This window comes from Symphalangus syndactylus, chromosome 7 (genome assembly GCF_028878055.3).
Source record: "Symphalangus syndactylus isolate Jambi chromosome 7, NHGRI_mSymSyn1-v2.1_pri, whole genome shotgun sequence".
Classification (NCBI taxonomy): Eukaryota; Metazoa; Chordata; class Mammalia; order Primates; family Hylobatidae; genus Symphalangus; species Symphalangus syndactylus.
In genome coordinates this window covers 92,457,900-92,529,988 of record NC_072429.2, presented here as the reverse complement: position 1 = coordinate 92,529,988, position 72,089 = coordinate 92,457,900, and the positions used below count along the sequence as shown (strand labels likewise).

General features: G+C 42.0%; 1 protein-coding gene and 2 pseudogenes across 6 annotated transcripts; 2 read left to right on the top strand and 1 right to left on the bottom strand.

Annotated features, from left to right (window-relative positions):
• The first annotated feature begins 13,258 nt into the window (after positions 1-13,258).
• LOC129485845 (large ribosomal subunit protein eL34-like) lies at positions 13,259-13,612 on the top strand (annotated as a pseudogene).
• A 15,341-nt stretch (positions 13,613-28,953) lies between these two features.
• Positions 28,954-32,749, top strand: LOC129485844 (proteasome subunit alpha type-2-like; annotated as a pseudogene).
• Positions 32,750-46,112: 13,363 nt separating this feature from the next.
• Positions 46,113-55,355, bottom strand: PDP1 (pyruvate dehydrogenase phosphatase catalytic subunit 1). 6 transcript variants are annotated; one of them, XM_055286768.2, is made up of 3 exons: positions 55,108-55,355; positions 54,264-54,298; positions 46,113-50,207 (listed from the first exon to the last, which is right to left on the bottom strand). In XM_055286768.2, the coding sequence occupies exons 2-3, from the start codon at positions 54,292-54,294 to the stop codon at positions 48,550-48,552; spliced, it is 1,689 nt and encodes a 562-aa protein (XP_055142743.1). In that variant the 5' UTR covers positions 54,295-54,298; positions 55,108-55,355; the 3' UTR covers positions 46,113-48,549. The 6 variants fall into 6 exon arrangements, with proteins under 6 accessions (XP_055142743.1, XP_055142739.1, XP_055142740.1 ...); XM_055286764.2 differs by lacking the exon at positions 55,108-55,355 and adding an exon at positions 54,542-54,870; XM_055286765.2 differs by lacking the exon at positions 54,264-54,298 and having other exon boundaries at positions 55,108-55,246.
• Positions 55,356-72,089: the final 16,734 nt, after the last annotated feature.

The following is a 72,089-nucleotide window of genomic DNA, read 5'->3' as shown; positions in this document are numbered from 1 at the left end:
AAAAATGCAAATGAAAGTACCAACTATTAGAGAGGAAACTATTAGAGAGAGGGCAGCCATAACTCTCTGAGACTATTGTTGAAAGTATAAATTAGTTACAGCTGGGTGCAGTGGCTCATGCCTGTAATCCCAGCACTTTGGGAGGCCAAGGTGAGCAGATCATTTGAGGTCAGGAGCTCAAAACCAGCCTGGCCAACATGATGAAACCCCATCTCTACTAAAATTACAAAAATTAGCCAGGCATGGTGGTAGGTGCCTGCAATCCCAGCTACTTGAGAGGCTGAGGCAGGAGAATCATTTGAGCTCAGGAGGCGGAGGCTGCAGTGAGCCAAGATCACACCACTGCACTCCAGCCTGGGAGAGAGAGCAAGGCTCTGTCTCAAAAAAAACAAAAACAAAATCAAAAAATTAGTTACTAACCGCTTTGGAAAACTGGCAGTTTCTACCACACATTAACTTCTAGTTCTAATTCCCACTAATTCCACTTCTAGGTGTATACTTAACAGAAATGCAAGAATATATTCACCAAAAGACATGTACTAAAATTTTCATAATTGTACTATTCTTTTTTTAATTAAAAACTTTGTTATAATAGAGATAAGGTCTCGCTTGAGTTGCCCACACTGGTCTTGAACTCCTGGACTCAAGCGATCTGCCCGCCTCGGCCTCCCAAAGTGCTGAGATTACAGGCATGAGCCACTACAATCCAGTCATGTACTATTCTTAAAAGCAAAAATGGAAACTTATCCAAATGCCCACTAATCAAGACTGGATCAATAAATGGTAGGATATTCACCCAGTGGAATACTATATGGCAATGAAAATAAATGATCTGCTTTAACAAAGTTGACAAGCAATGGGGAAAGGCCTTTCTACTCAATAAATTGTGCTGGCATAACTGGCTAGCCAAATATAGAGGAATGAAACTGGACCCCTACCTTTCACCATATACAAAAATTAACCCAAGATGGATTAAAGACTTAAATGTAAGACGTAAAACTAGAGATCCGTTCCAAGATGGCCGAATAGGAACAGTTCCGGTCTGCAGCTCCCAGTGTGATCAACACAGAAGATGGGTAATATCTGCATTTCCAACTGAGGTACCTGGTTCATCTCACTGGGACTAGTTGGACAGTAGGTGCAACCCACAGAGGGTGAGCTGAAGCAGGGCAGGGTGTCGCCTCATCTGGGAAGCACAAGAGGTTAGGGGACTTTCCTTTCCTATCCAAGGGAAGCTGTGACAGACTGTACCTGGAAAAATGGGACACTCCCACCCAAATACTGCACTTTTCCCAAGGTCTTAACAACTGGCAGACAAGGAGATTCTCTCCCACATCTGCCTGAGCCAGTCCCATGCCCACAGAGCCTTGCTCACTGCTAGCGCAGCAGTCTGAGATCGACCTGCAAGGCAGGAGCTGATGGGGGGAGGGTCGTCCACCATTGCTGAGGCTTGAGTATGTAAACAAAGCAGCCAGGAAGCCTGAACGGGGCGGAGCCCACTGCAGCTCAGCAAGGCCTACTGCATCTAGACTCCATCTCAGTGGGCAGGGCTTAGCTGAACAAAAGGCAGCAGACAACTTCTACAGACTTAAACGTCCCTGTCTGACAGCTCTGAAGAGAGCAGTGGTTCTCCCAACATGGCATTTGAGTTCTGAGAATGGATAGACTGCCTCCTCAAGTGAGTCTGTGACCTCCACGTAGCCTAACTGGGAGACATCTCCTAGTAGGGGCCGACAGACACCTCATATAGGCGGGTGCCCCTCTGGGACAAAGCTTCCAGAGGAAGGATCAGGCAGCAGTATTTGCTGTTCTGCAATATTTGCTGTTCTGCAGCCTCTGCTGATGATACCCAGGCAAACAGGGTCTGGAGTGGACCTCCAGCAAACTCCAACAGACCTGCAGCTGAGGGACCTGACTGTTCAAAGGAAAACTAACTAACAGAGAGGAATAGCATCAACATCAACAGAAAGGACATCTACACCAAAACCCCATCTGTAGGTCACCAACATCAAAGAAGAAAGGTAGACAAAACCAAAAAGATGGGGAGAAACCAGAGCAGAAAAGCTGAAAATTGTAAAAATCAGAGCGCCTCCTCTCCTCCAAAGGATTGCAGCTCCTTGCCAGCAACAGAACAAAGCTGGATGGAGAATGACTTTGATGAGTTGACAGAAGTAGGCTTCAGAAGGTCGGTAATAATAAACTTCTCCGAGCTAAAGGAGCATGTTTGAACCCATAGCAAGGAAGCTAAAAACCTTGAAAAAGGGTTAGATGGATGGCTAATTCGAATAAACAGTGTAGAGAAGACCTTAAATGACCTGATGGAGTTGAAAACCATGGCACGAGAAGTTTGTGATGCATGAACAAGCTTCAATAGCTGATTCAGTCAAGTGGAGGAAAGGGTATCAGTGATTGAAGATCGAATTAATGAAATAAAGCAAAAAGACAAGGTTAGAGAAGAAAGAGTAAAAAGAAATGAACAAAGCCTCCAAGAAATATGGGACTATGTGAAAAGACCAAATCTACATTTGATTGGTGTATCTGAAAGTTATGGGGAAAATGGAACCAAGTTGGAAAACACTTTTTAGGATATTATCCAGGAGAACTTCCCCAACCTAGCAAGACAGGCCAACATTCAAATTCAGGAAACACAGAGAACACTACTAAGATACTCCTCAAGAAATTGTCAGATTCACCAAGGTTGAAATGAAGGAAAAAATGTTAAGGGCAGCCAGAGAGAAAGGTCGAGTTACCTACAAAGGGAAGCCCATCAGACTAACAGTGGATCTCTCTAGAGAAACCCTACAAGCCAGAAGACAGTGGGGGCCAATATTCAACATTCTTAAAGAAAAGAATTTTCAACCCAGAATTTTATATCCAGCCAAACTAAGCTTCATAAGTGAAGGAGAAATAAAACTCTTTACAAATAAGCAAATGCTGAGAGATTTTGTCACCACCAGGCCTGCCTTACAAGAGCTCCTGAAGGAAGCACTAAACATGGAAAGAAACAACCAGTACCAGCCACTGCAAAAACATGCCAAATTATAAAGATCATCGATGCTATGAAGAAACTGCATCAATTAATGGGCAAAATAACCAGCTAACATCATAATGACAGAATCAAATTCACATATAACAATATTAACCTTAAATGTAAATGGGCTAAATGCCCCAATTAAAAGACACAGACTGGCAAATTGGATAAAGAGTCAAGACCCATCAGTGTGCTGTATTCAGGAGACCCATCTCACGTGCAAGGACGCACATAGGCTCAAAGTAAAGGGATAGAGGAAGATCTACCAAGCAAATGGAAAGTAAAAAAAGCAGGGGTTGCAATGCTAGTCTCTCATAAAACAGACTTTAAACCAACAAAGATCAAAGAGACAAAGAAGGGCATTACATAATGGTAAAGGGATCAATTCAACAAAAACAGCTAACTATCCTAAATATATATGGACCCAATACAGGAGCATCCAAATTCAAAAAGCAAGTCCTTAGAGACCTACAAAGAGACTTAGACTCCCACACAATAATAATGGGAGACTTTAACATCCCACTGTCAACATTAGACAGACCAACGAGACAGAAGGTTAAAAAGGATACCCAGGACTTGAACTCAGCTCTGCACCAAGCAGACCTAATAGACATCTACAGAACTCTCCACCCCAAATGAACAGAATATACATTCTTCTCAGCACCACATCACACTTATTCTAAAATTGACCACAAAACTGGAAGTAAAGCACTCCTCAGCAAATATAAAAGAACAGAAATGACAACAAACTGTCTCTCAGACCACAGTGCAATCAAACTAGAACTCAGGATTAAGAAACTCACTCAAAACCACACAACGACATGGAAACTGAACAACCTGCTCCTGAATGAGTACTGGGTAAATAACGAAATGAAGGCAGAAATAAAGATGTTCTTTGAAACCAATGAGAACAAAGACACAACATACCGGAATCTCTGGGACACATTTAAAGCAGTGTGTGGAGGGAAATTTATAGCACTAAATGCCCACAAGAGAAAGCAGGAAAGATCTAAAATTGACACCCTAACATCACAATTAAAAGAACTAGAGAAGCAAGAGCAAACACATTCAAAAGCTAACAGGAGGCAAGAAATAACTAAGATCAGAGCAGAACTGAAAGAGATAGAGACACAAAAAAACCCTTAAAAAAAATCAATGAATCCAGGAGCTGGTTTTTTGAAAAGATCAACAAAATTGATAGGCCACTAGCAAGACTAATAAAGAAGAAAAGAGAGAAGAATCAAATAGACACAATAAAAAATGATAAAGGGGATATGACCACCGATTCCACAGAAATACAAATTACCATCACAGAATACTATAAACACCTCTATGGAAATAAACTAGAAAATCTAGAAGAAATGGATAAATTCCTGGACACATACACCCTCCCAAGACTGAACCAGGAAGAAGTTGAATCTCTGAATAGGCCAATAACAGGCTCTGAAATTGAGGGAATAATTAATAGCCTACCAACCAAAAATAGTCCAAGGCCAGATGGATTCACAGTTGAATTCTACCACAGGTACAAAGAGGAGCTGGTACCATTCCTTCTGAAACTATTCCAATCAATAGAAAAAGAGGGAATCCTCCCTAACTCATTTTATGAGGCCAACATCATCCTGATACCAAAGCCTGGCAGAGACACAACAACAACAAAAAAGAGAATTTTAGACCAATATCCCTGATGAACATCTATGCAAAAATCCTCAATAAAATACTGGCAAACCAAATCCAGCAGCATATCAAAAAGCTTATCCACCACAATCAAGTCGGCTTCATCCCTGGGATACAACGCTGCTTCAACATACACAAATCAATAAACATAATCCATCACATGAACAGAACCAACAACAAAAAACCCATGATTATCTCAATAGATGCAGAAAAGGCCTTCCACAAAATTTAACAGCCCTTCATGCTAAAAACTCTCAATAAACTAGGTATTGATAGGACGTATCTCAAAATAATAAGAGCTATTTATGTCAAACCCACAGCTAATACCATACTGAATGAGCAAAAACTGGAAGCATTCCCTTTAAAAACTGGCACAAGACAGGGATGCCCTCTCTCACCATTCCTATTCGACATAATGTTGGAAGTTTTGGCCAGGGCAATCAGGCAGGAGAAAGAAATAAAGGGTATTCAATTAGGAAAAGAGGAAGTCAAATTGTCCCTGTTTGCAGATGACATAATTGTATATTTAGAAAACCCCATTGTCTCAGCCCCAAATCTCCTTAAGCTGATAAGCAACTTCAGCAAAGTCTCAGGATACAAAATCAATGTGCAAAAATCAAAAGCCTTCCTATACACCAATAAAAGACAAACAAAGAGCCAAATCATGAGTGAACTACCATTCACAATTGCTACAAAGAGAATAAAATACATAGAAATCCAACTTACAAGAGATGTGAAGGACCTCTTCAAGGAGAACTACAAACCACTGCTCAACGACACAAACAAATGGAAGAACATTCCATGCTCATGGATAGGAAGAATCAATGTCATGAAAATGGCCATACTGCCCAAGGGAATTTATAGATTCAATGCCATCCCCATGAAGCTACCAATGACTTTCTTCACAGAATTGGAAAAAACTATTTTAATGTTCATATGGAACCAAAAAAGAGCCTGCATCGCCAAGACAATCCTAAGAAAAAGAATAAAGCTGGAGGCATCATGCTGCCTGACTTCAAACTATACTACAAGGCTACAGTAATCAAAACAGCATGGTACTGGTACCAAAACAGAGAGACAGACCAATAGAACACAACAGAGGCCTCAGAAATAACACCACACATCTACAAACATCTGATTTTTGACAAACCTGACAAAAACAAAAATGGGGAAAGGATTCCCTATTTAATAAATGGTGCTAGGAAAACTGGCTAGCCATATGTAGAAAGCTGAAACTGGATCCCTTCCTTACACCTTATACAAAAATTAATTCAAGATGGATTAAAGACTTAAATGTTAGACCTAAAACTATAAACACTCTAGAAGAAAACCTAGGCAATACCATTCAGGACATAGGCATGGGCAAGGATTTCATGACTAAAACACCAAAAGCAATGGCAACAAAAGCCAAAATAGACAAAAGGGATCTAATTAAACTAAAGAGCTTCTGCACAGCAAAAGAAACTACCATCAAGGTGAACAGGCAACCTACAGAATGGGAGAAAATTTTTGCAATCTACCCATCTGACAAAGGGCTAATATCCAGAATCTACAAAGAACTCATACAAATTTACAAGAAAAAAAAAAATCCCATCAAAAAGTGGGCAAAGGATATGAACAGATACTTCTCAAAAGAAGACATTTATGCAGCCAACAGACACATGAAAAAAGCTCATCATCACTGGTCATCAGAGAAATGCAAATCAAAATCACAATGAGATACCATCTCATGCCAGTTAGAATGGCAATCATTAAAAAGTAAACAACAGATGCTGGAGAGGATGTGGAGAAATAGGAACACTTTTACACTGTTGGTGGGAGTGTAAACTAGTTCAACCATTGTGGAAGACAGTGCGGTGATTCCTCAAGGATCTAGAACTAGAAATACCATTTGACCCAGCAATCCCATTACTGGGTATATACCCAAAGGATTATAAATCATTCTACTATAAAGATACATGCACACGCATGTTTATTGCAGCACTATTCACAATATCAAAGACTTGGAACCAACCCAAATATCCATCAATGATAGACTGCATTAAGAAAATGTGGCACATATACACCATGGAATACTATGCAGCCATAAAAAAGGATAAGTTCATGTCCTTTGCAGGGACATGGATGAAGCTGGAAACCATCATTCTCAGCAAACCATCACAAGGACAGAAAACCAAACACTGCATGTTCTCACTCATAGGTGGGAATTGAACAACGAGATCACCTGGACACAGGGTGGGGAACATCACACACTGGGGCCTGTCGGTGGGTGATGGGGCTGGGGGAGGGATAGCATTAGGAGAAATACCCAATGTAAATGATGAGTTGATGGGTACAGCAAACCAACCTGGCCCGTGTATACCTATGTATCAAACCTGCACGTTGTGCACATGTACCCTAGAACTTAAAGTATAATTTAAAAAAAAAAGAAAAAAAGACATAAAACTATAAAAATTCTAGAATAAAACCTAGGAAATATCATTCTGGACATCAACCTTGGCAAAGAATTTATGACTATGTCCTCAAAAGCAATTGCAACAAAAAAATTAACAGGTGGGACCTAATTAAGCTAAAGAGCTTCTGCATAGCAAAAGAAACTATCAACAGAATGAACAGACAACCTACAGAATGGGAGAAAATATTCACAAACTAATATGCAGAATCTAATAGGAACTTAAATAATTCAACAAGCAAAACACAAACAACCTGCTTTAAAAGTGGGCGAAGGACACAGACACTTCTCAGAAGACATACATGTGGCTAACAAACATACGAAAAAATGCTCAACATCACTAGAGAAATGTTAATCAAAAACATAGTGTGACACCATCTCATACCAGTCAGAATGGCTGTTATTAAAAAGTCAAAACATAACAGATGTGGGCAAGGTTGCAGAGAAAAGAGAATGCTTATACATTCTTGGTAGGAATGTAAATCCACTCAGCCACTGTGAAAAGCAGTTTTGAGATTTCTCAAGTAATTTAAAACAGAACTACCATTCAACCCAGCAATCCCATTGCTGGGTATCTATCTAATGGCAAATAAATCATTCTACCAAAGACACATGCACTTGTATGTTCATCACAGCACTATTCACAATGGCAATGACATGGAATCAACCTAGATGCCCATCAATGGTGGACTAGATAAAGAAAATGTGGTACATACACACTATGGAATATTACACAGCCACAAAAAAGAACAAAATCATGTCCCTTGCAGCAACATGGATGCAGCTGGAGGCCATCATCGTAAGTGAATTAACGCAGGAACAGAAAACCCAGTATCACATGTTCTCACTTATAAGTGGTAGCTAAACACTGAGTATACATGGATATAAGGATGGGAAAAATAGACACTGGGGACTACCAGACAGGGGAAAGAGGAAGGGAAGCAAAGGTTGAAAAACTATGAATACCTATTAGGTACAATGCTCACTACCAGGGTTACAGGATCATTCACACCCCAAACCTCAGTATCACACAGTTTACCAGTGTAACAAACTTGCACATGTACCCCTGAACCTAAAAGCTGAAATAAAAAAAAATTAAAGTTGCTCCTGCTTTGCCTTCTGCCATTAGTAAAAGCTCCCTGAGGCCTCGCCACAAGCAGATGCCACCACGTTTCCTGTACCGCCTGCAGAGCCATGAGCCAATTAAGCCACTTTTCTAATAAATTAAAATCATAATAGGCCAGGCACGGTGGCTCATGCCTGTAATCCCAACACTTTGGGAGGCCAAGGCGGGTGGCTCAAGAGGTCAGGAGTTCAAGACCAGCCTGACCAAGATGGTGAAACCCCATCTGTACTAAAAATACAAAAATTAGCCCAGCACAGTGGCAGGCACCTGTAATCCCAGCTACTTGGGAGGCTGAGGCAGGAAAATTGCTTGAACCCAGGAGGCGGAGGTTGCAGTGAGCCGAGATAGCACCACTGCATTCCAGCCTGGGTGACAGAGTGAGACTCTCTCAAAAAAATAAAGAAATGTTGGTATTGTCTGTTCATTGACCTGGGTGCTGGTGACATGAATGTGTTCACTTTGTTAAAATTCACTGAGCTGCACATCTTTGATATGTGCACTTTCGGGTATATTATACTCCAATAAATTTTTTAAAATGTTACCTCATTTTGTGGTCACAATCATGTGATAGAGCTATTATGTCTACTATACAGATAAATACGTTGAGGCTCAAAGAAATTAAATAATTTACTCAAGGTCATGCTGAAAGTATGTGGTAGAGCCTGAATTGGAACTAAAGTCTGTTGAAATCCAAGGTCATGCTGAAAGATTACTCTGGCCTTTCTTAAGGTTCGATTTGATCCTTCCCAAAAATCTTCATAACTGTGTCTTTTCTCTACCTGTCTGCTTTCCTAGAGGTTCCATACCTTTTCCGGGAAAATTCCTATCAGTTTTCAAGGACCAGCTAAATTCCCCTCCTCTGTGAAGTCTGCCCTGATACTTCTCCCCATCCCCAGCTGTTTGCAACAGGGATCCAAAACTCACATGCCAGCAGAGGTGCAGCAGATATTAAATGGGGGAAGCAGCTGGATGTGTCACAGAGGGAAGCGAAGTCTGTGACAAAATTGCAGAGGGCAAACCCCACCTAGAGGAAACAACAGCTACTCAGTTTCAGCCAATTGCTGCAACTCAGGAATGCGATGTCAAGATGGCAGAAGTCTGGATTGGTATATAAAATCTTCCTTTTAAATGCTGCCTTTTAAAAATTAAAACAAAAAGTACCATCCGTGTCAGCCAAACATAGCATGTCTGAGGCTGGATTTAGCTTATGGATCCAAAATTTGCAATCTCTGCTTAGAGCTTGGCAAGATTAGATGGGACCCAGCTGATTAAAAACTGACCAACCTCTTCCGTTGAGGTTTGCCTTCTCCCTGCTAGAAGCATTCTTTAGATATGGCAGATGGGAGCTGTCTATTAAAATTCCAAGCTTTCATTCTTACCTTCACTTATAGCCCCCAAAACCTGGGAGGAAGAACTGTTAGAAGCATTGTGGGTCCCCCCAAAGCCACCACCATCCCTTAATGTCCTATGATGTACTCAAAGAAGCATGAGAGAAAAAAATAAAGCAGCGTTTGAAATAGAATGAAAACTGCCACATTGGGGCAGCATAACTACATCCTGCTGGCAATTGCCAACCACCTGGGCTTCCTCAGGCCCAACCCCAAATCCCTGGAGGAGCCTGCCTGATAAATAAAGCAGGCCAAGAGGCGGAGGCTTATAGAGGGTGAAGTATCAATTTAGGACACTATGTTCTCTGGTTTAGAGCAAAAATTGAACTTGAAAATAGCTAGATCCATTTGGTGAGAAAGGATCAGGAAGGGGATTAGAGGAAAACACATTATGAAAGAATCTTACTGGTGTTTTTCCCTTGGGGATTCCTTGCCACTTGCTGTGTGCTTTGGAAACAACACAAGTAGAATTTGCTTTTATTAGCAGCAAAAAGCCAATTTATTTTTCCTATTCAATGGAGGGGGAAAATGAATAAACAGACCTGGGCCTACAAAAAGGTCAAAAATTTCCAAAAGTGTACTGTTAGGCCAATCGTTTGAAAGTTGGAATGCATTTTTGCACAGAACCAAAGTGTTGTCTAAGAATTAGATTTTCATGAATGTGTCAAAAGAACCTAGTTAGCCCATAATGAAACTAAAATATTAATTTTGCAATTGAGAAGAAAAGAAAGTAATACTGTCTTAAGAAAGAAGAAGAAAACAGAGCAAACATATTGAATAATTCAGTAATCATTTATTAAATATTTGCTTTGTGTAAGATGTAGTTGATTTGAGTGTGATGTTTAGGAGATCAGCTGTGGCCTAGCAGAGCAGGTTTAGTGGATGAGAGGAACAGAAGCCTGCTTAAAGTGGGTGAAGAAGGAGGAGGAGGTAAGAGAGCAGAGCCAAGTGAGATTGTTCTTTATAGGACCTCCATTGGGGAAAAAGAATGTTCTCCTGATAGCTGGAGGAAGATTCAGGTCCAAGTTGTTAAAGCTGTTGGTATTCTCTGATATGCTTTTAGGCTGCTAGAAAGAAGTAAACATAGAGGGAAAGGCAGAAATACAGGTAAAAGAGGCAACATCAATTGATATATGTCCTTGTGCAAAGACAGTTATTCCCTGCTGTCTGATCTCTGCCTCCCTTCCTTAGGAAGAGAGCCCTTATTTTAATGCACCCAGCTAGAAGACTACTTCCCCAGCCTCCTTTGTAGCTATGTGTAGCCTTGTGACTAAGTTCTGGCCAATAAGTTACAAGCAGACATTTTAGGTAGACATTTAGGGAAATTACTGACTTGAAGAAAGCCCCTTTGTCCTTCCTACTGTCAAAACATACAAATATTAAAAATATAATTTCCACACATTATCTGAGCACATCCCAAAGTATAATTAATCATTGATGAGGGAAGCCAGTAAGATGACAAGGCAGGTTCAGTAGAAACAAACAAACAAAAAACACCAAAAACTCTGAAATAACAATGCTAAGTTAGATGCAAAAGTGACAAATGTTCTGCAACGTTAGAAAACCATCTCTGCAGGTTTTCATCTGCATCTAATCAGTTCTTCTAAGTTAACATCTAACTCTCCAGTCTGAACTCTAATCAATAGTACTTAAAGAGTAGTTCATTTCCCAAGAGCGAGATGACCATTAGGGGAACTGGACAATGCTTTAGTACGACATTGGCAGGATATGAAGTCATCCTTTTGCATTATTTCCAAGTTTCAGGTAATTTTCCTGAACACCACCTTCCTTCCTCCTGCTGACTGGAATGTAGACACAGTGGCTGGAGCTGCAGTAGCCACGAGGATGGAAGCCACAAACCACAATGGCAGAACAGAAGAGGAGAAGGAGACCGTGTCCCTGGTGACCGTGGAGCCACCGAAACAGCTCTGCACCACCTAATTCTGGATTTGTTTTATAAGATAAAAAAATAAAATTATCTCTTATATAAGCCACTGCTATTTTGGATTTCTCTTAGACATAGCCAAGTCTTATCATCTAATGGAGCAGGAGGGAAATAGAGAGAAAGAACTATGTAAATAATGCTGGAAATTCAATGGGCAATTCCCCCCAATGAGGTTGTCTACAGGCAGACATAGAAGACTTTTAGTGAAACCTACCGAAGAAGGTATGGATGATTTAGGGGTTCCCCAACCATAGACAAATAAGAGAAACGCATTGTTCATACTAGTGGATAGTGAAGGGTTTACTACAATCTTGTAAAAGAAACTGAAGAACTAACTAAAGACAACGGAGAAACTGACAAAGTTATCCACAAAAACTTAGGTGATGACACCAAATGGGAAATAAGAATATTCTCAGCCTGGACAACATGTTGAAACCCCATCTCTGTCAAAAAATCCAAAAAGTAGCTGGGCGTGGTGGTGCGTACCTGTAGTCCCAGCTACTAGGGAGCCTGAGGCACAAGAATCGCTTGAACCCACCAGGAGGCAGAGGTTGTAGTGAGCTGAGATGGCGCCACTGCACTCCAGCCTGGGCAACAGAGTGAGACTCCATCTCAAAAAAAAAAGGAGTATTTAAAATTTGCTCAAGTGTTACAAAAAGCTAGCTTGATTTATTTTCTCAATATAATCCTCCTTGGAATTGTATGCTATATATTATAGTATACATTATATAGTATATATACCTTACACCTATAAATACTGTCTACTTGATATACTCACACCTGCATATTACTTTACAGTATTGTATTCCTAAAGCTATGTTTGACCTACTGTTATGAGTGACTTAAGAAAACTTCCGAGTGATTCTGACTATATGTGACTCTTGCCTATGGGCTGACTAAAGAATCTAATCTCCATCTTAAGATGTGATTTAACTCCAGAGAAGCTGAAAGGTGATCTGATCAATAAGACTGGTAGAGAGATGAGCCTTAAAACTACAGAGAAGGAGGGAGGTTGAAAGCAGGTCAATCTGTTGGCTGGGAAAGAGGAAAGTAAACAAGCTCTCAGCTGATAGCCTCAACATTCTCAGTATGCGACAAGCCATCTGTTGAGAACAGGTGAGCCATGGGAGAGCAAGACTTTCAAGATGCTTGGGAATGTGATGCAGCTTTGGAATCGCTGAATAGGGAATGGGTTTGGGAACTGACCAGAAACTTGTAAGATGATAAGCAAAAGTACACACCTAAGCATTGTACATGACTCAGCTCTAAATTGGCATCCTCTTCCTTTCCCCCTATTTCCAGTCCCTGCCAGGGAATCCGGGGGATAGGGAAGGGAAAAGATCAAGCTGTTTTCTATTAAGCCTCATCCACTCAAAGTAAATATGGTCCAATCAGTAAATCAGATAACATGTAGCAGGTGGTGCAATTTGGTTATATTTGTCTAGGAATTGAAGTTTTAGTCATGTGTTTCAAGCTTATTTTAGAATTAAACTCTGTTCCTTGTACAATGTGGACACTTAATAAATGGTGAATGATTAGCCAAACACAAGCAACTGAGGCTTTTGTAGCTGTCCAAGTTCTGCAGAAGCCATTGTTTAGAAGAAAATTTGTCAGGGGACATTGTCTGCAGGCACTCAGAATGGTCCAGCATTTGACATAGCGACATAGGCTTTCCTACAATACAGCTTCTAACAAAACTAGACTGTCCTGAACCCCTGGTAATAGAATTGTTTACCTTTATACCAAGAAGGTTGGGAAAGCACCAAAATCTGCATGTGGTGTGTACCCAGGCCGACTTCGAGGGGTTTGTGCTGTAAGACCTAAAGTTCTTATGAGATTGTCCAAAACAAAGAAACATGTCAGCAGTGTCTATGGTGGTTCCATGTGTGCTAAATGTGTTCGTGACAGGATCAAGTGTGCTTTCCTTATCAAGGAGCAGAAAATCGTTGTGAAAGTATTGAAGGCATAAGCACAGAGTGAGAAAGCTAAATAAGTATGAAATTTTTTTGAGTAATACAAATGAAAAAAAAAAAAAGAAAATGTATCAAGAAATGAGTCTTTTAAATGGCAACAAATTCACCTGTACCCCACCTGTGAAGACCTCTAGGATCTGAGGTCCCTGTTGCTGCTGTTTCTTCTCTCTTCTGAGGTCATACCTTCCTCTTTCTTAAACGGTACTTTCCTTTGAAGTGAAAAAGAACTGGGAAAGGAGTCCTGAGAGAAAAGGGCTGAGCATGAACACTACAACCTTACATAACAGACATTTTTATCTCACGATTTAAACCTAATACTGTTTTCCCTTTAGTGGCTATATTTATTTTTAAGAGCACAGTATTTAAAAATGGCATGCCGTGCTGAATTGCTCTCCACTGTCCAGTCCGCCATGGGACTTTGTGATATCATCTGAGTGGTTGGCTATGTTTGTGTTTGATGGCCACGATGCTAATGAAGCAGTGCAGTGTCTTTTGTGGATAAACAGTGGGAAGCACTCTTCATGTCCTTCTGGGTTTTAACAACAACCAAATTTTTAAAAGACAGGAGACAGAATCCGGCAGAGACCTTGTAGCATTGGCCACCTCTTCTCATGAACATGGGGTTCAATGTCTTAGTATTTAAATGGAGAGTGAGCTCAGTTTGCCATGAAAGGAAGGAAACCATTTCTTTCTGAAGAAGGTAAACTTCTCCAGTACCTAAAGAAATTTAGTTGAGCCAAGAGGGTGGCAGACTTACTCTTTGGGATAGAGGCAAATGTGACCCTGAATGGAGAATAGACTGGGTTTAGAACAAAGTTAGCAGACTCAGAGAACTTGGTTTGAACTCCCTCCCAAAGTGACCAAATAGGAATTTGGTACCCATTGTGTGATAGTAAGCAGCTTTCATCTTCCTTACTTTCCCGGCCATTGTAAGACAGCTGTTGATACAACAAAGAAAAGGATGTCAATTTTGCCTCCGGGCTACAAATGCGGAGCCAGATCATCTTTACTGTGTTCCTACTCCGTGCCAGACAGAAAGCAACATATAAAGAAAGGACGCCCCATATTCAAAGTGACCTCAGCTGGGCGTGGTGGCTCACACCTGAAATCCCAGCACTTTGGGAGGCTGAGGCGGGTGGATCACCTGAGGTTAGGAGTTTGAGACCAGTCTAGCCAACATGGTGAAACCCCCTCTCTACTAAAAATACAAAAATTATCTGGGCGTGGTCATGCACCCTGAAATCCCAGCTACCCGGGAGCCTGAGGCAGGAGAATCACTGGAACCCGGGAAGTAGAGGTTGCAGTGAGCCAAGGCAACACCACTACACTTCAGCCTGGGCGACAGAGCAAGATTCCATGTCAAAAAAAGAAAAAGAATACAAAAATTAGCCGGGCGTGGTCGCGCACGCCTGTAATCCCAGCTACTTGGGAAGCTGAGGCAGGATAATTGCTTGAACCTGGGAGGCGGAGATTGCAGTGAGCGGAGATCACACCACTGCACTTCAGGCTGGGTGACAGAGCGAGATTCTGTCTCAAAACAAACAAAAACAAACAAACAAACAAAAAACCACAAAGTCAGTGACCTCAGAACAAGCCCTGGAGCAGCCACAACAAAGTCAGGAAGCAGCTGTCCCCGTGCCTCCATGAGGGTCTGTGTGTTGCTGCCAGTAGACCAGGTTGGGGAGCTGGACATGGGAGGTGAGGGCCTGGCCTCTTTCTCAAAAAGGGATGCATTACCAATAAACGTGCTAGAGAAAACCATAATGCAGCAATGATCAAACTCACATGCGGAGGAGGAACAGCATGAGGGGGCATTGGTGAGGAAAATACAGCCACTGTCCGTAGAAAGAAGATAACTTGCTAGGAAAATAGCACACTTTTACAAGAATACTTTTACAAGAATTCTTTCACAAACCCTAATTTTTAAACATGCACACCACACACAAACAGTAAGATAAAATCTGAAACCTCAGAAATTTAATGTGACTGAAATACATCTGGACAAAAATCACTTGGGTGTTGCGCTCTTCCTCCGTTACCTACGCTGCCAACTGCAGAAACGTGGAAGAGAAGGGAGGCAAGGGGTGTGCATGTCAGATCAGATGCACTAGAGAGGGCACAGCCAAAGGAGAAGCAGAGGTGAGAGGGTGGGAGAGGGCAAGACACTGGCATTTACAAGGCGCTGCAGAAGTGTTTCTGGCAGAAGATTTTTTTTTTTTTTTTTTTTTTTTTTTTTTTTTTTTTTTGAGATGAGTCTCGCTCTTGTCACTCGGGCTGGAGTGCAATGGCACTATCTCGGCTTACTGCAACCTCCACCTCCTGGATTCAAGCGATTCTCCTGCCTCAGCCTCCCAAGTAGCTGGGATTACAGGCATGCGCCACTATGCCTGGCTAATTTTTGTATTTTTAGTACAGACGGGGTTTCACCATGTTAGTGAGGCTGGTCTCGAACTCCCAACCTCAGGTGATCTGCCTACCTCAGCCTCCCAAAGTGCTGGGATTACAAGTGTGAGCCACCGCACCCGGCCAAGGCAGAGGATTTAAATATTAACCGTGAATTATGACTTAGAGCCTTTCAAATTTTTAGAGCGCTGAGTAAAACTGAAACGCCTGTTTGAGCAGTGCTTCTTCCAATATGAGCCATCCTGAGACTGGACCATGCAGGTTGTGACTCCATAGATCTTGTCTAAATGAGATAATTAGGCTCTTATTGCCCTTCTGTGAGCAGGTTAAATTGAGAAAAATGAAATCTTTCCCTTTGACTATTTCAAGTACTTTCTTTACCACCCCAGCCCAATCATGTGCCAACTTCTTCATAATCTACATATTACAGTAGCAGAATACATTGAACTTATTATCACTCATTTAAAATTAAGCATTTGTATGCAAAGCAGTTTTCCAAGAATATAGTAATAAGGAATATAAAGCTGTACCCTAAGGGCTTAATTCCAAAAGAGTTTTAAAGTAGCAGTCAAAAGAGAGATACAGATCACATAGCAAATAAACCAGATGTGCCTGTGTATCCCATATCTTAAAAATGCTGCAGTTACGACGGGTGCAGTGGCTCATGCCTGTAATCCCAACATTTTGGGAGGCCGAGGTGAGTGGATCATTTGAGGTCAGGAGTTTGAGACCAGCCTGGCCAACATGGTGAAACCCTGTGTAAAACATTTATTTTGTAAAAATACAAAAATTAGCTGGGCGCAGCGGCTCACGCCTGAAATCCCAGCACTTTGGGAGGCCAAGGAGGGCGATGACAAGGTCAGGAGATTGGGACCATCCTGGCTAACACAGTGAAACCCCATCTCTACTAAAAATACAAAAAATTAGCTGGGTGTGGTGGCATGTGCCTTTAGTCCCATATACTCAGGAGGCTGAGGCAGGAGAATTGCTTGAACCCAGGAGGCAGAGGTTGCAGTGAGCTAAGATCATGCCACTGCAATCTAGCATAGGTGACAGAGTGAGACTCTGTATCAAAAAAAAAAAAAAAATTGGCTGGGTGTGGTGGGGGGCATCTTTAGTCCCAGCAACTCAAGAGGCTAAGGCAGGAGAATCAGTTGAACTCAGGAGGTGGAGGTTGCAGCCAAGACTGTACCACTGCACTCCAGCCTGGGTGACAGAACGAGACTCTGTCTCAAAAAAAAAAAAGGGGGGGGGGGTGTGCTGGCAAGATGACCAAATAAGAACAGCTCAAGTCTGCCACTCCCAGTGAGACCAGCGCAGAAGGCGAGTGATTTCTGCATTTTCAACTGAGGTACCTGGCTCATCCCATTGGGACTGGTTAGACAGGGGGTGCAGCCCACGGAGGGCAAGCAGAAGCAGGGTGGGGCGTTGCCTTATCCGGGAAGTGCAAGGGGTTGGGGAACTCCCTCCCCTAGCCAAGGGAAGCCTTGAAGGATTGTGCCATGAGGGACGGTGCTATCTGGCCCAGATACTATGGTTTTCCCATGGTTTTCACAACCCGCAGACCAGGAGATTCCCTCGGGTGCCTACACCACCAGGACCCTGGGTTTTAAGCACAAAACTAGGGGACCGTTTGGGCAGACACTGAGCTAGCTGTAGGAGGTTTTTTTTGTACCTCAGTGGCACCCGAAACCCAAGCGAGACAGAACTGTTCACTCCCCTGGAAAGGGGGCTGAAGCCAGGAAACCAAGTGGTCTTGATCAGTGGATCCCACCCCCATGGAGCCCAGCAAGCTAAGATCCACTGGCTTGAAATTCTCAATGACAGCACAGCAGTCTGAAGTCCACCTGGGAAGCTGGAGCTTGGTGGGGGGAGGGGCGTCTGCCATTACTGAGGCTTAAGTAGGCAGTTTTCCCCTCACTATGTAAACAAAGCTGCTGGGAAGTTCGAACTGGGTGGAACCCACCACAGTGCACCAAAGCCACTGTAGCCAGACTGCCTCTCTAGATTCCTCCTCTCTAGACCAGACATCTCTGAAAGAAAGGCAGCAGCCCCAGTCAGGGGCCTATAGATAAAACCCCATATCCCTGGAACAGAGCACCCGGGGGAAGGGGCGGCTGTGGGCACAGCTTCAGCAAACTTAAATGTTCCTGTCTGCTGGCTCTGAACAGAGCAGTGGATCTCCTAGCATGGTGCTTGAGCTTTGCTAAGGGACAGACTGCATCCTCAAGTGGGTGGGTCCCTGACCCCCGCACCTCCTGACTGGGAGACATCTCCCAGCAGAGGTCGACAGATGCCTCATACAGGACAGCTCAGGCTGGCATCTGTCAGGTGCCCCTCTGGGACGAAGCTTCCAGTGGAAGGAGCAGGCAGCAATCTTTGCTGTTCAGCAGACTCTGCTGGTAATATCCAGGCAAACAGGGTCTGGAGTGGACCTCCAGCAGACCTGCAGAAGACATGCCTGACTGTTAAAAGAAAAACTAACAAACAGAAAGCAATAACACCAACATCAACAAAAAGGATGCCCACACAAAACCCCATCCAAAGGTCATCAGCATCAAAGATCAAAGGTAGATAAATCCATGAAGACAGGACAGGTATGGTGGCTCACACCTGTAATCCCAGCAGTTTGGAAGGCCAAATCAGGTGGATCACCTGAGGTCAGGAGTTCGAGACCAGGCTGACCAACAACCAACATGGAGAAACCCCGTCTCTACTAAAAATACAACAAAATTAGATGGGCATAGTGGTGGGCACTTGTAATCCCAGCTACTCAGGAGGCTGAGGCAGGTGAATCACTTGAACCTGGGAGGCAGAGGTTGCAGCGAGCCGAGATCACATCATTGCACCCCAGCCTAGACAACGAGCAAAACTCCATCTCAAAAAAAAAAAAAAAAAAAAAATCCGCGAACATGAGGAAAAAACCAGCACAAAAATCCTGAAAATTCCAAAAACCAGAATATCTCTTCTCCTCCAAAGGATCACAACTCCTCGCCAGCAAGGGAAAAAATTGGATGGAGAACGAGTTTGACAAACTCACAGAAATAGGCTTCAGAAAGTGGGTAATAACAAACTCCTCTGAGCTAAAGGGGCATATTCTTTTTTTTTTACAGGTAGGCACTTTTTTAATTAAAGATTTAGGGTACATGTGCACAATGTGCAGGTTTGTTACATATGTATACATGTGCCACATTGGTGTGCTGTACCCATTAACTCATCATTTACATTAGGTATATCTCCTAAAGCTATCCCTCCTCCCTCCCCCCGCCCCACAACAGGCCTCAGTGTGTGATGTTCCCCTTCCTGTGTCCAAGTGTTCTTGTTGCTCAATTCCCACCTATGAGTGAGAACATGCGGTGTTTGGTTTTTTCTCCCTGCGATAGTTTGCTGAGAATGATGGTTTCTAGCTTCATCCATGTCCCTACAAAGGACATGAACTCATCCTTTTTTATGGCTGCATGGTATTCCATGGTGTATATGTGCCACACCTTCTTTTTTTTCATTTATATATATATTTTTATTATTATTATACTTTAAGTTTTAGGGTACATGTGCACAATGTACAGGTTTGTCACATATGTATCCATGTGCCATGTTGGTGTGCTGTACCCATTAACTGGTCATTTAGCATTAGGTATATCTCCTAATGCTATCCCTCCCCCTCCCCCCATCCCACATCAGTCCCCAGTGTGTGATGTTCCCCTTCCTGTGTCCATGTGTTCTCATTGTTCAATTCCCACCTATGAGTGAGAACATGTGGTGTTTTTTTTTTGTCCTTGCGATAGTTTGCTGAGAATGATGTTTTCCAGTTTCATCCATGTCCCTACAAAGGACATGAACTCATCATTTTTTATGGCTGCATAGTATTCCATGGTGTATATGTGCCTCATTTTCTTAATCCAGTCCATCATTGTTGGACATTTGGGTTGGTTCCAAGTCTTTGCTATTGTGAATAGTGCCACAATAAATATACAAGTGCATGTGTCTTTATAGCAACATGATTTATAGTCCTTTGGATATATACCCAGTAATGGGATGGCTGGGTCAAATGGTATTTCTAGTTCTAGATCCCTGAGGAATCGCCACACTGACTTCCACAATGGTTGAACTAGTTTACAGTCCCACCAACAGTGTAAAAGTGTTCCTATTTCTCCACATCCTCTCTAGCACCTGTTGTTTCCTGACTTTTTAATGATGGCCATTCTAACTGGTGTGAGATGGTATCTCATTGTGGTTTTGATTTGCAATTCTCTGATGGCCAGTGATGATGAGCATTTTTGCAGTGTTTTTTGGCTGCATAAATGTCTACTTTTGAGAAGTGTCTGTTCATGTCCTTCGCCCACTTTTTGATGGGGTTTGTTTTTTTCTTGTACATTTGTTTGAGTTCATTGTAGATTCTGGATATTAGCCCTTTGTCAGATGAGTAGGTTGCAAAAATTTTCTCCCATTTTGTAGGTTGCCTGTTCACTCTGATGGTAGTTTCTTTTGCTGTGCAGAAGCTCTTTAGTTTAATTAGATCCCATTTGTCAATTTTGGCTTTTGTTGCCACTGCTTTCGGTGTTTTAGACATGAAGTCCTTGCCCATGCCTATGTCCTGAATGGTATAGCCTAGGTTTTCTTCTAGGGTTTTTATGGTTTTAGGTCTAACATGTAAGTCTTTAATCCATCTTGAATTAATTTTTGTAAAAGGTGTAAGGAAGGGATCCAGTTTCAGCTTTCTACAGATGGCTAGCCAGTTTTCCCAGCACCATTTATTAAATAGGGAATCCTTTTCCCATTGCTTGTTTTTGTCAGGTTTGTCAAAGATCAGATAGTTGTAGATATGCGGCATTATTTCTGAGGGCTCTGTTCTGTTCCATTGATCTATGTCCCTGTTTTGGTACCAGTACCATGCTGTTTTGGTTACTGTAGCCTTGTAGTATAGTTTGAAGTCAGGTAGCGTGATGCCTCCGGCTTTGTTCTTTTGGCTTAGGATTGACTTGGCGATGCAGGCTCTTTTTTTGTTCCATATGAACTTTAAAGTAGTTTTTTCCAATTCTGTGAAGAAAATCATTGCTAGCTTGATGGGGATGGCACTGAATTATAAATTACCTTGGGCAGTATGGTCATTTTCACGATATTGATTCTTCCAACCCATGAGCATGGAATGTTCTTCCATTTGTTTGTATCCTCTTTTATTTCATTGAGCAGTGGTTTGTAGTTCTCCTTGAAGAGGTCCTTCACATCCCTTGTAAGTTGGATTCCTAGGTATTTTATTCTCTTTGAAGCAATTGTGAATGGGAGTTCACTCATGATTTGGCTCTCTGTTTGTCTGTTATTGGTGTACAAGAATGCTTGTGATTTTGGTACATTGATTTTGTATCCTGAGACTTTGCTGAAGTTGCTAATCAGCTTAAGGAGATTTTGGGCTGAGACAATGCGGTTTTCTAGATATATAATCATGTCATCTGCAAACAGGGACAATTTGACTTCCTCTTTTCCTAATTGAATACCCTTTATTTCCTTCTCCTGCCTGATTGCCCTGGCCAGAACTTCCAACACTATGTTGAATAGGAGTGGTGAGAGAGGGCATCCGTGTCTTGTGCCAGTTTTCAAAGGGAATACTTCTAGTTTTTGCCCATTCAGTATGATATTGGCTGTGGGTTTGTCATAGATAGCTCTTATTATTTTGAGATACGGCCCATCAATACCTAATTTATTGAGAGTTGTTAGCATGAAAGTTGTTGAATTTTGTCAAAGGCCTTTTCTGCATCTATTGAGATAATCATGTGGTTTTTGTCTTTGGTTCTGTTTATATGCTGGATTACATTTATTGATTTGCGTATGTTGAATGAGCCTTGCATCCCAGGGATGAAGCCCACTTGATCATGGTGGATAAGCTTTTTGATGTGCTGCTGGATTGAGTTTGCCAGTATTTTATTGAGGATTTTTGCATCAATGCTCATCAAGGATATTGGTCTGAAATTCTGTTTTTTCGTTGTGTCTCTGCCAGGCTTTGGTATCAGGACGATGCTGGCCTCATAAAATGTGTTAGGGAGGATTCCCTCTTTTTCTATTGATTGCAATAGTTTCAGAAGGAATGGTACCAGTTCCTCCTTGTACCTCTGGTAGAAAAATGATAAAGGGGATATCACCACTGATCCCACAGAAATACAAACTACCATCACAGAATACTATAAACAATTCTATGCAAATAAACTAGAAAATTTGGAAGAATGGATAAATTCCTGGACACATACAACCTCCTAAGACTAAACCAGGAAGAAGTCAAATCCCTGAATAGACCAATAATAAGTTCTGAAATTGAGGCAGTAATTAATAGCCTACCAACCAAAAAAAGCCCAGGATCAGACAGATTTACAGCTGAATTCTACCAGAGGTACAAAGAGGAGCTGGTACCATTCCTTCTGAAACTATTCCAAACAATAGAAAGAGAGGGAGTCCTCCCTAAGTCATTTTATGAGGCCAACATCATCCTGATACCAAAACCTGCCAGAGACACAACAAAAAAAGAAAATTTCATCCCAAAATCCCTGATGAACATTGATGTGAAAATTCTCAATAAAATACTGGAAACTGAATCCAATAGCACATCAAAAAGCTTATCCACCAAGATCAAGTCAGCTTCATCCCTGGGATGCAAGGCTGGTTCAACATATGCAAATCAATAAATGTAATCCATCACATAAACAGAACCAATGACAAAAACTTCATGATTATCTCAATAGATACAGAAAAGGCCTTCGACAAAATTCTCCATCCCTTCATGCTAAAAACACTCAATAAACTAGGTATTGATGGAACATATCTCAAAATAATAAGAGCTATTTATGACAAACCCACAACCAATATCATACTGAATGGGCAAAAGCTGGAAGCATTCCCTTTGAAAACCAGCACAAGACAAGGATGCCCTCTCTCACCACTCCAGTTCTAAATAGTATTGAAAGTTCTGTCCAAGGCAATCAGGCAATGGAAATAAATAAAGCATATTCAAATAGGAAGAGAGGAAGTCAAATTGTCTCTGTTTGTAGATGACATGATTGTATATTTAGAAAACCCCATCATCTCAGCCCCAAATCTCCTTAAGCCGATAAGCAACTTCAGCAAAGTCTCAGGATAAGAAATCAATGTGCAAAAATCACAAACATTCCTATACACCAACAATAGACAAACAGAGAGCCAAATCCTGAGTGAATTCCCATTCACAATTGCTACAAAGAGAATAAATTACCTAGGAATACAACTTACAAGGGACATGAAGGACCTCTTCAAGGAGAACTACAAACCACTGCTCAAGGGAATAAGAGAAGACACAAACAAACGGAAAAACATACCATGCTCATTGGTAGAAAGAATCAATATTGTGAAAATGGCCATACTGCCCCAAGTAATTTTTTTTTTTTGAGATGGAGTTTCGCTCTTGTTGCCCAGGCTAGAGTGCAATGGCGCAATCTCAGCTCACCACAACCTCTGCCTCCCAGTTTCAAGCAATTCTCCTGCCTCAGTCTCCCGAGTAGCTGGGATTACAGGCATGTACCACCACACCTGGCTAATTTTTAGTAGAGACGAAGTCTCCATGTTGGTCAGGCTGGTCTCGAACTCCTGACCTCAGGTGATCCACCCACCTTGGCCTCCAAAAGTGCTGGGATTACAGGCATAAGCCATCGCGCCTGGCCCTGTCCAAAGTAATTTATAGATTCATTGCTATTTTCAACAAGGTACCATTGACTTTCTTCACAGAATTAGAAAAAATACTGTAAATTTCATATGAAATGAAAAAAGAGCCCGCATTGTCAAGACAATCCTAAGCAAAAAGACCAAAGCTGGAGGCATTATGCCACCTGACTTCAAACTATACAACAAGGCTACAGTAACCAAAACAGCATGGTACTGGTACCAAAACAGATATATAGACCAATGGAACAGAACAGAGGCCTCAGAAATAACACCACACATCTACAACCATCTAATATTTGACAAACCTTACAAAAACAAGCAACAGGGAAAGGATTCCCTATTTAATAAATGGTGTTGGGAAAATTGGCTAACCATATGCAGAAAACTGAAGCTGGACCCCGTCCTTACACTTTATACAAAAATTAATTCAAGATGGATTAAAGGGTTAAACATAAGACCTAAAACCATTAAAACCCTAGAAGAAAACCTGGGCAATACCATTCAGGACATAGGCATGGGCAAAGACTTTATGACTAAAACACCAAAAGCAATTGCAGCAAAAGCCAAAATTGACAAATGGGATCTAATTAAACTAAAGAGCTTCTGCACAGCAAATAAACTATCATCAGAGTAAACAGTCAACCTACAGAAAATTTTTGCAATCTATCCATCTGACAAAGGGCTAATATCCAGAATCTACAAGGAACTTAAACAAATTTACAAGAAAAAGAAAAAAACTCCATCAAAAAGTGGGTGAAGGATATGAACAGACACTTCTCAAAAGAAGACATTTATGCAGCCAACAAACATATGAAAAAAGGCTCATCACCACTGGTCATTAGAAAAATGCAAATCAAAACCACAATGAGATACCATCTCACGCCAGTTAGAATGGTGATCATTAAAAAGTCAGGAAACAACAGATGCTGGAGAGGATGTGGAGAAACAGGAACGCTTTTACACTGTTGGTGTGAGTGTAAATTAGTTCAACCATTGTGGAAGACAGTGTGGCGATTTCTCAAGGATCTAGAACCAGAAATACCATTTGACTCAGCAATCCCATTACTGGGTATACACCCAAAGGATTATAAATCATTCAACCATAAAGACACATGTACATTTTTATGTATTGCAGCCCTATACACAATAGCAAAGACTTGGAACCAACCCAAATGCCCATCAATGATAGACCAGATAAAGAAAATGTGGCACGTATACACCATGGAATAGTATGCAGCCATAAAATGAATGAGTTCATGTCCTTTGCAGGGACATGGATGAAGCTGCAAACCATCATTCTCATCAAACTAACACAGAAACTGAAAACCAAACACCGCATGCTGTCACTCATAAATGGGAGTTAAACAACGAGAACACATGGACACAGGGAGGGGAACATCACACACCGGGGCCTGTCAGAAGGTTGGGGGCTAGTGGAGGGATAGCATTAGGAGAAATACCTATTGTAGATGACAGGTTGATGGGTGCAGCAAACCACCATGGTACATGTATACCTATGTAAAAAACCTGAACATTCTGCACATGTATCCCAGAACTTAAAGTATTATAATAATAATAATAAAAAGTGATGTAGTTGATATGCAGACATTAATATCATCAAATTCAATACATAAAAAGTATCAAACAATAATATAGGATCTTGTAACCTCTCTGCAAGAAGATATTCTAATGTAACATAGAATTGCTTGAAAAGAAAAAAAAAGCTTCATGGGATAGATGAGTCTTTAAGTGTGTCAAGAAGAGAGTACAAGGAAACTAATTAATGTTGCTGCTGTCATATCAGCAGCATTGAGAGAAAGACATTATTCAAAAGAAATCACTGGCCAGGCTCAGTGGCTCATACCTGTAATCCCAGTGTTTTGGGAGGCTGAGGCAGAAAGATCACTTGAGAACAGGAGTTCAAGACCAGCCTGGGCAACACAGGGAGACCCTGTCTGTACAAAATTTTTTTTAAATTAGCTAGTCATGGTGGTGTGTGCCTGTAGTCCCAGCTACTCAGGAGGCTGAGGCAAGAGGATCACTTGAACCCAGGAGTAGAGGCTGCAGTGAGTTATGATCATGCCACTGCACTCCAGCCTGGGTGACCAAGAGACTCTGTCGATATCTAATAAATATAAGTCATTTACCATATATATGATTTATAAATATCAATTCTGTGGATGTCAAATTAGAAATATTTTATCCAATCTAATGATGTCCATTGAAGCCCAAAATTTTAATATTGATGAAGTCCAATTTATCATTTACTTGGTCACTTGTACTTCTGGCATCAATCTAAGAAGGCTTAGCATAATGCAAGGTCACAAAGATTTACTCCTATATTTTCTTCTAAGAATTTTGTAGTTTTATCTTTCACATTTAGCTCCATGATCCATACTAAGTACATTTCTGTGTATGAAGTAAGAAAGGATCCAACTTCATTGTATTGCATGAGGCTTTACAGTTGTACCAGCACAATTTGTTGAAAAGACTGCCTTTCTCCCAACTGAATTGTCTTGGCACCCTTGCTAAAAATCAATTGACTATAAATATGAGAGTTTATTTCTGGACTCTCATTTAAATTCTATTGATCTGTATGTCTATCCATATGCCAGTATCACACAGTCTTGATTACTATAGCTTTGTATTAAGTTTTGAAATAGGGATGTGAGTCCTCCAAATGTGTTATTCTCTGGCCAGGTTGTTTTTCAAGATTAATGTTTTACATCAAATTTGGGAACTTTTAAGCCATAAGTTTTTAAATGTGTTTCTTCTATTACTTTCTCTCTCTCTCCTTTTATTCTGGTACTCCAATCATGCATATTTTGGTGCATTTAATGATGTCCAACATTTCTCTAATAATCTGTTCATATTCATTATTTTCATTTTTTTTCTTCTCCACTCTTCAGGCTGCCTTATCTCTATTGATCTATCTTCAAGTTTGCTGATTCTTTATTCTGCCAAATCTACTCTTGAGGCCCTCTAATAAATTTTTCATTTCTAATAAAGTTTTACATTTCAACTCTAGAATTTTGATTTGGTTCATTATTTACATACAAACATACATACATATATGTATATGTACATATATGTACATTTATGTAAATACATAAACTGATATTACATATATACATCTTTGCATATGCTGCACTATGTGTAATATAAATTTATGTATTTAAATAAATATATATGTGTATGTGTGTGTGTATATGTATATATATATATACACATATGCATGTAAAGAACCAAATGAAAATTCTTGAGTTAAAATGTGTAACAACCAAATTATTGGTTGATATATATATCTTTATTGATAGTCTCTATTTGATGAGATTGTCATCATATTATTCTTTACTTCTTTAAGCATAGTTTCCTTTAGTTCTTTGAACATATTTATAATAACTAGTTTGAAGTCTTTGTCAAGTCTGACATATGGGCCTTCTCACAGGCAGTTTTGGTTGTCTGCTTTTTCTCCCCTCTGTGTGTGAGTCACAGTTTCCTGATTCTTTGCATATCTTGCAATTTTTTTTGTTGAAAACTAGACTATTGAATAATATATTTTAAGAATGCTATATACTGATTCTTCCCTGCAAACCTATAGAGCTACTTTTTGTTGTCTTATTTTTTAGTGACATGGCAGGGCTATTTCAAGAAAGTCTATTGTCTCCACAGTGAAGCCTCTGAAGTTGATCTTCAGAGGACATGGTCTTGGACATTTGCACAGTCACCCAGAAGTGACAGTGATTTTAGCAAGGCTTTCTTTGTGTCTTTCCCTGATCTCTCTGTTAAGCTGTCCGCCTCTGTTGGTATCACATCCAGCTGTTAGGCTCCACTAATTGCATGTTGATTGCTCTATTGTTTTTGATAATGTCCCGGATGTCCTGCAGCATAAATTACAGTTGGATCCAATTAAATCTGGGCCTATTTGCAGGAGTGGTTTTTGAGGCTAGTCTTTGAGGTTTGTTCCAACCCCAGGAAGGATCTTCTTAGCTTTCTCCCCCATCCCTCCCCTTGTCTCTTTGGTAAATCAGCTGACCTGTGTTAGCTCATAGCTCCCCTGGGGCTACCTCTTAATTGCTTATCACCTTAACTTCCATTGTTTTCCAGAGAGCCCTCAGGCATCAACTTCCTCACATTTTTCTTAAGATAAAGTCAATTTATTTAGAGATAGCTCAGAGCTCATGCTCTTTCTCTCTCTTATTTATTTATTTAGAGTCAAGGTCTCACTTTGTCACCTAGGATGGGGTGCAGTGGTGTGATTTCAGCTCACTTCAGCCTTGACTTCCTGGGCTCAAGCAATCCTCCCACCTCAGCTCCTCAAATAGCTGAGACTACAGGCACGCACCACCACACCCAGCTTTTTTTTTTGTATTTTTTGTAGAGGCAGGGTTTTGCCATGTTGCCCAGGCTGGGCTTGAACTCCTAAGGTCAAGCAATCTGCCTGCTTCAGCCTCCCAAAGTGCTAGGAGTGCTGGCATAAGCCATCGTGCCCAGCCAGAGCTGTCTCTTCTTATGGCCTGCTCTCCCTGGGCAAAACCTGTGTACCACTGCTCCGGAGCTGGGGGTGGGGACAGTGGCACACTTCTTTCAAAATGACACCCTTGTTTTATGAGCAGCATGCTGGACAGGGGCAGTAGCACCTAGTTTTCTTGGCTTGCCTCTTCCAGTGAGCAACATCTGTCCTATAAGCAAGCCAGGGCAAAAGCAATTGGGGCCTAGTGTTTTCAACCTGTCATGTCTAGGGTAGCAGTAGAGAGCTGAGTGAAGGACGGGAGTCCCCAGCTCTTTGGCTGTACTCACTGAGAATTTAGCCTCTGCCACATGGAGAAGGGGATGAGAGAAACGCTGGCAGCCTGAACTCTGGGAGAGACTGGGAGCTGGGGCTCCATATTCTTGGCCACCCAACCTGCAGTGGATCTTCCATCACATGGAGTTTGAGGGTAGTGGGAGGCAGGGAGCAGATCAAGTGTCGCAGACTCTCACTGTCCAAAATTTAGTAGATTTACTTGAATAAATACTTATTCATTTGCTCTATGTCCTCTGGACAATCTCCAGTGACTCTAAGTGTTGGGGTTTTTTTCCTAATAATTTTCACCAATTGCTGATGTTTCATTGGGAAGCAGGTCCGAGAAACTTCTCACACCGCCAGTCTGGAATTGGATCTCCAGTACTTGTGTTTGGTATTTTGCACAGAGGCACAGAGGGAAAACACAGTTAAAGTCAGGTTGGGAGCCAGAGAAGAAAAGTGAGGGGATGTGCTTTGGCTCTCCAGGTAAAGATGGCAGAGCACAGGTACAGCTTCTTGCTGACTACACTCAGCCCATCTGGTACACTCGTCCAGACTGAATATGCTTTAGCTGCTGTAGTGGGAGGAGCCCCTTCAGTGGGAATTACAGCTGCAAATGCACTGAGAAGACACAGAAATCCATTCTGTATGATGAGCAAAGTGCACACAAAGTAGAACCCATTACCAAGCCTAGTGGTTTGGTGCACAGTGGCACAGATCCAGATCAGAGTGCTTGTGCATGGGATTCAAAAACAGCTCAGCAATACTGTAATATCTGTGTACCAATGATAACGACAGGAAGCAGCCAAATGCAGATAGGCAGATAGGCGCGGGTCCCCAGTGAAACCCCACCTTCAAGCCAAAAACAGCCTGAAGGTTGACAGACCAGACTGCTGGTCCCAGATGAAACCCACAACTCAGAGTGAAAACTTCTGTTCTTGTTTGCCTGCCCTTTCCCAATCGATTCTTTCTGAATAATGCCTTTTAACCAATCAAATGTTGCCTTTTCCAATACTACCTATGGCCTGCCCCACCCCTATTCTGAACTCATAAAAGGCACTGGACCTGGCCATGTGGGGAGGAGAGAACCCCCCAACTGCAGGGCTGGGGGACCACCCACCACGTCTCCTCTCCACTGAGAGCTGTTCAGTTGCTCAATATAATTATTCTCCCCTCTCCTTGGGCACAGTACAATAGCTCAGGAACCGCCGAACGCAGGTACAAGCTATAACACAGGTGAGCTGGGGCATGCCAGTGTGGCTGAGCAAGGCCCGGGTGAGGCATCACCAGCTGGGGGTCCCTGGCTTGCAAACTGACTGAAAAGAAAAATCCTACATCATTTTGGGGAATCACCCAGGATACCTGAAGGGTGAGTAAATGCGGACGTAGACACTTCACTTTTTTCCGAGGCTTCTTGTCCTCAGACTCTTTTCTGAAGGCAGATGAAGCACCAAACCTCTGGTGAGCCAATTAAGAGCAATGGCGCAACTAAGAGGACAGGATGTTGGAGAGGACCCCGACACCCCCACCTCCGTCATCTCTGGGGTTGGGAATGTCAGCCTCATTCCAATCCAGTCTTTCCTACAGCATTTTCCTTCTTTTTTTTTCACAGATGTCATAGCACTATCTCCCTTACAATGTTAAGAGTGTTGTTGCAAACTACAGAGATATTACTAGGTGGAAAGAGCGTTTGGCCCAGCCATCAGATATGCAATTCAGAACAATGCAGTTTCTGTCTATTCTTAGAGGCAAAGAGGAAGCACAGATTAAGAATTTCTCTCCCTTTTGGAGGAACTCAATTGCATAGATCAAGAGGCTTTTTCCCCCAGGCACCTTCCCCACCCTGCACTTAAGCTGTTTTTTTCTTTTCTCCACCACGTCAGGAGTTAACACAGTCCCGCAAATACAGGGAGCTTTTTCTATGCTAGAGGATTTTTTCCTTTTGAAAGGCATCTTACTAGGCCAGGACCCCAATTCTCCCTTTCACTCCCTTGTTTGAGGAAGACTCAGTTCCATGCTTTACCTTAGCATTGGGCTTATGATAAGGAAGCAGTGAAGGAGCAGCCCCACTGGCTGATGGCTGCAGTCTGGTGAGGGTCGTGTAGGACTTAATTTAATGCATCCACGAACCCTCTTGAGGCAGCTTCTTGTCCCAAACTCAATTTGGAGCTTCAGGTTGAATTCCTAGAAAGGAAAACTACATCAGAGTGATCCAAAGGCAGGCGATAACAGAAGTCAAGGGGCACAGCACAGGTGAGCATGACTAATTCCTGCTGGTTAGCTCCCCCAACCCATTTCATGGATAAAGGTCATGCTAGCATCCATGGAATAGATGAGATTACCAAGAGGAGGGAGGATAGGACAATGTGTAGGTGAATGCGGATAATTCCTACCCACTAGGCCTCCCTGTTAACATGGGTAAAAGCCACATTGGCACCAATGGGTGGCACCCTGCTAAGGTCACCAGGACCTGGGGATACAAACCCCAGTAAAATCCCACCTTCAAGCCAAAAACAGCCTGAAGGCTGAAAGACCAGACTGCTGGCCCTGGATTAAACCTGAGACTGAGTGAGAACATTTGTTCCTGTTTGCCTGCCCTTCCCAATTGATTCTTTCTGAATAATGCCTTTTAACCAATTGAATGTTGCCTTTTCCAATACTACCTACAGTGGGCCCCACCCCTATTCTGAGCCCATAAGAAGCCCTGGACCCAGCCACACAGGGAGGAGAGAACCACCCAATGGTGAGGTGGGGGACCACCCCCCGCATCCCCTCTCCACTGGGAGCTGTTCCATCACTCAATAAAATTCTTTTCCACCCTCCTCACCCTTCAATATCCAGCATATCCTCATTTTTCTTGGGTGCAGTACAAGACCTCGAGAACTGCCAAACACAGGTACAAGCTATAACACACGCAAGCTGGGGCATGCCAGTGTGGCCAAGTGAGGGCCGGGAGGGGTGTCACCAGCTGAGGATCCCCTGGCCTGCAAAGTGACCAAGAAGAAAAATCCTACATCACCAAGAAACCATTTCCATAGCTTGGCTGGTACAGAGAGTAGTTTCTGTAACCCAAGGACACACTCACTCAAGTGGTGTTTGTCCATTTGGAGTTGTTTATCTGTGGTTGGAATGAGGGATGACCATGTTTATTTCAGTCAGATCCATCCAGAGCTTACTTTGCTGGAAAACCACAGCAAAGAACCATGTGAATGGGAAAATGCTGAGAAAAGATATAATGAAGATCTGGAGCTTGAAGATGCATTCATATAGCTGTAAACCAAAAATAAAATTTTGAGGCCCCCCCAACCATCTGAATGGACTTCTTCCTCTGTCAGGGCACTCCTAACCTGAAAGACTGCTTCAGGCCATGATGGAAAGTAGGGGTCAGACAGGCCTCATTATACCTCTGTGGCATTAACATCAATACAGACCCTGAGTTTGATAAGAAGCATTTAGAGTCTATTCTCTCTGAAGCCTACTACCTGGAGGTTTCATCTGCATGATAAAACTTTGGTCTCCACAACCTCTTCTACAATCCAGACACTTCGTTTCTATTGATCCCAGGTCTTTAGATAAACTCAACCAATTGTCAACCAGAAAATTTTAAATCTACCTATAACTGGAAGTCCATCACCCCAACCTTCAAGTTGTCCTGCCTTTCTGGACCAAACCAATGTATTTCTTAAATGTATTTGACTGAAGTCTCATGTCTCCCTAAAAGGTATAAAACCAAGCTGCACCATGGGCACATGTTCTCAGGACCTCCTAGGGCTGTGTCATGGGTCCTGGTCACTCATATTTGGCTCAGAATAAATCTCTTCAAATATTTTACTATTTTACAGTTTGATTCTTTTTTTCAATACAGCCATCTTAACACCTCAAGGAAAGCTCTGAAGGGCAAATGACAGAGGATAACATAGAAGTTGGAATCTGCAATGAAGCTGATTTGGAAGATTACTCCAACTGAAGTTAAGGATTACTTGGCTGTCATAGCACAACAATGAAATGACGGAACAATCTGGAATTTCAGATAATCTATCTACTTAAACATGTTTATGGCTGGGCGTGATGGCGCATGCCTGTAATCCCAGCATTTTGGGAGGCCAAGGCGGGTGGATCACCTGAGGTCAAGAGTTCGAGACCAGCCTGACCAGCATGGTGAAACCCTGTCTCTACTAAAAATACAAAAATTAGCTGGGCTTGGTGGCAGATGCTTGTAATCCTAGCTACTTGGGACGCTGACCAGGTGGAGGTTGCAGTGAGCCGAGATCGCACCATTATACTGCAGCCTGGGTGACAGTGAGACTCCGTCTCAAAAAAAACAAAAACAAAAAACATGTTTAAAATATGTTCTGTTTTTCAGACTTTTCAAAAACTTATTTCTACGTGGTTTAAATGGACTAATGTTTCTAAAATGACACTTGTAAATCATAATAATAAACCTCTTCCCAACAAAAAACAAAGAAGTGAGAACTTGGCAGCCCAAATGAATCTGTTGGTCATGGTTACTTACCTCTGGGGGACTTTGTGGTTCAGCTCACTCTGGAATTAGATCACTTCTTGGCTGAACTTGCACTGGCAAAGCTGTGAGCAGTGATGCATGACAGCCTAGCCCCATTGGGAAGCATGTGATGGCATAACCAGCTTATTCTTCGGACCAGAGATAAGAAAGGCAGTGGGCTAGCAAGAGACAGCCAAAGTGGGGTGGGAGGGAGCTGGGAGAGAGTCTTGGCAGGGCAGGAAGCTCAGCAGTAGATGAACTAGGAAGGGTCAGAGGCTAGGTTTCAGGCTGGTAGTTTTTGTTTGTAAAGTATTAATCTGCCTACTTAAAGACTCTATAAAGTGGAAGTATCACAGTCATATTCTGTAAATTTCCACTAAAAAATGGAAATTCTCTCTGCTACTAAGAAAAGAGCAAAAAGCATAAAAAAAATCAAAATCCAGTCACTTAAATTATTACTACTTTTTAAAATATTAAAACTAATTCAGTAAAAAAGAAACCCAACAACTAAATGTTAACTCAGATTATTAACATAAAAACATTGAAAAAGTAAGATATGGCTGGGCACGGTGGCTTGCGCCTGTAATCCCAGCACTCTGAGAGGTTGAGGCGGGCGGATCACAAGGTCAGGAGTTCGAGACCAGCCTGGCCAGCATGGTGAAACCCCGTCTCTACTAAAAATACAAAAAATTAGCCAGGCATGGTGGTGCATGCCTGTAGTCTCAGCTACTTGGGAGGCTGAGGCAGAAGAATTGCTTAAACCCTACAGGCGGAGGTTGCTGTGAGCCGAGATCGCACCACTGAACTCCAGCCTGGGCAACAGAGTGAGACTCCATCTCAAAAAAAAAATAAATAAGATATTGGTTAAATGTATTTTGGCATGTCCAAAAAATAGATTACTATGTGATTGTTTTTAAAAGATATTTGTTATATATTAGTAAGTGGAAAACATATCAATCATATCAATATACATGGTACAATCTGATTTTATTTTAAATGTATCTATGCATAGCAAAAAATATGGGAGGATAGGGCGAGCATGGTGGCTCATGCCTGTAATCCCAGCACTTTGGGAGGCCGAGGCAGGCAGATCATGAGGTCAGGAGATTAAGACCATCCTGGCTTACCTAGTGAAACCCCGTCTCTACTAAAAATACAAAAAATTAGCCGGGTGTGGTGGCAGGTGCCTATAGTCCCAGCTACTTGGGAGGCTGAGGCAGGAGAGTGGCGTGAACCCGGGAGGCAGGGCTTGCAGTGAGCCGAGATCATGCCATTGCATTCCAGCCTGGGCAACACAGCAAGACTCCATCTCAAAAAAAAAAAAAAAAAAAAAAAGGAAGGATAATAGTAAAAAGAGCTTCGAGAGCATTTTTGTCTGTTGCCAAGCCTTTCATGTATACATTATTCCATGTAATCCTCACAAAAAGCCCGTGAAGAAAGTACCATTGTTAGCCCCATTTTATAGATGAGGAATCTGAGGCAACAAAAGGTAAAAATGTTTCCAGGAAGTGGTCAACTTGAGACACAAATCCAGGTAAACTTGTGGGTAAGCCACTGTTAATTCCACTCTCCTACCCTGTCTCCTGATATACATGGAATTGTACACAATTGTCATCACTGGATAGCAAGATAATTGTTGACTCCGATTATCTATTAATTATGTTTGCTTACATGTATTTTCTAATTTTCTACAATCAACACTTAGGGTCTGTCTAAATGATAGAAATAAAGCCTAAAATTTCTTTTTTAAACAGGCTGAGAATAATCAATCACATTCCACCTGGAAATTAAAATAACATTCATGCCCAAATCTAGACTTTGTTTTGAGCAATCAAAAAGATGGACTCTTATGCCTCTCTTTTTAACATAAAAATCTCCATTGCTGGAAATGTTGACAATTTAAACTTATTTACTTAAAGTAAGAGGAGAGACTTGACTTCAGGAGAAGTAAAGTCATTATGTGCTTCTGGAAAGAAAGAACAATTAATACTAAAACTATTTTAAAAATTAGATAATTGCTGGATCATACCTTTAAGAAATTGTAGGGAGGGAATATCCATTAGGAAAAATGTTAATAAAACTGGAAAGTCTTTCAATTTGGTAGGCGTGTTCTGTAGCCCAATTAGAGCTCAGTGTATAGAGCACCTTGGACATAATTATGTAACTCCATCTTAGAAAAAGACTCCCAGCCTGGGCGACAGAGCGAGACTCCGTCTCAAAAAAAAAAAAAAAAGAAAAAGAAAAAGACTCAATTTGCTTTTTTTTTTTTTTTTTTTTGAGATGGAGTCTTGCTCTGTCATCCAGGCTGGAGTGCAATGGTATGATCTCAGCTCACTGCAACCTCCACCTTCTGGGTTCAAGCGATTCTCCTGCCTCAGCCTCCTGAGTGGCTGGGATTACAGGTGTGCACCACCAGGCCCAGCTAATTTTTGTATTTTTAGTAAAGACAGGTTTCACCATGTTGGCCAGGCTAGTCTCGAACTCCTGACCTCAGGTGATCTGCCCACCTTGGCCTCCCAAAGTGCTGGGATTACAGGCATGAGCCACTGCACCTGGCCTCAATTTGCTATTTCATAGGGGACTTTGTCAACAAGGATAAGATGTTTTGCTTAATAAACAGAAAATAAAATAAAAACTACATTCAACCAGATAAAGACATAACCAAGCATACTCTTCCACTATCAGTCCTCACTAGAGGACTCTGGTCATAAAAAGAGCAGGCCTTCAGCAGCTCCAAACGGCCATCTTAACTGACACTGTCTTGCTGTCACTCATAAGAACTCAGAATCTGCCACTGAAGCCTCTGCCACATGAAAGAGTCTTCCTTGAAAGTCCTATCAACCACCCAACCCAAACCAGGAGATTCTTTGCATCTTCCTAGTGCTCCCTGGAGTGGTTTGTTAACCAGACCTATTCTTTTCCAGTCCTAGTTCTCCTACTTCTTTTCTCTTGATTTTAAAAAATACTTTGTGGAATGTTTAATCTATTCATTTATATATTGATTAAGTGTACTATTATGTACGGTCTGCAATGTTGACTGACTTGTGAAGTGGCTTGAGCCTGTGTGCCCACAGCTCTGACTCATGAGTGAACAGGAAATACTAAGGAGACTCACCTCTTTGGGAACTCCATGCCGCTTGTGGCTTTTGTGATTGAAATAGCATCAATAAAAGTCTTACACTGTGGGAAGACACAAATGTGCATGAACCTGGTTGTTTCTGACCTTGCACCACTCATGAAACTCAGGCACTGGGCTAAGTGCCAAGAAATAGAGAGAAAAAAAAAAAAATCTAGCGCCCGACCACAGGTGCTTCTGATCTGTGGTTATTATCTACTGACTACAGAAAGCTGAATTAGTAGCTTCAATTCCATTCCCTGTTACCAGATATTTCCAGGACAGGAAGTCGTAGAAAGCTTATTAAATGAGTAATTAAAACAAGATTTCAAAAGATTAAGACTTTTTTTCTTTCATGGAAAACTTTCTCTCAGTGGAAGGCCTTTGAAACTGGATCAATGCCCATATTTCTGGGATGCAATTCATCCTACGTTAAGTTGTTACTTTTAGGTTGTGTCTTCCTAACACTGATTTTAATTTGCCTTTCAAAGAAAGTAAAAGAAAAACTAATGACTCAAACAATTGTCATACATATAATGTGATGAAATAAGTTAAATCGGTAACCTAGTAGCTGGGGAAATGAAGAAGGAAAAATGAGGAAGCTCGGAGTCCATTCCGATGCAGTGGAAACTACAGTGTGCTTTAGTTTCCCAAATTACCAGGGAGAGGGAACAGATGCCTGTAACCAGGCAACAGATGACGCACTCACATCCCACCCAACCCCCACTCCCGCCTACCCCACCCCATTTATAGGCACAGAACCCTGCCTACCCCACCCCATTTATAGGCACAGAACCCCGCCTACCTCATCCGATTTATAGGCACAGAACCCATAATGGGAAACATCAAAGAGGACATAAGGAGCCTTGAATGTTAAGGAGCCTGGGGAATAAAGGGAAAGGTTGACTGGCACCCACTGACTGGCTTGTGGGAACCTGTGAGGTATTGCCTGCATCCGGCCGGAAAGAACTGGAAGACACCAGAAGAAAGAGAGCTAATTTGCAGCACTCAAGTTCAGATCATCACACTTCAGGTATAAAAGTGACACATGAGAAAATGTGCTCAACACCTTTGGTTGTCACAATGAGAAACCACTTTATATCCACTAGAGTGGCTGAAATAAACAACATGAATACCACCCAATGTGAATGAGGATGTGGAGCAATGGTAAACTCTCATATATCGCTGGTGGTGTTGTAAAATGGCTCATACATTTGGGAGAATTGCAGTTTCTTTAAAGTTCCACATACAACTACCCTATGACCCAACAATTCCACTTGTAGGTATTTAGCCAGGAGAAATGAAAACATATGCCCACAAAATGACTTATGCAAGAATTATTATAGCAGCCTTGTCCATAATAGCCAACAACTGGACAACCCAAATATTATCCAGAGGTGAGTGGATAAACAAAGTTAGTACAGTCAAACAATGGAATATTACTCAACAACAAAAGGAACAAATTATTAAGATGCACATGTATAAATCTCAAAAACATGATGCTGATATAAGATTCCATTTATATGAAATCTAATTTCTATGGTGATAAAAATCAGCATGTGTTTGCAGTTGCAGGGAAATGCAGTGACTGGAAAGGGGCACAAGGGAACTTTCTGGGACCATGAAAATGCCCTGGATACTCTGGGCACACTGTTGAGAGAGCCCTGCTCTACAAGGAGCAGTAAATAAAAAAGAAAACAAGAAATTGTCTTATATATTATTTTGATGGTGGTTACATAGGTGCACGACATTGTTGGAACTTATCAATCCTCTAAGATCTGGGCTTTTTATTGCATGCTAATCTTACCTCAATTTAAAAAATTATAATGACATATGACCTTATTTTACAGTCACAGGCCAGTGAGGCCTGATACATTTACATTATATATCATTTATTTACTAACCATACTATTAATTCCTGTAACAAAACATTCGCCTAAAATGATTTTGAACAGCTTTCAATAGATGTGTTTTCAAATATCGAATTTTAATGTGTAAATATACCTGCTGAGAATCTCAAGGACTAGTAATAGCAAATTAGCAGAAATTACCCAAAGTGAAAGTGATTTGCGGGGGGTCATGGGTTGGCTTGTCAGCTGCTCCTCCCGCAGTGGAATTCCCTTTCATTGACAATCTAGAAAACTGGAGATGCTTTTTTTAAAAAACATAAATAAGACCACAAGGCCAGGCACGGTGGTTCACACCTGTAATCTAGCACTTTGGGGGGACAGGACGATCACTCGAGGTCAGGAGATCAAGACCAGCCTGGCCAACATGGTGAAGCTCTGTCTCTACTAAAAAGATAAAAATTAGCCAGGCATGGCGGTGCAGCTACTCGGGAGGCTGAGGCATGAGAATCGCTTGAACCTGGGAGATGGAGGTTGCAGTGAGCCAAGACTGCACCACTACACTCCAGCCTGGGTGACAGGACTGTCTCAAAAAAAAATAAAATAAAAATAAATAAAGACCATATTATACAATTTGATTTGTTCTACTAAATATGTCTCAGAAGTCTTTTCATGAGAGTATATATAGATCTACCTCCATTTCTTTGAACCCAAGTGACCTTTAAATATGTGACTTATTTGGTCATTGAACATCTTGTTTACCAGGTAATCCAAGTTGGAGACACAGTCAAATAATCAGTGTCTGTGTGACCAAACTGTAAAATTCTCAAGAGTGTAACAAATTTAACTCAAATCTTAGCATCTAAAACAACAAAGTTATTTCTCACACAGTTTCTGAGGGTTTAGAACCTGAGAGCAGCTTTTCTAGCTCAAGGTCATTCATGAGGTCACAGTCATGCTGTTGACTAAGGGTGCAGCCATGAAGATGTCACTGGAACTGCAAAACCTGCTTCCAAGTTCACTCATGTGATTGTTGGAAGAAGGATTCAGTCCCTTTCTCCATGGGCCTCTCTAGAAGGCTGCAGACAGCATGGCTCTTCCTAGAGTTAGTTATCCAAGAGCAAAGCAGTGTCCAAGACAGAAGCTGCAGTGTCTTTTTATAATCTAATATCAGGAGGGCCATCCCATTGCATCTGCTGTACTCTAACCCAATCCTAGGAGTGTATTGACTACACAGGATGTAAATACCAGGAGGCAGGGGTCACTGAGAGCCATCCTGAAGGCTGGTTACCACGTATCCCTAGTACCTAAAACAATGAAGCAACCCAATACACACTTGCTAGATTGGACTGAACCAGCCTGTGGCTGGTAATTCAATCCAGCTGTCATGGTCCAAGACTTTGATGGATGGCTGGTAGGTTACTCAAGTTCAGTGGCTTTTAAGTTGCCCAATACCTGAGTAGTGTTCAGTAAGTGTACTATAGTAGCCAAGGAACTGAGGGGAACAAAAATATGACTATGTTTGAATTAAATACCAGGTTACTAAATTTGACTGCAGACCCACGAATGACTAATGGCAATATGCAAATCACACAGATGTTCTCTTGTTTAACCATCAACACTTCCTCACTTAAATTAGTCTACGCTCCTACCTGTGAGTGGCTAGAAGCCAGATCTCAGCCTGGCACTGGTCCAGCTGACCTTCCTTTGTCCTTCTTCCTCCCACACCTGCCCCCACCAACTCTTGCATCCCATGCTTGTCTTGGTTGGCCTCTGCCTTCTCAAGCAGTTCTGTCTCTAAAGTTTTGCTGGCTGCAAAAGTCCTCCAGAGTGACTGTGTATTTGCTTAGGGCTCTTCTGTGCTGTTCCTACCTTTCCACCTCATCACCCACCACAGCTCCCTGCCAGTGCATGTTCTACCCATATGAAAGGCACTCAGAGCCCTTCAAACACGAGTTCTGCCTTCTTCCAAGAAAGTCATCCCTCAATTCTTCTCTTTTTTTTTGTTGTTGTTGTTTGTTTTTTGTTGAGACACAGTCTTGCTCTGTCACTCAGGCTGGGGTGCAATGGCACAATCTCGGCTCACTGCAAGCTCCACCTCCCGGATTTAAGTGATTCTCCTGCCTCAGCCTCCCAAGTAGCTAGGATTACAGGCATATGCCACCACGCCTGGCTAATTTTTGTATTCTTAGTAGAGAAGGTTTCACCATGTTGGCCAGGCTGGTCTCAAACTCCTGACCTCAGGTGATCCACCCACCTTGGCCTCTCAAAGTGCTGGGATTACAGGCGTGAGCCACCAAGCCTGGCCCCTGGATTCTTTTCTGCCTGGCAAACCCTTTTTCCCCTTTAAAATCTCTGCTCAAGCACTGTCCCTTCTAATGAAACTTCCCCGACTCTCTAGGGCCTGCCTTGTCACTGTGGCACATCAGGACAGAGTCACTCTTTTTTCTGGATTATTGTTGAAATTTTGTATTTGTCTGAATATCTGAATCATCCTTAATTACCAAAGGGTAATTATTATTTTATGCAATGGTAATTTTCCCTCCAAACTGTGAGCTCCTTGAAGGCAGACCCTACCTTTTAACCACCTTTCACCCCTAACACGTATCCTCAGTGCCTGGACAATTGAAACGGGGCACTAAGAAGCATGTACTTGCGTACTGCAATGCACTGCTAAGTGAGAAACAACTGGTTCTAACCTATAAAACCATAATTCTGTTTTTTCTGCACCCAGCTCACTCCTTCCATCTGTGGGGGGCTCCATTCCTTGTGTGCTATGTTAACTGCTGGGCTATGTCAATCTTGGTTTCTGCTTCTCAAGGAATCCCTTGCTTATTGGCCACTTAGGCCTCAGGCTTTCTCGATTCCAAAGGAATCATTCTGGTTACATGGAGAGGCCAGGCAGCATGCTGTGTTGATTAAACATGCCGGCTTTGAAATACACAGACGTGAATTTGTTTGGTGTGTGATGCTGGACGTGTTACCTAGCCTCTTTGTGCTGGATAAAATAGAGGATATAATACTTCAGCTTGCTTTGAAGCTTATGTTGGTCAGGTCTCAGCAAGAAACTGACTTCACCCTAGATGTTTCAAATGAATGGATTTCTTATAGAGATTTGAACAAGGGTAAAGCAACAAACAAAGGATGGTGGGGCACCAGGAGACTAGCAACAGTAGAAGTCATTACCCTCCCTAAGGCTGAAAGGACAAAGGAAGAAAATAATGTTACCTGGGCCCACTGAGGCTTGGAATCATGGAAGACAAGCAGTACAGTGTGAGGGTTACAGCTAAGGCCGGAGATGCAGCCCACAGCATGGAGGGAATAAGGAAGAAATATCCCGGCCTCTCTCTCATCCCACCCTCTGATCATCTGCTGGTGTTACCTGTTGGTTGAACTGAAATGGCAATCAGGAGGCAAATGAGCCCTGGGAGCTACAGCCTATAGAGTCTGGCTTCCTGGTCCACAGAGCAGGGCGGGGACAGCCAGAGAAGGGATTGAAGGGCCAGACACTAGCTGGCACAAGGATAAAATGAGAAAATGTACACAGTGTACTTTTCACAGAACCAGGCACATAGTAGGTGCACAAGAAACAATGGTTGTGGTTACTGTTAGTATTAGTATGGCTGCAACATCAGTGTGTTTTCTGGTTATGCCCGGAGCCACAGGGCTCTGACTTCATGGTCAACAAGGCTCTGCTTTAATAACCCTCATTCTCTCTGGCCTGCTCAGTCTCACAGCTGTCTCTACTGACACCATGGCCTTAACGATCCCATCTCTGTTTTCATCAGGCTAAATTAGGCTATTTAACTTATCTACAGGTTTGGAGCAAAGAAAAGTAATTTCTAAGCAAAGTTCTTTGGAGAAAACTATCCTTCTGGGTACCACAGATCCCTTTCCATATGGTCAGTTTCAAAGACTTTCCTTTTTGCTTATCTAATGGACCAGGACTAAATGGCCATGCTAATGTCAATTGCTGCTGCCCTACCATAAAATATGTGCATATAAGGGTTTAAAAATATTTTTTTTTTTTTTGAGACGGAGTCTTGCTCTGTCGGCCCAGGCTGGAGGGCAGTGGTGCGATCTCAGCTCACTGCAAGCTCCGCTTCCCGGGTTCATGCCATTCTCCTGTCTCAGCCTCCCCAGCAGCTGGAACTACAGGTGCACGCCGCCACGCCTGGCTAATTTTTTTGTATTTTTAGTAGAGACAGGGTTTCACTGTGTTAGCCAGGATGGTCTCGATCTCCTGACCTTGTGATCTGCCCGCCTCGGCCTCCCAAAGTGCTGGGATTAAAGGCGTGAGCCACCATGCCTGGCCTTTTTTTTTTTTTTTTTTGAGGCGGAGTCTTGCTCTGTCACCAGGCTGGAGTGCAGTGGCGCAATCTTGGCTCACTGCGGCCTCCACCTTCCGGGTTCAAGTGATTCTCCTGTCTCAGCCTCCCAAGTAGCTGAGATTACAGGTATGCGCCACCATGCCCAACTAATTTTTTTGTATTTTTAGTAGAGATGGGGTTTCGCCACATTGGCCAGGGGGCTCTTGAACTCCTGACCTCAGGTGATTCACCCACCTCAGCCTCCCATAAGCGCTGAGTTTACAGACATGAGCCACCGTGCCCGGCCAAAAATGATTTTTAAAGTCCTTTACCTTGCTACCATTGAGCTCACTGCTGTCTTTCCGGTGCTTTGCTCTCATCCTTGTCACTGGTCCAAAGTATTAGGATCTGGTTCTCCCTGACCCCATTACTGCCTCTGTAATCACTACAGCAATTGCCAATACCATTCTTTCCCTTCCCTCACTTTTCCTGTTTTTCCCAGCTTAGGTCTCTTGTCACATTTCCCATTCTTCTCAGTGTTCACGCTGGAAGGCTGGTCTCTGAGGCAACACTGCCAGCAAATAAAACAGTTCCTGGCCTTCAAAAAGACAATCTGGTTCATCACTACAGATGAGATAAAATCTTTAGTTGACTCTTCTTGACTGCTTGTTGCTAGTGCCCAGGGTTTGTAAGTTTCTGAAAGGCTGAATGTGATCACTAACCTCACACTTCAGTATTTGTGCACTGAGCATCTGTTACAAGCAGAAAGTCAGTGAACTGGGTATGTTTTAGAAAAGCAGAGAACTGGCTGGGCACAGTGGCTCACGTCTGTAATCCTAGCACTTTGGGAGACCAAGGCAGGCAGATCATCTGAAGTCGGAAGTTTGAGACCAGCCTGACCAATATGGAGAAACCCTGTGTCTACTAAAAATACAAAATTAGCCGGGTGTAGTGGCGCATGCCTGTAATTCCAGCTACTCGGAAGGCTGAGGCAGGAGAATCGCTTGAACCCAGGAGGCGGTTGTAATGAGCCTAGATTGCACCATTGCACTCCAGCCTAGGCAAGAAGAGTGAAGCTCTGTCTCAAAAAGAAAAAAAAAAAAGAAAAGAAAGAAAAGCAGAGAACTCATGAGTTTGGGCAGGATCCTAGATGGAAAACTGTCTCCTCCACCCGCCTTTGGGTAGGGGTAGTAAGATAAACCAAGATGAAACATCCAGTCCTTTTGGAGCTGGGTACCTGATACTCACAAATAGCAGCTACAGTTCCTGGTGGACCCTCAAAGGAACGCTTCTCTCATTCTGTGCATAGGGAGCTTCTGGGAGTCAAGGGTTGGATGGGGACCATTTATGAACCTAAATATTGGCTAAATAACTGAGCCTAAATTGTGTGGACCTTAATATACATGCATTGGATAACATTTTCTTTTCTTTTTTTTTTTTTTTTGAGACAGAGTGTTGCTCTGTCACCCAGGCTGGAGTACAGTGGTGCGATCTTGGCTCCCTGCAAGCTCCGCCTCCCGGGTTCATGCCATTCTCCTGCCTCAGCCTCCCAAGTGCCTCCCACTACAGGCACCCGCCACCACACCCGGCTAATTTTTTGTATTTTTAGTAAAGACGGGGTTTCACCGTGTTAGCCAGGATGGTCTCCATCTCCTGACCTTGTGATTTGCCTGCCTTGGCCTCCCAAAGTGCTGGGATTACAGATGTGAGCCACCATGCCCGGCCATGGATAACCATTTTTAATGGCATATGGAGTATACAAATTTCATCATTCCTAATACATTTGTTCTGAAGACTTGTAATTTGAGAGCTATTTAGAAAACAATGCTATGCATTATGATTCAATCCAGGGTTATAAACTGCATTGTCGTAGGAACTGGACAGACAGGATTTAATAGGATTAAGCTTGGCTTTTAAAGTACATTCTGAAAGGGGAGGAAATGATTTTCACACTGTAACAAGCCAATTCTGATGCCATTAAAACGTCTTCATTTATTCAGCTTGTTTAGGTAGTAAAGGCACCACTGCATCAATTTTAACAGAACGTAGCTTTTGAAGGTCTGAAAAACTCTACAATGAATAGCTATTGCTTCAGTATTTATGAAAAAAGTCAGAATTAAATATGTCAACCTATAGAGAGGATACCAGTTACCTAGATCCTCTTGCTATACCCAAGGACAAACGAATAACCCACATTCAGGTATGTGTTTGACTAGTGAACATGGAAGCTCATTCTAAGCAGTGTTAACTTTGTTTAATGAAAGAAGAAATACTCAAGTCAGTCATCCCATTCCCAACAGTCAGCACTTCATCCTCTTCCTTTCTCATCCCTAGTCATAGCTATGGCCAATGCAGTGATAAACCCAAACCATCAAAAACCAAGCTAGATGAGCTTAGGAGGTTGAGGTTGCAATAAGCTGTGATCACACCACTACACTCCAGCCTGGGTGACAGAGTGAGACTCTGTCTCTTAAAAAACAGACAAAACATCCACCAAGGTATAATTTGCCATTTTCTCAATTTGTCATTAACATAATCATCTACCAAGCTTAATGAACTCAACAAAGCTCTCAGTGGGAGAGGAACACAGAGGCCAATAGCAAAGAGCCACGCCTTAATCTCACCGAACTTTTCAGCATGAAAAATTCCCACTTGTTTTAAGGGCATTAAGGGTCCTATCATCAAAGCTTTAACATAAAACTTACCTGTAATCATTATTTGCAAAGTTAAAGCTACATCTTAACCAAACAGCATTTCTGAGAATTATTAATCTAAAATTTATCTTTAAAGGGGGGCAGGGGGAGACTGACAACATCCATCAATAGAGAATGGATAAATTGTGATACATTCAAACACTGGAATGCTACTCAGTAATAAGGAACACACTATGAATACAATCAACAACATAAGTGAATCTCCAAAAATTGAGCAAAAGTAAAACATAAAAAGTACATATGTGGGCCAGGTGCAGTGGCTTATGCCTGTGATCCCAGTACTTTGGGAGGCTGATGTGGGCATTTCACTTGAGGTCAGGAGTTTGAGACCAGCCTGGCTAACATGGTGAAATCCCGTCTCCACCAAAAATACAAAAGTTAGCCAGGTGTGGTGGCACATGCTTGTAGTCCCACCTACTCGGGAGGCTGAGGCAGGAGGATTGCTCAAACCCAGGAGGTGGAGGCTGCAGTGAGCTGAGATCATGCACTCCAGCCAGGGCGACAGAGCAAGACTGTCTGAAAAAAAAAAAAAAAGTACATGTATAATTTATATAAATTTCTAGAAGCAAAATTACAGTGAGAGAAGTGGAACGATAGTTATGAGGGGAGGGATTAACTGGAAAGGGGCATACGGAATTTCCTGAAGGAAAAGTTTTATATCTTTATTGGGGTGTTACCAAATGTTACATCACAAATTTTAAATCTGTGCATTTTGTTTAAATTATATCTCAATTTTGGCCGGGCGTGGTGGCTCACACCTGTAATCCAAACACTTTGGGAGGCCAAGGCGGGTGGATCACAAGGTCAGGAGTTCAAGACCAGCCTGACCAATATGGTGAAACCCCATCTCTACTAAAAATACAAAAATTAGCCAGGCGTGGTGGCACGCACCTGTAGTCCCAGCTACTTGGGAGGCTGAGGCAGAAGAACTGCTTGAACCCAGGAGGCAGAGACTGCAGTAAGATGAGATTGCACCACCGCACTCCAGCCTGGGTGACAGAGCGAGACTCCAGCTCAAAAAAAAAAAAAAAAAAAAAAAAAAATTTTACCTCAATTTTAACAAATTTGAAGTACTATGTATCTACTGGGTCTTAAAGTTAAATATAATCTACCATGCATAGGAAGCATCTAATCAATCTTGTTATTAAAAACCAACACAGGACATTCAGAAAGCAGATATGAAGCTTTAATTCACCCTGGGCATTTCTCCAACCATTCTGTACATTAAACTTTCATGTCTTCACACATATACATCTTTTATAAGACAGTTTTCTCACCAATATGGTACTCTGTACCATACCAACATTCCATTTAACTAGTTAAGGGTGTATTATATAACATGAACCACTGATTAAATATAAATACAGAAGTTGAATACATGGGTTAGAAAGTTTAAATTTTAAAAAAATTTAAGAAAGGCTAAATACCATGAAAGTTTACATGTATTCTTTAATTCTAGACACCGTATAACAGTGACAACCAATTACAATAAAATCACAATTGCTTTTAGATGACAGTACTTTCAGATTTCTAATACCCAATTACTTTCATTTCCACAATGTCAACTCCATGCTGCATTTTCATTTCTATAGAGTAGACCAGCTTCCAGACTGCAGACCAAGTTTCTTGTGTAATAATACTACTATCTTGATCATGACCACGGGAAACCAATTTCATATTCCCTGTACTATAGAGATGAGACATTATTTGGGGTACAATATGAAACTCTTTAGTGGTGGTGTTCAAGAACATTCAAATAGTAGCTGAAAATAGGGTTTGCTAGAGCAGTCCACATATTTCATTAAAACAAAAAGGCCCAGTCAAAACATTTAAAAATAAATATATAGTACAGCCTTTCCCTCTCCCAAATACTGCCCGGGAAAAAAGTTCCAAGCTGACTTCAAAAAAAAAAAAAAAACACACACACACAAATAAGAACAAAAACACCTCAAAAAATAAACATTATATGATATTCTGAGCAGCAATCTTCCTGAGTCTATTTTCAATTTAAACAAATTCTGCAGCCAATAGTACACTGATTCAGTATCCACAGTCCAGAAGGAGTCCTTGAACATCTAGTTCATATCCCCCCAAAATGTGAAAAGACTCCTAAACACCCAAGTTATTACACAATGGGAAGCTGATATTGGCTTGTATTAAAATCCAGGTGAATATCAAACATAATCACAGCCATTTTTTTAACAGTGATGCTAGAATAAGTGATGAAAATATGTGCACAGCTGTATACAGATCACTATTAAACACAGGAACAAAATGCCATTTGATGCATATCAAATAAGCTCCCAAAAAGCCAATTTGAATATATTTATTTCATTTACATTGATACAGTATTAGAAGGGAATGAATATAATTATGGAGACTGCTGCAAATATTTGATGCCACTAAGTGTTCTATTAAGCATCAGGCATGCACAGTAGTTACCTTTTAAAGTTTCTCATGTATATATCTTAACACATATATCTTAAGCTACAGTATGTTTAAAGCATTTAGTCATTTTAAACCCAAATATTTTAATTGACCTATGTCTAAATGGAGAAAAACAAAAACTTTCTCCTGTCTCAATACCTGATGGCAATATTAAATCTTACTCCCCAAACTGATATTTAAACTTATTTTATTTATGTCATCTTTAAAATTCCAAAAATAATGAAAAGTCTTATCACTACTAAATAAGAAGTACGATCCCCTGGCAGCAGTCTACCCACCACACACTTATGGCATGCCAAGCCTTTGGGGATTACAAAAGAGTGATGTGCTGGTGGCTACAGATGACAATAATTGAAGAGATCAGTCTCTTCTTTTTATTCTGGATCTCCTTATTTTAAACTAAAGCTTTTCATTAATACAAATAAAAAATCTTTTTTTCTTTATTTAACTTCAATAGAAGAGTAGATAAAACTAAAAACCCTTATTGTCTCCAACTGTGTGGCAAAATAGAAAATGTTTCAATTACATTAGGAAATCGGGTGAATAACAAGTATAGTTATTCCACTTAAGAAGCATTCCAGTCAAATAATCACAAAAACAAATTCAGATTGCTTGGATCTTGGTCATTTATGGCTTGAAGAACTGGATTTGAAAACCACTTCAGGCTAAAATAAATGTATATGAATAATGCATAGACTGTGTACCTAGAAAATCATGCAATAAATATATGTTCTCATGTACACTGGCATCTCAGTGAAGAAAGGGGTCTGCAGGTGTGAACAGTACTGTTTCTTCACTTTAACCAAGAGACTACACACAGTAAGATACTTGCTTTTGGCCTATTCAAGATCTTATTTGCCACGTCATCCTAATTTTCTCAGGTTGGTAAAAGAAGCCAATGTTTCAAGACACCTGTGATAAAGAAGTGACTTGCTTCAAGTGCAGGTGCCATGAAATCTGAGCTAGGCAGAACCAGACTCTCCTGACCCTGCCACCCTGCTGCAGTCAATTTGGAGTACCTGACTAGCTAGAGTATCAAAAGGATAAATGCTTAGAACGACCAACTGGAAATGTTTATTACAGTAGTATCTTTTTAAAAAATCTGCCCTTTAAATGTGTATCATTTGAGAATTGCCAGTGAAAGAGCCACTCACTATTCTTGGTTTTGATATGCCCCTACGACATGAGAATTGAACTGAACTACAATGATTGTAATGTCATCTCTGTACATTCGAGCAAGCTCTTCAGGAAGACTAAGCATTTTAGAGAGGCGCTCATGATCAACAGTCCCAAACTCGTTGTTGCCCACAGCGTGGCGAATGAGATGGGTTGCTGCGTTCTGATCCTCAAATACCGAGGACATTTTGGTTCTCCTTTCTGTTAAAAGGCCATGCATCTGTCCCAGAGTCACCTTGTAGCCACCAACAGCTATTGGCTGTTGGTGATGCATGCCAGTTAGGTACTCACCCACAATCCTAACCACATCCTGCCTATGCATAGTCTCCCACAACCCATCAGTAGCCAACACCAGAAACTTATCCTGTGGCCTTAATCGGTGGTAAGTTACCTCTGGCTCAGCAGTGAGATAAGGAGGTGTGTGATAATTAGGAGGAATAAACTTGGTATATTCATTGTCATTCAACTGGTCTGGGCCAGATTCTATCACTCTCTTTTGAAGGTCAATGCTCCATTTGAACTTTACATCTCCAAATGCCCTAAATGGCATCAGCAAGCCAAGCAGCCGATCCTGTTTCACGACACTCTTGGCCTCACTCTTTGGATGTTCCAATTTCAGCCGTTCTAGTTCTCTTTCATTTTGAGCATTGTGGTCATTAGACAGCGTGACTGCTGACCATGAGCCGTCCTCTTCCTGCACACCCAGCATGGCTCTGCTATCGCCAGTATTGGCCACATGAAGGTCAACACCATCCACATGGGCCACACAAGCAGTGGCTCCAGAAAATGCTACTCGAAGCACCAGGTAGTTGAGAAAGGAATTAGGATCACCAACTTGTGCCTCCAAGGAGATGTCATTATCAAGCCTCTTGAAGGCATTAATTAGAGCCTCCTTAACATCAATATCAGTTGACTCACCAGTGTTGAGGTCTATAAGCTCTTGCCAGTAAGTCCTCAAGCTGTTAAAGTACAATTTGGATGCCTCCTTACTAAAGTAATCATTGGGGTGCTTGTGCCACTGGAGAATGGGTAGCAGTGCCCGGCCACTCTCCACTGCATTTTCAATCTCTAGCAAAGTCTCATGGGGTAACAAAGAGACAGCAATATAATAAAAGAGTCTTTCACTGACTGCCTGGGAACAAGCACAACCTGCATGGCCATCAAAAACCCCCAAAAGCATCCCTCTGGTCTGCAAGCAGGTTGCTGCACTTCTCCGGTCCTCAATGGGTGCATTTGCAGGCAGCTGATTGCTGTCAAATCCAAGGATAGAACTGACATTTTTGCCATCAAATTCTGGCACTTTGAAACTGTATTCATTAGCTTTAAGGATGCTATTGACTTGTGGAGGTGTGAGGTAAAATTTCTGTGGTGTGGAAGCATATCTCCTTCCTTGGGTGTACTGCCACCAGTTCTCCTTTGGCCTGCAAAAGGTAGCATATGCTGGATGAGGTGTGTATCTCAGTCGACTCTGAGGTATGTATGATGAGGAACAACAGAGATGTTTGTGGTGGCAGTAACATGCAGTGCCATAGATCCTGCTCAGTTCACAGTTACGGATGAGAGGAAAAAACAGTTGAGTTGGTGCTGGCATGGCATCAGAGAACAGTGGCAGGCTGGAACTTCTGACTGGGATTCCTAGACAGCAAATTAGACAGATGTACACAAAGAAAAGAGTTACATTTCAGGATACTTAATCTAGCTTTGCCTTTATAACAAATATTAAGCAAGTCAATCTACATGTTAAGTCTTTGCTAGAAGGTACTACATTTTATACACACATCATGTACTATTTTTACAGGGTTTATTCTGGCAGGCACAACTCCCAATCATTCGTGGAACCACGACTGAACTCCTGGCTCCTATACTCAAACTTCAATTTTCTCTTTTCTTTGTCCTTCTTTGTGCAGTACAAACTGTGCAGAATGTACAACAGATTTGGCTGGGGAAAGCTGAGGAGATGAAGGTTATATAACATTATGCAGTAGCCGTCTACCTGACCAATCATCCTTCTCCCTCCCTATCCTTAAAAAATGCCTTGAAATCTCCCATTTTACACAGGGACTTCTTCCATTTATGAAGCCCCTTTACATATACCTGTGGTCAATTTTTGGCATGATTACACATGGCTATGACCAGAGGTGTTAAGATGCAGCCAAACATACGTGTATTTACGAATTACTTGTACATCATATACATATATGACTACAGTAATATGCATTGTAACATATACAGAAAAATTTCTACATAATTAAATAAAAAAGAAATTCCAGTATTTCTCTCCTGTACCCCAGTAGATGGTCTTGCAAAACTTGCTTCTGTAGACCACTGTGGCAATTTGCCAGGCTAATGGGCATAGGTCTGCCACCAACTCCCAAATAATCTTGGAAAAGTCAGCTCACATCTTTGAGTCTCACTCTTCTAACCTGTAAAGGAACACAACAGAGCAGATACTATCTAAGGCTCTTCTAGGATTCATGCCTTTATGCTTATGGAAGTGAGGCTTTTAAATAAAATTCAGGTTTCATTTATTCACTGTTGAATTCTACCGTGTCCTTCATGATTTAAAAAAAAAAAAAAAAGTTTAAGTATTGCAGCTCTAAAGCTTTGTTAGTAACATAAATGGTTTCAGCCCTAGAACTTAATTTACCTACTAACAATGTTCCCTGCTTAGCAGCTATAAGGAAAACCCATAGAAGTATTTTCATCTACTATGGATCCAAAGTAGAATTAACCCCCAGAAAAATGTTTTCTTGGATATGGTAATCACTCTGATTTGATCATTACACAATGTCTACCAATATATACATGCACTGAAACATCACATTGTACCCCATAAATATATAACATTATGTGTCAATTGTAAATTAAAAATAAATTTTAAAAGACCAAAAATGTTTTCTCTCACATTAAAAAAAAAAAAAAAAAGGTATTTACTTGCTCCAGGGAAGCAGTATAGTCAAATAATAGTCTAAGGTTTGGATTGAAAAGGTACAGCAATATAATTACAAACTTAAAAAAAATCCTATCACTCACTATATGCACTGAAAATAATTTCTGGGCATTTATTTGGGAAGTTTAATGAATATATCATTAATCTAGATAATTTAGGCGAGAAAAAAATCCCTCTTCTTCCTCAATAACATATATTTTCTCTGAATTCTTGAGATACTGCTTCAAAATAGTCATTTGTACTATAAAGAAACACTTTGGAAATACTTTAAACAAATGCAATAAACAAAAGGGAACATGGAAAATAAAACCATCTGAGTTAATAGCAACTATTCCTTCCCACGACTAAACAAATATCATAGCAAGTGTTAGCTATATATTATTTTCATGTACCTTTTTTGAAGAGTAATTTGAGAAAAAGTGATAAATCGGGGTAGAGAGAAGTAAACTAAACACTGATAATCACTGATTCTTGTTTGTTTCTGTAATATGCAAGGCATAAGCCAGCCACACAGATTCTCTTCTGCAAGTAGTAGAAAGTACCATCATTTTAACTGCACTATCTAAGAAGGGATTTGTTTACGAAAATGAAGACAAGATCAGGCAACAGAAAGTAATGGCTAAAATTTTGGAAATAAGAATCCGTAACTAAAAAAGCATTCTGCAATGCACTAATGAAAAACAGAAATTCCAGAAAAACAGGAATCCATCAGGAGTAACCATTTAAATAAAAGCAATTCAAACTGAATACCTGAAAGTCATCCAGAGGTTAAGTGTATATGACTGAGCCAGAAGATGTGCTCAATGTTGGGCCACATGACAGTGGCTTCCATACTTAAACCGTATCTCTTTTTAGCTTTGCATGCAGAAAGCGTATCAACTCAGTTTGTGCTTTGTATAAAGGTTTTCTATCATTAAAAATGTAAACTAATGTAATCTTAATGAATTTTTCTTCATAATTTTATGACTGCATTTGCTCTTTCTTTAAAACTTAAGAATCTTACAGAAAAAAACAATGAAAATGTGCCTGTAGGGAACGTAAATTGACTCAAAATACTATTTGTGTGTGGGGGGAGGGAGGGTTGATAGATGCATAACAGGGTTTGATTGTTTAATTAAGGAATAACAAGTCCAGGAAACCTGCACTTTCCTTAAATTCCTTTGTTTCGACATTTTTTTATACGGGGGGGGGGGGGCGGGGGGGAGGAGTTTTGCTCTTATTGCCCAGGCTGAAGTGCAATGGCGTGATCTCAGCTCGTCGCAACCTCTGCCTCCCGGGTTCAAGCGATTCTCCTGCCCGGCTAATTTTGTATTTTCAGTAGAGACGGGGTTTCACCATGTTGGTCAGGTTGGTCTCGAACTCCTGACCTCAGGCCATCCACCCGCCTCAGCCTCCCAAAGTGCTGGGATTACAGGCGTGAGCCACTGCACCCAGCTTGGTTTGACATCTTTTCTACTTTTGTAATTGACTGCAAAATGAATGAAATCTAGTGACAAAAAGCTAATGATTCACACAGCAGGTGCTTTTAATAATATTTATGTTCAAACATCAAACGAATTCTCCACTACATTTTTCCCTTCAAGGCAAAAGTTCTTCAGATTAAAAACAAAAAAATGAGAGAGTGAATTTTATTGACTCTATCTTTCAGTTATGCAGAGGCTTAGCACATGGACTGAGATTATATCCTAATGCCCCAACTTCCAACATGCCTTCAAAAGACAAAATTCCTAGGGAAGTTGGAATTTATGAAAACTGTGCTGTGATTAATGAGCGTTCTATCCGCATCGGTACAAGTGATACATTCTCTCCATCAGATCAGATACCCTTGGGAGTCAAAGTACTTTCAAATGCTTTCATAAATAAGTAAGCAATGAAAAACTCTTAATATCCTTCAGAATATCCACTGATTCAACAACAAGAAAACCCTCTACATCATAACTTTTGCTGACAAGCTTGTTAAATTAGTGTATAAGGCTCTTGATCAGGCAGTAAGAACAGCATCCAAGTACAACTGTTGGTAAAACAGAGCAGTGTCAAATTTGCAAGTTATTCCTGATCACAATTTTCACGGAAAAGTTCCATTCCATGATCTAGACTCAGCCACGTTGTATGCAGCATATTCATCCCAGGCAGATTTGGCTGATTTTGCCAACGACTAATAAAGAAAGATGCACTGCAACCAGAAACAGGAAAGAGACCCGTCCATTCTTACTGATGTGCTTAGCAGACAGAGCCTGTGCCAAGACATTTTTTCCACTCCATCAATAGACCCACGGACCAAATTAATTAGCAAATGCTATTAAGGCACCGACTCCGGAGCCCTTTAGCTTTGCAAAGCTTCTGATGTAAATGAAAAAGAAAAGCTATGCTAATCATTTAATGTGTCAGAACCCCAGTTTATGTAATCCGATTGCATTAAACACTCTACAAAAAGACCATCCGCGATTTTTCAACATTTTTCTGGAAATGCCTAGCCATTTCACAGCTCCTGCTATCTTTTTACATAAATGAATGATACGAAGCACCATGCCAGTACTTGTTTGATTAGTTTCCTTTGTCGCTACCTGAAAAATTGTACTCACAAAGGCATCAAAGCTATCCCAATCCAAGACGCCTTTGTCCCTTTTTCCAATCTATCTCATCCTTTAATACCACGCTGATCCATCTAAAACCATCCATACACAAAAATCTGTCACCATCCTTCCTGGGTACCCAACGCAGGTAGTTAAGTGAATACCTACCAATTCGTCTGGGCCCGGGACACACACACATTCTCCTGTCATCACAACACGGAGCCGACAACATCCACAACCCGCGCGGGCAGCAGCAGCGACAGCAGCACCGGCCCATTGAAAGCAAGGCAGAGATGCTCATTAGAGGAGGCGGCGGCGGGGAGGCGGGAGCGGAGGAGGGGCGAGGTCTCGCTCCAGCCCGGTGAATGGGCCGGGAGGTGGGGGGAAGAGGATGGAGGAGGGATAAAGGGGTGGAGAGAACAAGGAAGCCAACCAAACCAACCCACCCCGCTGGGGGAGGCAGAGCCAAGCCCAAGGCAGCGGGGCCCAGGCGCGAGCAGGGGCGCGCCCCGAGGGCCAGCCCCTCCATCCAGCCGAGGCGCGAAGCCCATGGACTGCAGCCCCGCCCGGCCCGGCCCCGCCCCACGGGTGCCCGTTTCAGTCTAGACGAACAGGGGACGGCCGGCGTCAGGCTGCCAGCGGGGCCAGCCCGGACCCGGGGTGCGTCAGGGAGACCCTCAGGCAGTGCCGCAGCCCTACAGCCTCCCTACAGCTCACTCTGCCGCGGGCCCCGCGGCGCCCTTCGTGCTGACAGCCGGAGCGCAGGGGCCGGAAGACGCTAGGGCTGCACGGCGGCCCCGCCCCCGTCCCCAGCCCGCCGACGGCCCCCAGCGCCGCCGCGCCCGCCCCACAGCCCCGACGCCCGGCGCGCACCTGGCGCTCCAGGGCTCGTCCCGCCCTCCGCACGCCCGCGGCCGCCGATCCGCGAGCACGCCCGGCGCCCCCTCACAACTTTGGACGGGTGGAGGATCCCGGATGGGGCGGCTCGTGGCAGGGAGTAGGGAATACGAACCGGGCACGGCAGGAGACCAAACGATTCTTCCCGACGAGGAGGGGGCGACAACGACGCCACCGCTCAGCGCGCTTTCCACGCAGCCCCCTGCAGCTCCCGGAGCGCGAGCCCTCACCCCCGGCCGGCCCACTCTGCTCCCCTACCCTGCAGGGCCACCACCCTGCCCCGCCCGCACGTTCGGGCCGGAGTGCTTCCCGCCTCCCGATTGGCTGCGCAGTGACGAGTGGGCGGGGAGGCGGAGAGGGCTGCGGCCGGGGGTGGGGCGGGGGCGGAAGAGGAGCGCGCTCCCCGCCAGCTTTGTGACGTCACGGGGGTCAGACAATCCCTTCCATTCGGCGCGAGCCGCCCATTGGTTCCCTGGGCCCGCTTCACGTGACCCCTCCCTCTAGCGAGTGGAAGGTGTGGCTGCGCGGCGCTAAGGAGCGGTGGTCTGCGGAGCTGGGCGGCGTTGGCGGAGCAGGCTGCGAGGTCGGGAGAGGGGAGGCGCCTGGGCCGGCTCCAGTGTCTTCGCGTGCGCGGGGCCAGAGGAACGGGCTGCTCCCCTGCCGTGCAGGCTTCCTCGAATCCCTGGCACTTCTGCGGGGATGCGGTGGTGTGGGTGGCCGGCCCAGCGGCCAAGCCTCCCCTGCACCTCTCAGTTGTGTGCGGGCTTCCCAGGGTAGGCTGTGGGAGCGGCTCCCAGCCCCACGGGAACCTCAATTCCCTGCGGCGCACCCCAGCCTGCGGTACAAGGCGTAGCAAAGAACCTCGAGAGTAGCTGTTGCTTCGTTCGTTTGATATGTTGCAGATTTCAGGAGCATTAACGCCCATCATGTTTTCTGTCTCCCCAGGGAGAGGAAGCAGGCGTAGACAGCAGCAAGAGGGAATTGTGATGAGGGAATTCTCTCTGTAGCGTAGATGTGTGCTCACGTTCTCTGAGGAGTTTTGAAATCAGTATTGTTTCCGTTGCCCTGAATGGTTACAAGGAGAGAACACTGGACTTGGAGTCAGAAGACCTTCATCCAAGTCATTCCCTGCTCTAAGTCCCATTTCTCCATTTCTGCTCCATGAGATTGTTTCCACTTCAGATGAGATTAGACTTCAGGTGGCATTGGTATTGGCTGTGGTAAAACAAGATATCTTCGAGGACTCTTCAGTGACTTACATCCATACATTCCTTTTATGGGATAGTGGCTTCTGAAAGCTTCCTTGGAGATGGCAGATAGAGCATTGCACTTATCTTCCCTAGTGTTCACCAATAAGTTGACTTTGATTTATTACACATAACTTCTTACTAGCCAGTCAGGTTCACAAAATGATGTGGAGTGAATTACTTTTTATGTAATAAAGAACGTTATATACCCAAACTGGTCCTTTATAACTCCTGGATCTTTCAAGTTGCTGTATTCTCTGTTCTCTAAATAAACTAGAGGAGACTCTTTTTGCCCATCCCCAGGTTGCCCATGGAACTTTTGCGGCTATTCTATCTGGCCTTCATCCCAGTTTTTACAGGTCCATCTGCCTCCCTTCATCCTCTCCTTTTTGCTTCTCAAATGGGCTTCCCATAAATTGGAAATATTCTCCACTGCCCTTTTCCTATTATTTAACTTATGTATCTGGTTTCTTCTTCATAGACGCATAGGATGGTGTAGCCTAGTGATTAAGAGTGCAGCTGGAGCCAAGCTGGCTAGGTTCCATTCCCAGCTCTGCAGCTTTCTATGTAGTCATGGGCAACTCTGCCTGCCTCAGTTCTCTCACATGTAAGATAAAAATGTGAAAAGTAATAACAGGGCTGTATTAAGAGAGTTGACATATATAGCTTGCTAAGAAAGTACATAGCATGTAGTGTTATATAAGTGTTAGCTATTCTTGATATTATCGACATGTCCAGGTCAGTGCTTTAGATTAAGAACTCCTAGCAAGTAGGAGACCCAGGCTCCCAAGTGCATTATATTCTATAGTTAGGTACTAATAAGTTATTAATAGAATGGAGAATCTTAGAACCTTAGAATATCAGTTTAAATTCATTTATATGGAGCATCTCTGCCTCTTAACCCTTACTTTGTGGACATGGAGACCACTTAACTGAAGCTATGAGTGGAATTTTAAGAGTTTCTGCTTTATGACCCAGAAATGAAGTACATACTAGACTTCTCTGTTGTCTTATCAACTTTTTCCTGGCCAGGCTTGGTGGGCTCATGCCTGTAATCCCAGCACTTTGGGAGGCCAGGGTGGAAGAATTGCTTGAGCCCAGAGACCAGCCTGAGCAGCATAGAGAGACCTCATCTCTACAAAAAATCTAAAAAAAAATTATCTGGGTGTGGTGGCGCGTGCCTATAGTCTCAGCTACTCAGGAGGCTTGCTTGATCCCAGGAAGCTGAGGCTGCTGTAAGCAGTGATGCATCACTGCACTCCAGCCTAGGCGAGTAAGCAAGTTCTGTCTCAAAAAAAACAAAAAGCTTTTTTTTTAATGGTTGTGAAATAGAGTAGTAAGAATCCAACATCCAGGCCAGGTGCGGTGGCTCACGCCTGTAATCCCAGCACTTTGGGAGGCCTAGGCGGGTGGATTGCTTGAGGACAGCAGTTTTGAGACCAGCCTGGCCAACATGGTGAAACCCTATCTCTACTACAAATACAAAAAATTAGCCGGGTGTGGTGGCGGGCATCTGTAATCCCAGCTACTCGGGAGGCTGAGGCAGGAGAACTGCTTGAATCTGGGAGGTGGAGGTTGCAGTGAGCCGAGATTGCAGCATTGCACTCCAGCCTGGGCAACAGAGTGAGACTCTGTCTCCAAAAAAAGCAGAGTCCAGCATCCATATCAAATGACCTCTTCAAAGCTGTTACCTTAGTAGCAACCCTTATTCCACACTGACATTGCCATTATTCAGAGCACTTTTAAAACTCCCTTTTCAAATTGTTTTCAGATCTGCACAGGAAACTCCAACTTGTTTTACTATAACCAACACTTTGGTTTTATACCAGAATAGTATTGATTCCCATCTTATTCTTCTTAGTTCTGAATGACCTGAATATTTCTAAAAATAACACCCACTCCCAAAAAAACTGGTATTTGCCACCACTAAATATAGTCAAAAGAATTTTGACATAAGTATTGAATGCCAAGGTGTTTTTGAAATCAGAATAAAGCCTTCCTAAAGTGATGGCTTTGAAATAATCTCATTTACAGGTATAAGTTTTGTCCTCTGGTTGTAAAGTTGTATGGTTCAGTGAGAGGTATATTATAAATAAACTACCCTTCTGCAAAGGTACCAACTGCTGGTACAACTGGAGGAGATTCTTTAGTATCTCAACCTTGATTCTCCTCTGGCCTGGCTTTGTTCCTGTTTCTGGATGGAGCTCCATTTAGCCACCCACTGGGCTTGCTTCAGAAGTGCTGTTTGTTATCACATGGCCAACTGGCCAGGGCCAGGACAGGTCCTTGGGTTTACTGCGTTGACCCCAGACTGTCTTAGCCACCAGAGCACTTGTTGATACTTCAACATTGGAAAGTGTTGAAAAGCAGCACTGAAACAACCCAGGATCATTGTCAAGAAGGTAGGGAAGGAGAGAGGAAGGGGCTTCAAAAATAGTATGGTACTAAGAAAGCACTGTGCGAAATCACCTGTTTACACAAATGCTTTCTGTGATAATCAAAAATGCAATGACATTTCCTGAATGTGAACCTTAACATTTAGTCATCCATTTGCCCTAGGACAGATTTGAAAATGAGCAATGCTTGATCAGATTGGCCTGATGTTCTTGGGGACAGGTGATAAGACCTTTAGACCCTTAGGGGTATTGGAGGTTAGCTTTGACAACATGGAGATGATCCAGCAGTCTCAGTGGTGCCAGCCAAGAAGCTTAAAATAGACCTGAATGTGGGTCTGAGATGCCCTCACCCTGATGGTTACTGATTTACTGTGGCCTTTGCCAAAATCAGCAGTCACAGGGAAAAGAGGCTGGTTTACCATACTCTAGCACCTGTTTCCCTAGAGGTCTTGCCTAGGAAATCAGCAAGAAATTGCTAAGTAACTAAAGAATGGCTACCTGTTTTATTACCGTGTCAGTGTTGGGAGTTGCTTCTTTGAAATTAAGTTGTTTGGAGTTAGCAGTGAGATTGACGAATCATCTATGCAAAAGAAACACCATGTACTGTGGTTCATCTCCTTTGGACCAGACACTGTTCTAGATGCTTTCACATTTGTCTGATTTTATATTTGAAAAGGAATCCATTCTCATCAGAATTCATGAGACAATAGAATGTTCAAGGGGGGAAAAGCTTTATTCTCTTGTAAAATGAGGGACCAAAGGCTCTTGGCTGGCAGGCAGGAAGTTTCTGTGTACTAATTGAACATGACACAGAATACAAAAAGTAGGTGTCTGGGGTTGCTTAATGATAGAATTCAAGTGCTTTACCAAGAGGATTGCATGCCTGTGGACCTGAGATTGGCACATACTTCAAAAATTCCTGTTAGGCTGTCTTCAAATACTAAAGATGACATGTATGGGCAAGAGGGGAGAGATGAAAGGGGAGGTAGGTGTTGGTGTTAGTATCTGGCCATCAGGCAATTTGGCAAGATTAATTTTTTATTCAGTATAATTCTGTAGGTGGATTCCCCAAAGCACAGAGGGTATGAGGTAGAGGACAGGCTTCCGGGGAACTGAGACATTGGGGTGTGTCTAGAGCGCTTCTTACAATGGGTGCCAGTCATAGCTGCCCAAAGCAGGTCCTGCCAATCTACAGACTTCAGTAGGAGTCCCCAAGCTGTGAACTCAAAAATAGTAGTGGCTGATTTGCACACTTTTTAAAAGCTATAATTCTTTGCTTATCTGAACTACTTAGAGTATAAGTTTTTCAAGAACAGGGAACATGTCTTTTTACCCACCAATACAAACCCATGGCCTAGCATATAGTGAAAACTAACAGGTAGCAGATGCTTCCTTTCTACTGTTCTCTCTTCTAAGTGCACTGACTCCTTATGAGGCAGGCATTTTTCTTATATCCATTTCACAGGAGAGGAAACTGAATCTCAATGAGGGTAATTTGCCCTAGGATCACATAAGTAAGAAGTTGTAGAGCCATCTACTCCAGAGCTTGCACACTAAGGCACTATGTTATAGTATAGTGATCACTATGTGTAATAGGAGCTCAATGATGAATAAATGGACTTGTTTTAAATGAAGGGAAAGAAAATGACATGTTTCAACAGGTGAATGAAAATACTTCATGAATGAATAAATGCATATGTCACCTTTTATTATATCCCTTAGGTTTCAAAAGGGCTTATGTCAGGATTAGGATTTAATTAATTCTAGCTTTGTGAAAACTAAAGAAAGTTTTACGTTTTCATTATGGGTTTGATGGCAAACTGCATCCTTATAATTGGAGAATTTCCACCCATACTTATTGTGTCTATAAACAGCAGTAAGTTTGCACAGCTAAGTGTATCACCACTGAATAGCCACTCTTGTTAGAGAGCTGAAGGTTTGAATATAGTTTATCAGGAGAACCAATCATACCTTATAAAAGCATATTTTCCTTAGAAAACAGATACTGTATTTGTAGGTGAATACCTACTGTATTCAACTCACATTCTAATATAACTATAGTTGATAATGTGATTTGAAGTGAACAATTTGATTTGTTAAAAGCAGTAAGTTAATATTCAGTTCAAAATGTTACTTTTATGTTTAAGCAGTATCAACTGGCGAGAGAAAAGTTCAAGGAGAGAAAAAAAGCAGTGAATTAAAGAGGAACAATAGATATTGAATTATACATCTAGTTTCTGCCAGAAACGATGGGCTCTTGGATTCTAATGAGAACATTCGGAGAAATACTCAGGTGCAATATCTGCATTTTGATTTTATCCCTCTTTAAGGCATACTGGTTTTGTTGAATGAGTATGAGTTGGAGTCAGACACACTTGAGTTCAAACCCTAGCTCTGCTTCTTATTTTCTGGGTTTATCCTTCAAAATTTACCCAATAACTTCAACTTTTTAAAAAATCTAACGTGTTGCAAGGATTAGGAATTAGCCAAATGATAACTGGCAAATAACGCCAAATGTTAGTACTTAAAAATGAATTTCCTATTGCTGCTGTAACAAATGACCACAAATTCAGTAGCTTAAAATAACACACATACTATCTTTCAGTTCTGAAGGTCAGAAGTCTGAAATAGGTCTCACTGGGCTCAAATCAAGGCATCAGCAGGGCTGTGTTTCCTTCTGGGGTCTCTAAGGGAGAATCCATTTTCTTTCCTTTCTCAGCTTTGAGAAGCTGCCCACATTCCTTGGCTCATAGCTCCTTTCTCCATCTTCAATGTTAGCAGAGTAGCACCTTCCAGCCACTCTCTGACTTTTGACTTCCTCCTCTCTCTTCATTTTAAAAAGATCCTGATGATTACATTGGGTACACGATGATGATTGAGAATAATCTCTTTATTTTAAAATCAGCTAACTAGCAACCTTAATTCTATGTGCAACCTTAATTCTCCTTTGCCATGTAACATAGCATATTCACAGGTTCTGGGATTATGATGTGGACATCTTTTTTTTGGGAGAGAGGGGGCATTATTCTGCATACCACGGCATTTTTCTCCCTTAACACTCATGTATTTATTAATATATTTATTAAAGGAAAATGAATAATAAAAAATATTTTTATCCTCAAGAAACCTAATATTTAGGTGGAGAGTTTAAATATATGCAAAAGACATTAACCAGCAGTACAAGGCAGCAAGCAACAAGCTCCAATATGAGCCATTCAAATTTGTGTCACAGGCCGGACCTGGTGGCTCATGCCTGTAATCCCGGCACTTTGAGAGGCCAAGGTGGGAGGACTGCTTGAGCCTAGGAGTTCAAGACCAGCCTATGCAACATACTGAGACTTTGTCTCTACAACAAAATTTAAAAAATTAGCCAGGCAAGGTGGCACACATCTGTAGTCTCTGTTACTTGGGAGGCAGAGATGGGAGGATCACTTGAGCCCAGGAGCTCGAGGCTACAGTGAGCTGTGATTGTGCCAGTGCACTCCAAAACAAACAAAAAGAAAAAAAAAACCAAAACAAATTTTTGCTACAGGATTTTAGAGGTCACTTAGGTGTGTGAGAGAGGGAAAAAAGAGTCACCAGAAATTTTGATTGTCTAAAAGCAGCAATGTAATGAGAATGCCCCCTTCCCTCTTCAAAACCTAAATGTGATTTTAGGTTGAGTTAGGAACAAAGGAGGTGATAGACTCCCTCCATTCTGCCTTGTTGAGTCCCTACCAAACTCTGAAGGGCATAAAAAATCTACAGTGTAGCCAGAGGAGGGCTACCAGCAGGATAAAAAGTTTAGAATCAGAACATATGAGAAGTTTAGAGATATTCATGGCATGCTCTTCAAATACTTTCATGATTGTCATATGAAAAGACAGCTAGCTTTGTCTTTGAAAACACCAGAGTTTGAAAAAACTAGGCCAGGTGCGGTGGCTCAACACCTGTAATCCCGGCACTTTGGAAGGCCGAGGCAAATGGATCACTTGAGGTCAGGAGTTCGAGACCAGCCTGGCCAACATGGCAAAACCCCATCTCTACCAAAAATACAAAAATTAGCCTGGTGTGGTGGTGTGTACCTATAATCTCAGCTACTCAGGAAGCTGAGGCACGAGAATTGCTTGAACCTGAGAGGCAGTGGTTGTAGTGAGCTGAGATCGGCCACTGCACTCTAGCCTGGGCAACAGAGTAAGACTCTTTCTCAAAAAACAACAACAACAACAACAACAAAATGGCCAGGCGTGGTGGTTCACACCTATAATCCCAGCACTTTGGGAGGCTGAGGCAGGTGGATCACCTGAGGTCGGGAGTTCGAGACCAGCCTGACCAACATGGAGAAACCCCATCTCTAATAAAAATACAAAATTAGCCAGGCATGATGGCCCATGCCTGTAATCCCAGCTACTAGGGAGGTTGAGGCAGGAGAATTGCTTGAACCTGAGAGGCGGAGATTGTGGTGAGCTGAGATCGTGCCAATGCACTCCAGCCTGGGCAGCAAGAGTGAAACTCCATCTCAAAAAAAAAAAAAAAAAAGAAAAGAAAAAAGAAAAAGTTAGAATTAAGTGTGTGGAAGTTAGATTTAAACTCAATATGATAACTTTAAAGTGGTTACAGTTTTCTGAAAATGAATGAGCTACCCCTTGAGACAATGAGTTTCCTGTTACTGAAGGTATTCAAACAGACTGTTGTTGTGGGAAGTCGGGGACCCTGAACGGAGGGACCGGCTGAAGCCGTGGCAGAAGTACATAAATTGTGAAGATTTCATGGACATTTATTAGTTCCCCAAATTAATACTTTTATAATTTCTTACTCCTGTCTTTACTGCAATCTCTGAACATAAATTATGAAGATTTCATGGACATTTATCACTTCCCTAATCATTACTCTTGTGATTTCCTATGCCTGTCTTTACTTTAATCTCTTAATCCCGTCATTGTAAACTGAGGATGTATGTCACCTCAGGACCCTGTGATGATTGCATTAACTGCACTGACTGGTCGTAAAGCATGTGTGTTTAAACGATATGAAATCTGGGCACCCTGAGAAAAGAACAGGATAACAGTGATGCTCAGGGAACAAAGGAGATAACCATTAGGTCTGGCTGCCTGAGAGCCGGGCGGAACAGAGCCATATTTCTCTTCTTTCAAAAGCAAATAGGAGAAATATTGCTGAATTCTTTTTCTCAGCAAGGAACAGCCCTGAGAAAGAGAATGCATTCCCAGGGGTAGGTCTCTAAAATGGCCACTCTGGGAATGTCTGTCTTACACGGTTGTAGATAAGGGATGAAATAAGCCCCGGTCTCCCATAGCACTTCCAGGACTATTAGGAGGATGAAATTCCCGCCTAATAAATTTTGGTCAGACTGGTTGTCTGCTCTCAAACCCTGTCTCCTGATAAGATTTATCAATGACAATGCGTGCCCAGTGGGACATGAAACTTCATTAGCGTTCTTAATTTCGCCGTGGTCCTGTGATCTCCCCCTGCCTCCATTCGCCTTGTGATATTTTATTGCCTTGCGAAGCATGTGATCTCTGTGACCCACACCCTATTCGTACACTCCCTCCCCTTTGAAAATCACTAATAAAAACTTGCTGATTTTGTGGCTTGGGGGGCGTCACGGAACCTGCCGACATGTGATGTCTCCCCTGGACACCCAGCTTTAAAATTTCTTTTGTACTCTTTCCCTTTATTTCTCAGACCAGCTGACACTTAGGGAAATAGAAAAGAACCTATGTTGAATTATTGGGGGTGATTCCCCCAATAGAATGTAGACAACAAATGACAAAGAATGTGCTCTCAAAGCACTTTGTTTGTGTCTTGAACTTTATACTCACATTATCATCATTTGCAGGCCAGTCTCCCTGTATAGATGTGACCTCTTCCTAGGCTGAATCTATCATATATGTTTTTAACTTGGCTTAAGAGGTAGCTAACAAATGTTGGCTAGGTAAATGGATGATGCATGGGTGAGGTTGAGAGTTGGAGAGAGTGACTGTCAAGAGTCCCTCCAACTCTGGGACTCTCAATTCTCTGAGCTGGGATCTGAGCTAGGTTTAGTGAATTTAATTGAGATACAGAAAGGGGGTGAGGGTGGTGGCACATTCTAGGTGGGAACCACAGTGCAGAAAGGCCAAGAGGAGAGCAAATCTGAGTCGAGGAGCTATGTTGGGTGAAGAGTGGGAGTTAGAGTTGGGCAGAGTCTGGGTCTTGATTCTTGAAGGTCTTTCATTTCAAGGATGTTGGACTACCTCATTCTGCAGTTGGGATGCAGATTGACACTTGACTGAATTGTGATCAAAGAAGAGAAAATTGCCCTGACAATGATATGCATCATAGCTGATTGGCAATAACTGGAAGTGATTGCCTAAACGTGGGTGTAAAGAGTTAAAATGCAGAGCTAGATGATGGCAGAAAGGATGTAAAGGAGAGAACAGATAGGAAGATATGTTACTAAAAAATCAGGACTTGTTGGCGAGGTACACGAGAAAGGGTGAAAAGGGGGAAGGTATCAAAGAGGCCTAAAGCTTTGTGCATGGGTGGCCATGAGGATGGACATATATGTCAAACTTTCTTATTGAGATGGAAGTAATATGGAAAAAATATTCAAAATATCCAGGATTTTTCCCACACTGTTTCCATTAAGTTCATGGCTGAAGTGGGCTGTTTTGAATATGTATGAGGATAGAAAGTCAAAAGTATTGCCGAGCGCAGTGGCTCACACCTGTAATCCCAGCACTTTGGGAGGCTAAGGCGGGCGGATCACAAGGTCAGGAGATCAAGATCATCCTGGCTAACACGGTGAAACCCCGTCTCTACTAAAAATACAAAAATATTAGCCAGGTGTGGTGGCGGGTGCCTGTAATCCCAGCTACTCAGGAGGCTGAGGCAGGAGAATGGCGTGAACCCAGGAGGTAGAGCTTGCAGTGAGCTGAGATCGCGCCATTGCACGCCAGCCTGGGTGACAGAGCAAGACTCTGTCTCAAAAAAAAAAGTCAAGAGCATTAGCCTGTGAAGGGCAAATATTTTTAAGAGGTGAGCTGTTATACTGGCAAAACCTGATACTGAATAGTAATAGTTACAGTAGCACCTTGTATGAGCCCATTATGAACCTGCATGATATGAGACACTTCGTATGTATCATCCCATTTCATGCAGTTACCCATGAGTATGAAGGCATCAGCTGGTACTCCACACAGTGTCTGCTTTAGGGCAGATCCCAAGGAAAATTCCCACCCATCTTAGTACTAAGGATAATTATAAGTCTCAGAAGTGATTGGATTCTTTTAAAAATTCTTGGACTCTGAACTGAATAAATAATTTTATCTCTGTGTGTTTGAAGGGGTGGAGGAGGTAAAAAGAATTATTCAAAGTTTTAGAGCCAGAATTGTGACTCAGTTATTGAATGTGTGCAATATATTGTTTTTTAAACCTGTTTTCTGTTTCTGTTTCATGTCCCAACCCTTGTTTTCCTTGTTTTTCTGCCTCTCTTCTCACTTCTCATTTAACTTATGCTATCTTTTATTTTATATATCCCTAAAAGTAGTCATAAATTCATTCTAGAATAAAGGAGAGCAATATAAATGTATTTTTATTTATATTAGTCCTCGCTTTATAGATGAGGAACAGGAGCTTAATTTATCTAACTTGCCCAAGATTATAGCGGGTGTATTGTCTATTGCTAGATAACAAATCACCACCAAAATTAGCTTGAAACAACAAATATTTCTGATCTCACTCTGTTTCTGAGGGTCAAGAACCTGGGAGCAGCTTCCCTGGGTGCTTCTAGCTCAGGGTCTCATGAGTTTGCAGTCAAGCCATCAGCCAGGGCTGCAGAGTCACCTGAAGGCTTGGCTGAGGCTGAAGAATATGCTTCCAGCTCTCTCACATGGCTGAACATTCTCCTTTCTTGCCACATGGGCCTTTCTATAGGGCTGCTCACAACATGGCAGCTGCTTTCCCCAGAGTGAGTAATCTGAGAGAGACAGACAATGAGAGAGAGACAAAGACGGAAGCTACAGCATCTTTTACAACAATCTTGGAAGTGACATACAATTACTTCTGTACCCTGGTAAAATTTGAGAAAGCATTCCACAGGGGTATGAATTCCAGCAGAAATCACTGGAGGCCATCTTGGAGGCTGCCAACCACAGTGAGTACATGATGTAGCAGAACCTACATGATGCTGCTTTTGCAGAAGTGTTGGATTAGAAGAGCCTCAAGTTTGGTTCTCAGAGCTGTTCCCATTCCTTTCATCTTGAAAACTAGGGAAATAAGCACCAGCAAGTGGTGATGTTCTGGGTTTCTAGTTTTCTTCCTCTGACCCTGGTTACAATTGCCAGTGCTGCCACAATTTCATCCATAAAGTTTTGTGTAGCCTCACATCTCCATTTAATCACTACTAAAAGTAAGTCCAAATTTGAACCTCCAGTCAACATTAAACAATTGAATGTTTGGATACCACTAAGGAGTTAAAATAATAGCTAATGGACCAGGTACAGTGGTTCATGCCTGTAATCCCAGCACTTTTGGGGGCCAAGGTAGAAAGATGCCTTGAGTCCAAGAGTCTGAGACTTCAATGAGCTATGATCGTACCACTGTACTCCAGCCTGGGTAACAGAGCAAGACTCTATCTCTTAAAAATAAAAAATAAAAAATAACATAACACTATGTATGCTTACATTCTCTGAATTTAGTAGTGTATGAAACCATTGATTATAATTTTATTCCTTGTACTTTTTATGTTCATGGGAAATGTATGCATATAGAGGATACAAGTATTTGGTGATTCCACCCCCCATGAGGGGAAATTGTCAATGTAATGAGAAAATCCGTAAAGATATTTTTATGGAGCATATTTTTTACTGCATTGCTGAACTGTAGCCAGATTTTGTCAGGGAAATAAGAACTTACTGTTTTCCTAGTTTCAGGGAACTGCTGGCTCAGTGTTCAGTTTTCATTCCACAAATCCATGACTCACGAATAAATGACCTGGATAAATGAACACTGAGGATCTCAGTTGCAGCTGGCAATTACCCTATCTTCTGATGGCACTTATTCTATTCTGCATCTGGAAATTCCATTTCCACTTGAAGTATGTATAAATGGATGTCACCCTTAAGGTTTAAACACAACCCCTATTACTTAGCCAAGACTGTTCTGAACAATGGTGTTTACTAATTAGGTCAATTTCAATTTCAATTTCAATTCTCGAGCCATTACTATGTGCCTGTGGTGTTTGAATGTTCTTATAACTTTCTTTACATCTTGGGGCTTCCCTTCAGGGCCTGTTGTGGTATGCCAGTTTGCAAAAAAGGTGATCAGTTTTGTCTAGGGAGAGAAACTTCTCTTTATATTTGACTTAGTTATATGCAAACTAATTGGATAAACACTCTTCGAATGTTTGTGTTCTAGGGTTTTTGCTGTGTTCTGCAAATGGAGAAAAGAGTAAGACATAGTCTTTATGCCTTTAAAAATTTGGCCGGGCACGGTGCCTCATGCTTATAATCCCAGCACTTTGGGAGGCCGAGGTGGGTGGATCACTTGAGGACAGGAGTTCAAGACCAGCCTGGCCAACATGATGAAACCCTGTCTCTACTAAAAATACAAAACAATTAGCCAGGCATGGTGGTGGGTGCCTATAATCCCAGCTACTCAGGAGGCTGAGGCAGGAGAATCACTCTAACCAAGGAGATGAAAGGTGCAGTAAGCCGAGATCATGCCATTGCAATCCAGCCTGGGTAACAAGAGCAAAACTCTGTCTCAAAAAAAAAAAAAAAGCAGGCATTTTTTTTTTTTCTTGCAGATTAATTTCCCCTTAACTCAGATGTGTTGAAGCCACTGACAAGCAAACTGCAGGAACTCCTTTATATAGGAGTATGTCTCTTCCAACTCCAGCTTAAATGTAATCATTTATAACACGGCTCCTAACTTTTTGGATTTCAAGGACCCGCCTTGGCCTCCCAAAGTGCTGGGATTACAGGTGTGAGCCACCACACCTAGCCTATGCTTGCTTTTTAAAACTGGTTTTTGATGCTTTTCTTGTATTTGTCTGGGGGAGTGAGGGGGAAGGTGAGTAGTAGGAAAGAAAATTTGTACCCACAGTGGTAGAGAATGTGAACTGTAGTTGTGGAAAGCAGCTGTTGCCTACATGGAAATGAAACTGGTTTGGGAAGGATTCCCCCCGCCCCCACATAAAATCTTATACAGTTTAGGTAAAATTAGACCTGATGAATGTAAACCTTCTACTTATTGCTAGGTGTTAGGCTAAAAAATAAAAAGGACCTTTGTATATATGGGTCTTTTTTCCCCTCTGATATTTTGCAAGGGGAAGAGAGAAGGGATGAGCCATTGGACTCAGGTGTCTAAGCAAGTCAGCAGTAATAGAATCTTTAACTTGGCCATGATGAAGGCTGACTGTGCCCAGTGTCCTTCATTCAATGCACCTACAATAGCAGAGCTATTCATGGATTTGCACATAAATGCCTCTCTGGAATTGAACTATATCCATACTTTTCTGGAATGTGTCATCTTTGAAGTGTGATTCAAGGAGAACCACAAAGATGATAAAAGGACTAAATAATAAAAAAATGCTTACAAAGAGTATAGGGATTCCTCTGTCTGAACTCTGAGGCAGTAATCTAACAGGAGTTTATCTGTCCTGGGTTTCTCCCAACATAAGCCTTTTAAGAAATGATCAAAGATTTCCTTGAAAACTTGCCAGACAACAATAGTAAATAACAGGCTTCTGTCTCTATCATGCGCTTGGACACATTCCTCATGTGTGTGGTGAAGCAAGGGCTCTGAGGTCAGACCCGCTCCATCAAATACTTGCTCCACCCCTTGCTACTGTCAAGTCACAGCCTTGCTAAGCCTCAGTTTTCTGCTCTCTATAATGAGAATAATGGTTCTTATTTCACAGGGCTCTTGTAAACAGAAGTATTATACATGCAGTAGCACTAGCACATGATACTACTTTTTATATTTTAAGTGATATTATTGCTATTTCTTCTGGAAGGAGTGCTTCTCTCCTGCCCCCTCTGTCCTCTACTGTTCACTGGCTACCTACCATCTCTGAGTCTGGAGGGTCCTGATTAATATGCACTGGTTGGTTCTTTCAGGTTCCTTGAAACAAAGTCATCTACACATGAACGATAAATATGCTAATCGTCAAAAGGCAGATAATTTATTTTGGTTAACTGTCACATATTTAAGCAAATTAAAATTTGATATTGCACTATTTCTAGACAAAGTCATGCTGAGAAATAATATGAACTTTTAAACAAATTACACATTCTATCAACAATGCTCAGGCTGCCCTCTCCTCATGACCTTTAGCAACTCAGCAATGAAAATATTGGAAGGAGGTGAGCTCACCAGTGAGGATGGGTGAGTCCTTCCTGGTTCCAGCTTTGCAAAGAAAAGAAGATACATGGCCTCTAGGAGAGCAATCCTAACCTGATCTGGCACACAGGGCTGTGCCTTGAAGCCTGTCTTGCCTGAGATGACTAGCTGAGCTGTTGGAGGTTGCGAGAGAGACACTGAAAAGGGCTCCTTTATTCTCCTTTACACACTCCCCAGAAACAAATTTTGTAATTAAGTTAAAAGGGAGTGGAGGAGACAGAAGGTTACATCTCTTGCTTAGAAAGTCTAGGGAAAGATTGAATTGACCTAACTTTGAAGAGCACTGCCTTTAGTCACGAATTCATCCAGCCAATAATTATTTGACACCCAATGTGTGCCAGACAGTGTTCTTGACACTGGAGATAAAACAGGACAAAGATCCCGTTCTCATGGAACTTGCAACCTAGTGGGGAAAATGATACAAAAAGAATTCCACAGGTATCCCACAGCAGATGCAGCCCCACAGTAGCATAGGAATGCTCTGAGGGTGGGCTTGGTGCGTTTTCCACTCTGAGCACTGTGTTTGAGACTCACTCAGAGACAGGTGTGCGTTTTTAATGTTGTTACACTGATTACCAAAGCAGTAACTTCCATTTAAAGCAGAGAGTATTTTCAACCTCCCAGAAATGATTGACATGGCTTTGGAGATCTATTTTTGTTCTGCATTCTCAAGTTCACGTCCTTTGTGGTAGCCAGCAAGGAAAATATCACCCTGCTGCTAGTGTCACAGAATAAGCTCTATGTTATCCGTGATACTTCGGCTTGACATGCTGAGAAGCAAAACTTTGATTTACATAATGTCATTTTATGCTTTAAGCCTTGGGGTTACCTATCTAACATTTTGCTCTTTGATATACTTACCTTTTTATATACATAACTTACCTTTAAAGATACACTTTACCTTTTATGCCTTCTTAAGTTTCCACACAAATTTTAATAGGGGTCAGAAAGCTTAGATGAGGCCAAAACCTGGATAATATTATGTACTGATAAAGACATGAGAATGACCTTCAGATGCCTGTAGGCTGGTGGTTTATAAAAGAGGAAAGTTAGTTTTAACCTTAACCCAACCTCCACCCCTGGTAAAACACACACACACACACACACACACGGTAAAAGGACATGTTAGGAGTTGCATTTCAGCTATGGAGAGATATCTAATATCAAGTCAATATTGTTTTTAACCCTGGATGTACTGTATTAAATGAGTAAGAACAAGTCTTCTCTCAAATATCTCACACAGATTATTAATTAATTACAACAAGGAAAAAGATACCTTTACAATGGGAATATCTGACAGGTCCCACCATAACCAATGAATCTAACATCATTAATAAGGGTGATGATTGACACCCTGTTCTTCCCAGTGAGATGCAATCGCCTAGGTAATCAGCATCACCTAGGTAAAATTCTTACCAAAGAATATCTAATCCGAATCTAATTACGAGGAAACAGGCAGACAAATTCAGATTGTGGGACATCATGTAGGGCAAATGTCTTGGACCCTTCAAAAGTGTCAATATTGTAAAAGACAAAAAAAAAGATAAATAAACATAAGGTGGGAGAAAGCTCCACATTAAAAGAGACTAAAGAGGCATGATGGCTGGGTAGTTTGGGTGGTGGGTCTAAAAATGAAGGAAAGGAAAGTAGAGGGGAAGAAATGGAAGAAAGGAAGAAAATATCTACAAGGGATATTTAGGGGACAATTGGAGAAATGTGAATACGGTCATTTTATTAGATAATGATTTTGAATTGGTGTTAAATTTTCTGAATCTGATTGTTATGAGAGTGTCTTTGTCCTTAGGAGATGCATGCTGAAATATTTTAGATATGAAACGTCATGAGATCTGCAACTTTCAAATGGTTCCAGAAAAAAGTAAATACACATGGGAGAAAGTAAAAGAGAGGGAAACAGACATGACACGATGTGAATCCGTGAATCAGGGTGAAGGGAGTGTGTTCATTGACTTATTCTCTCAATTTATCTTAGGTTTTAAATTTTTCCAAATAAAAAGTTGTATGCAGCGGGGGTCAGAAGACAAGAAAAGTCTATTTGAAGGAAATTATTA

Coding starts and splice junctions, on each gene's coding strand:
- PDP1 (XM_055286763.2), bottom strand. CDS start 54,396: ATGAGCATCTCTGCCTTGCTTTCAATGGGCCGGTGCTGCTGTCGCTGC. Junction 50,208..54,263: donor TCCCGGGCCCAGACGAATTG/GTAGGTATTCAC, acceptor TTTGCTGTCTAG/GAATCCCAGTCAGAAGTTCC.